Source organism: Hemicordylus capensis, chromosome 1, assembly GCF_027244095.1.
Source record: "Hemicordylus capensis ecotype Gifberg chromosome 1, rHemCap1.1.pri, whole genome shotgun sequence".
NCBI classification, from domain to species: Eukaryota; Metazoa; Chordata; class Lepidosauria; order Squamata; family Cordylidae; genus Hemicordylus; species Hemicordylus capensis.
The window spans coordinates 378,165,314-378,226,261 of NC_069657.1; the positions used below are offsets into that span (position 1 = coordinate 378,165,314).

A 60,948-nucleotide genomic window follows, 5' to 3' on the forward strand; every position below is an offset into this window, starting at 1 on the left:
AATTTTTTTCACCTCCCTCCCTATTTAAAAAAGGCCTTAGTGGTGAAGTCCTTCCCTTCTCATGTAACTCCTTAAAATAAAGTGGCAAGCAACAACGTGTTCCTTCACTGGCAGCAAAGGCCTGGTCTGTAGGAGTCTTGCAGGACTGTCCTTAGAGAGCCCTGGCAGGGTGTAAGGCCCAAGGCAAATCAATGTGTGGGGGCCCCCTTCCAGTTAAATTTAATGGAGGTTAAAAGAGCAGGATCCTGGGCAGTCACCCCTGCCTTCCATGCCCTAAGGACTGATGAGGTTTGTAATTATTTAGCAAAGCACCAAGGAAGCTGCCACTCCAGTTACAGAGTGTGGAGTTTAGTTGTTAAAGCTACTTAAACAACACATATGGAGATCACTGTAGAGTCTAAACTAAATTGATTTATTGGTGAAGTTAGATCAGCACTCTGGTTATTACCAAGTTGGAAGGCAACAGGAATAGATGGAATAGCTACAGAAATATGGCAAGCCACAGAAGAAGAATCAGTCAAGGCTCTGATTCTGCGAACTTGGCAAAGAGCACCTTTTAACATGGTGATTCTCTTTATTTAGCAGGGGGAGAGCAACTGGCCCTCTCCAGCCACAGCACAATACCTCCAGTGACTGTTACTGGTGTCTATCTTATGTTTCTTTTTAGATTGTGAGCGCTTTGGGGATAGGGAACCATCTTATTTATTTATTTATTTATTATTTCTCTGTGTAAGCCACCCTGAGTCATTTTGGGAAGGGCGGTATAGAAATTGAATAAATAACAACTACCATCACCAAACTATGCCAGCAAATTTGGAGAACAACACAGTGGCCAACAGATTGGAAGAGGTCAGTCTTCCAATACCAAAGAAAGGAGATTTAACTGATTGTGCAAACCATCATACAATATCCTTAATTTCACATGCTAGCAAAATAATGCTCAGGTTCACCCAACACAGATTAGAGCCCTACGTGGAAAGGGAAATGCCAGTTGTTCAAGCTGGTTTCAGAAAAGACCAAGGAACAAGACACATCATTGCTGATGCATGCTGGATCATTGAAAAAGCCAAAGAATACCAGAAAGAAGTCAATATGTGCTTTATTGACTACAGAAAAGCCTTCGATTGTGTCAGCCATGTCAAGTTGTAAAATATACTTAGAAAAATGGGCAGCCCAGATCATCTCGTTGTTCTCATGAGAAACCTATGCACAGGAAAGGAAGCCACAGTCCAGACGGAACATGGTGAAACAGACTGGTTCCAGATCGGCAAAGGAGTAAGACAAGGAGAAAGGAGTATACTTTCTCCTTCTTTATTCAATGTATATGCTGAACATTTACCGAGAGAAGCTGGACTGGAAGAAGATGAGCGTGGTTTTCAAACTGGAGGAAGAAACATCAATAACCTGTGCTACGCTGATAACACCACTCTGATAGCTGAGAATGCGGATGATCTGCAAGATCTAGTAATGGTAGTCAAGGAGCACAATGAGAAAATGGGATTACGACTAAATGTAAAGAAGACTAAAGTAATTACAACAGGTACAGCAACCAGCCTCAGACTTGATAATGAAGACATTGAAGTGGTGGATGGCTTCTGCCTTTTTGGATCGACCATCAACAGTAAAGGATCCAGCAGTCAAGAAATATGCCACAGACAAGCACTTGGTAGGGTTGCAATGAAGGCCTTGGAAAGGATATTTTGATGTTGTGTGTCGTGTCTATACCTACAAAGATTAGAATCATTCAGATTATGGTTTCCCCCATGACACTCTATGGATATGAAAGCTGGACTTTGAAGAAGCAAGGCAGAAAAAGTATTGACGCTTTTGAACTTTGGTGTTGGAGAAGACTTTTCAGGATACCATGGACAGCCAGGAAAACAAATAAATGGATCATAGAACAAATCAATCTAGAATTTTCACTCGAGGCAAAAATGACTAGGCTCAAACTATCATACTTCAGACACATTATGCGAAAACCCAGCTCCCTTGAGAAGTCCATAATGCTGGGAAATGTTGAAGGAAAGAGAAGAGGATGACCAGCAGCAAGGTACATGGACTCGATTATGACAGCAGTGAATGCAACACAGAGACCTTAAAGACCAAGTTGAAGATACATAATCCTGGAGAGAATCTATTTATTTGTTTGTTTGTTTGTTTGTTATTTCTCTGTGTGAATTGCCCTGAGCCATTTTTGGAAGGGCGGTATAGAAATCGAATGAATGAATGAATGAATGAATGAATGAATGAATAAATATGTGGTCGCTAAGAGTCGACACCGACCTGACGGCACTTAATCAATCAAAAAATCAAACATTAAGATAAGAAATACCTAATCCTATCTATCCTATCTAAAGGCTACATAATGAATAGGTGGGGGGGGGAGAGAAGTTTCTACTTTCTCTCTAGGAGAAAGTGTAGAAGACTGACTGCAGGAATTACCTGAGGAGTCAAAGCAGGGGTCAGAGGGTAGAGGCAAGCAGAGACAGGTAAGGAGTAGGGATGTGCACAGAACCGGTTTGAAGAACTGGAGGTTCTGCCGATTTGAAGGCCGTGAGGGGGGGTGTCTATCTTTAAGAGTGGGGGAGGATGCACTCACCCTTCCCACCGCTTTTGCCCTGCCAGCGTCCATGTTTTTCAAAGCCCATTGGGCAGGGCTGGACTGGGGGCACTGAAAGGGCAGTGGAATGTATGTGGGGAGGGTGCCGGGTTTTGAGCAGAATGGGTCATTAAGGGTGGGAGCCAGGGCGCAGGGGTGCCCTGTGGATGGGGCGCACTGGAAATACGCCCGGTTGCCCTGTGGGCCAGTCTGAACCTGCCATTGGGGCTTGCAGAATACCTCCCTGCTGCCCCATTGCCCTCATCTTCCGGATATGACCAGAAGTCACCGACACGCCCATGTGCGCCATGCGCATGCCCGTGCTGGTGCACACAGGCGTGTTGGGGACTTCCAATCATATCTGGAAGATGAAGGCAACGGGGCAGCAGGGAGGTATGCTGCCACCCCGATAGGCTTTGAAAAACACGGATGCCAGAGGGGGGAAAGTGGCAGGAGGGGTATGTGCACTCTCCCCCACTCTTAAGGATAGACCCCCGCCACCTTCGAGCCTCCCCACCAGAGTTCTGTGCACATCCCTAGTAAGGAGACCCTTATTAACTACCTTTACTCCCAATGCCCCTAGTGGTCATTAGGACAATCCACTGGAACTTCATCTCCACCAGGGACAGCCCTGCATGGTCTGCCATTTTGTGAAACCTTCCCTTTCCCCCCATTTTGTTCTATGCAAGCGGAGAGGAGCTTCCCCTCTGCGGAGCAGCTGCTGCCAACTTCTCTAAAAAGGGGATGGGAATCACCCCTGCAGCATCTCTTGGTGAGATGGGATGTCCCTGCTAATAGAATTACATAAACTACTGCAAGTATGAGTTTAGTGGTTCAGATATAATCCAGAAGCACAATCTGGTCAAAGTTACAGGGCTACCTATTACATGCATTGAAGCAAGTGTGAGAAATCATTTAGATAAGATACTTATGTGTTATCTTAACCACTTGCAAAATACTTAGAGAAACAAGTCCCACTGTATTCAACAGGTCTTGCTCCCTGCTAAGTGTGTTTAGCACTGTATAGCCTTAGGCTTCAGTGGGAGTCGTTTAAGCATGTACTTAATGCTCCATTTAAATGCATTGTTCAACTTTGCCTAATCTAGAAAAGAAGGTTAAAACCTATGGATTTTCATTAATTTCAGCAGAGGGTGAAATTCTATGCCTCTGCAAGCAGCTTATTCCAGAGTTTTGGAGTTACCACAGGAAAGAGCCCTGCTGCTTCCTGCCACTGCCTCAGTTCTCCTAAATATGGGTACTTTGCAAGATCCTGCCTGACAAGGATGTTCATGAAGGGCAAGGGTTCCCAATCTAGGCCACCCTTTTGGCTAGGGATGATGGGAGTTGTAGTCCAAAAGCATCTGGTGATCCAAGGCTGGTAACCCCTTTTATAGGGAGAAGGCCTCTCTGGCACATACAGGTCCTAGACTGCTAAGTGTTTCAAAGATCAAAAATAACACCTTCAAGTTGCTTAGGAAGCTAACTGGTTCAGTGGGAACAACAACCATAGCAAGCGTTCTGTGTTAGTGGATTGCACCTTGTCTCTGAGGTAGTGTGCCTTATTAGAGCAGCTCAGCTGGGCTGGAAAGGAAAGTCACTTGTGTAGGGTTTTTAGAACCCTTGGGGAGAAGGTGGCAGCCGAAGCTACAGACTCTCCTCGCCCGGTTGTCGTCCTTTCAAGCTAGAAGTGCTAAAGCCACTCCCCTTCGGCTTGGACTCAGCAGCAGCAAGACACCTCCTTGGATGTGTTTAAAGAGCCGCAAACGCTCGCTCATGACGTGACACAAGACCGCTTGCTCGCACGCTGATTCGCTGAAGCGGGCGGAGGCGGACACTGAACGTCGCTGTTTGTGTTTAAACGTTCCAGCGGGAGGGTGGGGCAAAGAGTCCTAAGCGCGGGGTCTCCATTGGGAGGCGGTCGATTCCTGTCGAAGAGGCGATCCCGCGGCGGGGCGGGTTTGTGCTCCACTATGGTGCCGTCGCGATGTGTGAAGAGCGAATACATGAAGCGCTTCAAGGAGCCCAAATGGGAGGCGTGCGGCCCGTGCTACCAGGAGCTACTGCGCTACCGCCTGAGCCGGCGCCTCCTGGAACAGGCGCACCGGCCCTGGTTTTGGGACGGCTGGGAGCAGGACAGCAGCCTCAGCAGCGGCGGCAGTGGTGGCTCTCCGTCGCCCCCAGGTACTTCCAGTCCTCCGGGTGCCCAGCAGCGAGTGGAGGACCCAGCAGTGGTGGCGGAAGTACCCGGCGAGCCTGGTCCTGCCAGGATCAGTGGGTCTGGGGAGCCGGGAAGATCCAGTCCGGCAGAGCCTCTGCGCGGATCCGGTATGTCGCTTGGCACCTGGGGCAGGGAGCAAGTAGTGGCCTCTTGGAATGACCTTGGGCAGATCGCGCTGGCTGCCTCTGGGAACGTGGAGGAGATCGGGCTGTGTGGGTGGGAGCTGGGATCCGATGAGTCGCTGTGGAGCTAAGCGGGAGGGAGAGGCTTTCGAGGTCCATGTTCTCTCCGTAGTGGAGCTGCCGCTGGACGTTAATCTTTTGAAAGGTTTATTTAAAGCCCAGGAAACCCCTAACAGCTGGGGGATGCGAGGAGCTGAGGATGTGTTCAGTTTGGCTCTTTAACCCCTCTGTGCACCTCCGTTGGCAGGAAGATGGCGGGTGCAAGGACCCTGGAGGCGCTTCTGTACATTTTGGCACCCGCCTCCTGCCATCGCCTGTGGGGTATCTAGCTGAATCTCCACCCATCTGTCAGGGAACAAGCGAAGGCGGTTCAGCCTCTCTTTCGTAAAGGCGCAAGGAGGCTTTGGTTGCTGCCAAATACCGAGCGATCCCTGCATAAACTCGGGTCATGGGAGGAAGCGTGAAGAACAGTGCGCCTACTCCTTTATGGTTCGGGGCGGGGAGGGAGGAATTCCAGGCGGATCGTCGCTGTCATGTAGCCGAGAGCAAACGGGTCGTTCTGCTGCTCACGAGGCCAATGTCGCACCCGGAGGAACTTCAGACCTTCCCTCCTCTTACCCTCTAGCCTGACGCAACAGCGTCGTTTGGGAAACCTGCCTCTTCTCAAAATGAAAGGCACGGTTATTTCTCTCCAGCAGCCTGCTTGCTAGCTGGCAAGTGTGCCAAGGGAATCGCTTTCTGTTCGATATCTGTTGCAGTGTCTTTTGGCAACCTGCTCATTTGCCTGAGAAAGAAGGCCTGCCAGTCTGCTAGCAATGGTTCACTCTATGCTTTGCGTGGCTTAAGTATTGCTTTAAGGCCACTGTTTGACCTAATGATAAATGAAGGGAAGATAAGATCTGTAAAGCATCTTTGTCCATTTAAAAGCCCCATGGAAATGCCATATAGGAAGAATGGAAGTTGCCTTATGCATAGTTGGACTATTGGTCCGTTTAGCTCAGTATTGTCTCCTCTGACTGGCAGCGTCATGGTTCTCCTCCCTGAAACCTGAGGATCTTTCCCAGTCCTGTGTGGAGATGCCAGTGAATGAATTCAGGGCCTTCTGCACGCAAGCAGATGCTCTATTACTGAACTAGTCCCCTATCTTCTAAGTGGAATAGCTTACAGCAGACAGTGTTTGCATGTCAAACCCATCCAAATGCAAACCAGGGCAGACCCTGCTTTTAAAAAGGGGAAATTCATGCTTGCTACTGCAAGACCTGCTCTCCTCTCCAATGTATTAGTACTGCAATTTTTTTATTACTATAATGATGGCCATTGGTAAGGCTGTTGCTGTATCTAGGTCACAGAATGATTATATTATGTAGCTATACAAATTTGGAGATAGCTAAGTCCATTTCCCCCCAGCATAGTATTAAGTGGTGAGTGTACCTCCGTATAGTGTAGTAGGCCTTTCAGAGTTTGATACACTTTCACTCGCTAATGGAATGATGAGTAAAAGTGTGCCAAACTCTGAAAGGCCCACACTATACTGGGGTACCCTCATCACTTAATACTGTGCTGAAAAAGGGGGGCTCATTGTGTTTGCAAGTATGGAGAGCTGTGAGGAAGTTAACAAACCTGCCAATAAATGCTCTGTACTTCTATGAATGGTAGGGATTCTCGTGGGCAATTCTGCAGCATTTCTTTAGATGAGAACACATAGTCCCAGAGTATCTTTCTAATATTTGTTTTATTTACAAATATACAGGAGTGCAAAGGTGGGGACAGACAGCAGACACTCGTACAAGGAAACAGATCTTGTTGCCACATTAGAGCCCTAGAGAGATTTCCTGCACTAACCTTAAATGCTTTCAGCTAGATTGTAGCATGTTTTCTGACTCTGGGTGGGGGTCCAATGTAATACTGAACCACGTGCTAGTGTTGCTAGCATGAGCCATGGGCCTGTGTGTATTCCCTCTCCCTCCCTTCCCTTGCAGATGATGGAAAGAAATCTGCTTCCATTCCTAGTATAAAACAAACTGTGACTTAATGTGTTCTAACCACTGTATCTGAACAAGCCAGGATATCAAACTAGGCCTGCTTGGATATTCTGGGTTGTTCACAAACAATGGTTAGTTTGTTGTTTATCAGTAGATCTGTTGTTGGACACAACAAGAAATATGGTTTGTTTTACACCAGGAAGAGAAGCAGCACATTTCCTCTCTCCTGGTGTGTGAGCCCAAGGCTTGTACTAGTATGCTAAACCATGGTTTAATTGCGGCTTAGTGTTGTGTCTGAACCCAGCCTCTCTGTCTCTTCCAAACGTGTTTGCACAGATCTGCTGCCATAGTTGGGTATCACTTTTTCTAAACTCTTATTTATACACACAGGGAGATTTTCAACTATCTCCTGGCCATTAGGTCCCATTGAGGAAACATCAACCAACTACCTGGGCTATTAACCAATCCTCTGCCTAACAAGCAATGGTCCACCAGATGTTGTAACAAGTATGTATTTGTGGGTCAGTTGTCCCCTTGTTAGTATAACTAAAAATCCTGCCCCCTTGGTCTCTGAATGTACTTAACTAGGATCAGGGGCGTAACAAGGCTGGAGTGGGCCCAGAGACAAAATTTTAAAATGGCCCCTCACTGATACACACACACACACACACACTTCGCATGTGACTTGCCTCTGGGGGGGCCCTCGAAGTGTGGGGGCCCCCAGGCAGCCGCCTCCCCTTGCCTAATAGTAGTTACGTCCCTGACTAGGATACAAAGCAGCAAACCTGGGTTTGCCACTAAGCATATGTTTGGCAGGGAGCCATATCAAATTCTGTATGCCTTATGCGTACCTATAGGGTGTGCATATTTGCAGATGCCCGTTCACACTATGGCTGTTGACATGCTCGGGATAGCAAATGTGACCTATTTGATGCAGGCAGTTAACGCAAGCCAGAAGCCACAATAAATGGGGAAAACCTGATATGTAGAACATGCTGTCACTAGATATGAAGGCCAACAAGATAACTTGCTAGAAGTGCTGCTAGACGAACTTCTGTACTGATACATGCTTGCTAAGTTGATTGAGGCTTATGGTGTCACTGTAAAGTTACATAAGTTCAATGTGAATGACGGGGAATAGAGTTGCTGGTACATACTTGGCTGCCTTTTGAGGTATTGGGAATTACTATATTTTTGTGCATATACTCAGTGGGGCATACAGTGTTTTTATTTCTGGGGCGGGGGTGGTGGTGGTACAAGGCGCTAAGTGAGTGTGGAGTATCCAGAACTATGTTTACATAGTAGTGCAGACTCTTCCTGCCCCCACTAATCCACTGGAAGCCCCCAGGCTTGTTCTGTCCAGTGTTCCCTCTAACAGGGATTCCCAGAAGTTGTTTTGTAGAACTCCCAGAATCCCCGAGCAAAATCCATTGCAGCTGGGGATTCTGGGAGCTGTAGTCAACACCTGAGAATTTCTTTTAGAGGGAACGCTGGTCCTGTCACATCCGGTGCCACTAACTTATGTGCCTCTGCAGCGCCAGTGTCTCTCCGCCTGGGCTGGCTGCTGTGCGGCCAGATTGGCTCCCTCTGTTTAGGAAGCTCTGGGCATGGGACCGAGAAGGAGGCAGCTCACCACATCTCGTGGGCTTTGGCCTGGCAAGGAGCCGAGCCTGAAAAACGTGTCTCCACCTGTTGCAACATCCTCCCCCTGCACCCCTTGGGAGCTACTGGGAGTTGTGGTCTCAGTGTCTCCCACCAGTGATGTGCATGACTGAGGGCAGAACTACAGGTCCCAGGCTGTGCATGCTTGCTTGTCAGGACCAGCAGCAGTTGTTGAGGCTTGCCGGTGGCCGTTATTCTATCCCATCTGCTGCTTTAAAGAGGAGGAAGAGGTGACAAATTACCATATTATTGCATATATACCCTGCAGGGAATAAAAGTTCGTAGATAGCCCTCGCCTTTTTAAACCCAAGTTCTGGCTTTCCACGGGGTATACTAATTGGCAGGTTATACTAGTATGCAGGGTATATAAGTGAAAATACTATAAGTGTGTCAGACCTAACCCTGACTTAGATGGCCTTTAGTCACTGTGGTCACTGATAGCTTGCAGGTAAGTATATTGCCTCTATATTCCCAACCTTGGCTCGGAGCAGAAGAATAGCCCTGCTGGATCAGGCCTAAGGCCTCTCTAATGCAGCATCCTGGGTCACACAGTGGCCCACCAGATGCCTCTGGGAAGCCCACACAGGCAAGAGGTGAGGGCACGCCCTCTCTCCTGCTGCTGCTCCTCTGCAACTGGTATTTAGAGGCATCTTGCCTCTGAGGCTGGCCGATAGCCACCAGACTAGTAGCCATCAAAGACCTGTCCTCCATGAATTTGTCTTAGACCTGCTTAAAACCACCCAAGCTGGCAGCGGCAGCCATCTCCACATCTCATGACAGAGAATTCCATAGATTAATTATGTGCTGTGTGGAAAAGCGCTCTCTTGTTGGCCCTAAATTTCCTGGCCATTAGTTTCATGGGATGGCCCCTGTTCTAGTGTTGTAAGAGAAGGAGAAAATTTTCTCTCTCTCCACATAGTGCATAATTTTATAGACCTCTATCATGTCTTCCCTTAGTCGTCTTTTTTTTTTCTAAACTAAAAAGCCCCAGACGTTGTAGCCTTACCTTGTAAGGAAGGTGCTCTAGGCCCCTGATCATCTTGGTTGCCCTCTTCTGTACCTTCTCCAGTTCTATGATGTCCTTTATGAGGTATTCTCCTAATATGGACGCACCATAGATTTGTATAAGGGCATTATGCTATTAGCAGATTTACTTTTTAGTCCCCTTCCTAATTATCCCAAGTTTGGAACTGGCCTTTTTCACAGCTGCCGCACACCGAGTCAACACTTTCTATGAGCTATCCACCACAACCCCAAGATCGCTCTCCTGATCAATCACCAACAGCTCAAATCCCATCAGGGTATATGTGAAGTTGCTGGGTGGGTGGGATTTACCACAGTGTACATCCCTCTACACTTGCTTACGTTGAACCTCATTTGCCATTTTGTTGCCTACTCCCCCAATTTGGAGAGATCCTTTTGGAGCTCCTCAAAATTGTTCTGGATTTCACTACCCTAAATAGTTTAGTATCTGCAAATTTGGTCACCTCGCTGCTTACCCCAACTTATAGGTCATTTATTAATAAGTTAAAAAGCACTGGTCCCAGTACAAATACCTGGGGGACCCCACTTCTTGCTTCTCTCTGTTTCTAGGCTCTTTTTTCTGTCCATCAACCAGTGACAAATCCACACATGAACCTGTCTCCTTATTCCATGACTGCTTAGTTTACTTGTGAGCCTTTGTTGAGGAACTTTGTCAAAAGCTTTTTGGAAGTCCAAGTATACTGTGTCAACAGGATCACCTTTATCCACATGTCTGACACTCTCAAAGAACTCCCAAAGATTGGCAAGGCAAGATTTACCTTTGCAGAAGCCATGCTGGTTCTCTTTCAACAAGGCCTGTTCCTTCTATATGTTTAATTTCCAACAGTTTACCTAGAATAGACATTAAGCTACAGTAACTGGCCTGTAATCTTATGGATTCCCCCCTGCATCCCTTTTTGAAAATGTGTTACATTGTGTACTTTTCTGTGTGCAGAACCTGATTGTAGGGATAAGTTACATATTTTTGCTAAGAGATTAGCAATTTCGCATTTGAATTGTTTAAGAACTCTTGGGTGAATACCACTTAGCTCTGGCGATTTGTTAGTTTTTAATTTTTTCAAGTCAGTTTAGAACATCATCTCTTCTCACCTCAGTTTTGACTTGCTTCTTCAGTCTCAGTCTCTGAGAAGCTCCGTTCAGGCATGGGTATATGCCTAGTATCCTCTGCCATGAAGACAAAGAACTATCCTCCTTTCACTCCCTCATCATCTGATGGTTCAACCACCTCCTTGGCATTTCCTGCTTCTGATGTATGTAAAGAAGTGTTTGTTATTCCCCTTGATGCTTTTAGCTCAGTGTTCTTCAAACTCCCTTTGCATCCCCTATTGTCTCCTTGCACTTTTTCCCCAGAGTTCATGTTCCTTTCCCTTCTCTTCATTTGGGCAGGATTTCCATTTTCTGAATCCACAGATATTCCTAGATCTTGTACTACAGTTCCCATCATCCCCAGCCACAGTGGCTGCCATTGTATCTGGGGATATTGGGAATCTTAATCCAACATATGAACTATATAAAACATTCAACTTTCAGCACTGATCTCTCTTTCTTTCTCCTGTTGTATGACAAAAATGTAGCAGTAACATGATCCAAAGTCTTGACAAGAAATAGTAATCATGGGCAAGGCAACACGGTGTCTTTTTAGCATCTGCAGAGAGCTCTTACGTTGATCCATAGCTGCTTATGTAAGTTGTTGCTATGGTATCATGCATCTTAAAAATTGCATGAGCTATTTTTCTCCAGCCAAAAAAACTAGGTAGTAACAGTAGCAAAGACTATTGCAAGAGGGCTGCAGGAATTGTAATCCAGCTTCAAATGGCCAATGGCTGGTTCAAACAATACTTCCATCACCAACATGATTAAGAAGGTGCTGATAGCGTACATCTACCCTGACATCTTTCACAGCCATTCTCCTGACATATTTCTCAAGTTTAAAGTAGTATTTGGATTGTATGCAGAGCAGCAATTCAGATGAATCATCTCTCAACGCAATAAAGGATCACACCAGGAAGATGGATAGTATGCTCTTGGCATGCCTCCCTTAATCATGTAGGCTGGTGGGTGGTGGTGGTGGGGAGTATCATCCGAACTGGCCCATAATGGTGCCAGTCAAACTGGTGGAGAGCAGGAGTGGTGTACTTCTTGGCAAGGCATTCCCCATACCAATTCTGGCCTCCTCTAGAGGGAAAACATTACACCTTGCTCTAACTTGCTCCCCCAACTGCCACCACAGAACGACCAGGGACCGGATGAGAGAAGAAAGAAGGCCCATGTAAACATGTAGCTTGAAATACTGCTCTTTATATGTTTGTGTGGTGTTTGGGTTTGTTTTTTTGGTAAACTTAAGGTTTGGGAGGTTCACCTGAAAAGTGGTGTGTATATAAATAAATAACTCTGTCTAGGCCTGTCTGTCTATGCCATTGTTCTGCTGCTATACTCACAGCCCATCTGAACTGATTTGAAGTCTTATCAAGATGCTGTTTTTTTCGTAGGGTGTTCTCTTATGGCAGGGGTTCTCAAACTTGAGTCCCCAAATGTTGTTGGACTACAACTCCCAACATCTCCAGCTACAACGTTCTAACAACATCTGGGGAATGCAGTCTGAGAAGCCCTGCTATAAGGACTGCATTAAATCAGATGCCCTGTTGTAGGTTAATGGTAAACTCTAGTGTATGATGCTTTACCAAGCAGGAATGGATTTAATCCAGGGCTGGTGTTCGATTACCACCATTGGGCAGTTGCCCAAGGCCTGCTGGTGGGCATGTCTGCTTGTGGAGCAACTTTCTCTCTCAGTGGAGGGAGTCACTTACTTCAGGCCATCCCATCCACAAACAGGAGCTTTTACCCCAGAGGCCCCTGTATCTTGACAAGGGCCTCTGGCCCAGTGACCTAGAAGAGAGACGGTGATAATGCCAGTTCCTCTCTCCTCCTCTGCAAATGGAAGCCTCCTTCCTCAGAGAGCACCAAGGTAATCCCTACCATTACAAAAAGGGCCCACAGAGGACATATTGTCAAGGCTTCCGCAGACCTGGAGCTGGCCCTGGTTTCAGCTGTAGTGAGGATAAACTGAAGGAGTTTTATTCCCTAAGCCACAGGAGTAAGTTGCATTGGCTGTACATATTTTTGGCAGGGCTGAAATAAACCCTTTTCTAATGTTCTTCAGAGGAAGACGATGACCAAGAGAAAGCTGACATCAAGGAAGCTGAAGGAAAGTCTCCAGTGAAAGGAACAGACAACTCAACAAGTCGTCAACAAGGCCGGCCTCCAAGTCGCAGTGTGTTGGGCAGCCAAGGTGATAGAAGACCAGCAAAAAGTCCTCCAAGGACAGATACAGCCAAGGGGGCAAAACATCCATTTGCTTTATATGGCTGGGGAGAAAAACAGACGGATACTGGCAGTCAGAAAACTCACAATGTCTGTGCATCTGCTTCAGCGAATGAAGTAAGCCAACCTAAACTCTATATTTACAACTTGTTTCCTGTCCAAATGCCTCCCTGCTCCTGCCTCTGGCCCTCAGTGTTTCAGGCCTTCAAATGTCTTCAGTCAGCCCAAGTGCCTGTTCCCTAAGGCAAATTAAAAATGTGCCGCTCCCCTGCCTTTGATGATATAACAAATACGACGAGTATTTATATACCGCTTTTCAACCAAAGTTCCCAAAGCGGTTTACATACAGAAATTAACTAATTAATTAAATTGCTGACTGTCCCCAGAGGGATCACAGTCTAAAAAAGAAACATAAGAAAGACCCCAGCAACAGCCACGGGAGGGATGCTGTGCTGTGGGTTGGAGAGGGCCAGTTGCTCTCCCCCTGCTCAATAAAGAGAATCACTCCTTTTAAAAGGTGCTTCTTTGCTCAGTTAGTTAGCAGGGGTTAACTGCTAACTGTTAACAATCACATGCTACATGGTCAAGAGGCAAGACTGGACTACAGTACTCCTTTCCGGTTCCAGGGGATGTTACCCCTTGCCCTTTGCAGTTGTGTCTATTCGTCAGGCAGTTAGCAGAGGTCAGAAGGCTCTTAAGCAGGCCCCTTTGGGGATTTCACTAAGCCTGGGAGCTCCTACTAGATTGCTTCTGTGCTGTCTCAAAAAATGCATGCTGTGGCCCTCTCTCCCAGACCCTATGTAGCTAGGAATGGCACCCCAGAAGGTTGCCCAGTTTGTGGTTGGGCTCTCCCTTCTTGCTTCTCTATCCCATGTGCCATGCTTGCTTATCTGCCTGTGTACTTACATGGGTTGGGGGGCTGAAGCTCGGGGGTAGAGGATGTGCTTTACATGTGGAAGGTTGCAGTTTCAATCCCTGGCATTTCTAGGTAGAGCTAGGGAAGAACTCCCGACGGAAACCCTGGAGAGTTGCTGCCACTAAATGGTAGGCAATATTGAGCTAGATAGATCAGTAATCTGACCTGGCATAAGGCAGCAATTGGTAATCTGATGCTGCATAAGGGAGAACACCCTTCTCTTATCCTACTAATTGCCTCCTAGAGCATTTTTAACAGTCACCCTATTTTCATGCTGTTTGGGCCACCACCATTTTTGCAGTTCTCTCTATCTGGAACCATGGTCCTAACATCTCTGGTCAGCATCATGTTATGTGCTGTGTGCAGGACTGGCCTTACCATAAAGGTGGGCTTTTGGTGCGAAATTCCAGAGTGGGGTATGGTTTTTCCCTGCTATCAGTCTCATTTTCTAGTGACTTCTTAAGGGAATGTGCGAGAGTGTATGTTTAAAGTGTGGGTTAGTGGTGATTTTGCCTTGATGTTCTGCTTCTGGTACCCAAATATCTAAGGATAAGGCTGAGTGTATGTCAGAAAAGAGCCTAATGCAGCAAGAAATCCTTTGTGTGGTACCTTCGTGTGCCACCATAGCAAGATGCCTAGTTTGACTGAGGTTCCACTCTGTATCCTACTGAACATCACAGTTAATCCTGCCCTTAGAATAAGAATATCTGTCAGTGTCTTTCCATAACTACATTTCTGGGTTGAGCATAATAGACTGATGCTGGTGTTGAGTTCTAAGATGCTGTCTCAGATGAAACTGAATCTTCTTCAGCCGTATCTTTACACATTAGAGTGAACTGTGTTTGCCAACTCTGATTTAATGCAAAGCTTTTTCTGTTTCTGGCTGCCATTTCAGTGCTGCTGTGGAAGGAACTCTCGCTGCTAGAAGCATGGCTTATCCCCTATCTGAGAAAGAAAGAGTAATCTTTAGAAAACGGCAGGCAGTTAGCACCGGGTGTCCCAAGACAGAGTGAGCTCAAGAGTTTAGGAATGGCAAAGAAGGTTATTGGTGACCCCATCATAGTAGGCCCCTGGAACTTGAGTGATGCTGAGAATCTGTAAGTGCTATCAAAGTGCTGCTGACTTGTGAAATGCTAAGACTGGGCAAAGGTTGTTTTTTTTTAATGCACTTTTGAAAAAAATATGTCCACTTTCATTTCAGCATAGTGTCCTTTCCTGTGGTTGCTGCCAGTATCCCAAGTGTTTTTGTCCCCCTACCTCCACCATTTTTTTGGTAAAATTGTGAGCTCCATTGGGACAGGGAGCCTCTTAAAAATGTCTCTACTGTGTAAATTGCTTTGAACCTTTTGATGAAATAAGTCACAGAAGCAATTGTACAACACATCCTATTTAAACCAGAATGCCTGGTTTAGTCCATTTAGGCTGTTTTTTTTCATTTGAAGTTAATAGGACTAAGACTGTCTAAATAGATATCTGGTATGACACCTTGCCCACACATGCATATGAATGAACAAACAAGGGTGTCTGCACACACTCCCCCCCCCTTTTTAAGGCCTCTAGCTGAATGGAAATGGAGATATTGAAAATATCTTCAGTCCCTCAGAGTACCAGCTGAGCCCAATTTAGTAATGTTTTCAGACTGACTATGCCATTTGTGTTTGTAAACCATGTGGAAGGCTGATGACTGGAGATCCATATAATCATGTGCCAGTTTCAAAGCAGGATGATGTTGATTTTTAGAAAGCTCATGTCCTGTCTCTCAGTTTATACAATTTTCAAAGCAGTTTACAAACTAAGTTTTTTGGTTTTTGTTTAAATAAGACATTACAACATAAAATCAGTGGGTGAGTTCTGGCAATCCGCATTATGTTTGTTTAATGGAATCTGAGATTCCCAAGGTGTATGAGCTCCCACAAAGTGTGATGTGAGAATCTGAACATTATTGGGAGGATCAGATTCACCACCACCATCATCATGGGAAACTGAGATGATGCTAAGATCACCAGTCAAGACCAGATCTTGGTTGATGATCTTACCTTTATCTCAGTTTCCCATGGTGGTGAGTCTGAGACCCTCAATTTCTGGGTTCTCATGACAGGTTCTGAGGAAGTGTTTGCCCCCCTGGAATCTCAGATTGCCATTAAATTAACATTGTGTGGATTGTGAGAACCTGCCAAATATATAAAATAGTAGTTAAATACATTCTTTTTTATCTGTTGCCTAGCGCTTACCAAGTTTAGTGCTAGGTGGACATTCCTGGGGATGGAATTTGTGAACTGGCATGCACCACAAAGATGATCTGCTTCTTGGTACCCAACCTTTGAAGTAGAAGTTCCTGAGGAAGGTGCTCCAAATAAGATCTCCTTGTCCTTTTAATTTCAGTGAAACTACTTTGAGTAATTTTTCCCCTTATGTCAGCCATTGAACCTAATGGAACCTACTTCCAAGTAAACATACATAGGCTTGTGCTGTAAAGATCACTAGTTAGCAAATGCATACCACACTTAACCACTTTTTCTGACCCTACTTGATTCCCCCTCCCAATCAGCTGATGTCTGAGATGTTTAATTTCAGGAATGGTGCAACAGATTATAGATACATGAGTATGAGCCAACTTGAATTCCATATTCAGCATGTATTGGGGATGGGTGGGGAAAGAGAAATTATAAAAGGCATTAAGTGAATCCACCCAAACCTGGAATTGAACTGGTCTTGTATGTGTTTGGGAACCTGTTTTTGCTATATGAAAATAGACTCATTGGTATATAGAGGTGAGCCTCTTCCCATGAAGAATATAACCACCTAAACCCATTCTCAGATACATATTTTCATCTCTGTATGGATGAAAAATGACCCCTTTGGTAGAAATTAGCTATCATATTTGGCTCTGACACTACTATTTTGGAGGATGAAAGCAGCTGAATTTCTTCATGGCTGCCAATGTGCACTATTCTGGTTCTCCAAAACCAGAATTGGAGCCCGTACAAGGTAGAATGAAATTTCTGGGTACACAGGGCTACTTTGGGTAGGGCTTTGAAAATGGAAAAACCAGTGGTTATTGGAGTCCAGGCAATACAGGCCTTGGACATTAAAGTGTCAATTTAGGTTCATGGCACTGGTGAGTTTAACTGGAGATGGACAAAATGATGATCTCGTTTGGCAAGGGAAGCCTCTCAATCACTTTGTTTCCATTCTGCCTGACTGGAGTGCAGGAGGACAGTACCTAACAGTAGCAATGCTTTTCATGGAGGACTTATTGCTTCAAGTGAGACTATTACTGCCCTTCCTTCTGCTAAACCCCAAAGAGCTGGGGTACTTTAGAACAAACAAGGAAACAAACCAATTGGCACACTATACTTGATATACAGCACAGACTCTCATCTGAGGTGGCATTTACAAATTGCACAAGAGGATGAGACTGCTCCATTGCTTCACTCTTCTTTTGGAAGTCCTCCTGATGTTCACCATCCCTTTCTAAGCAACCGAGGTTGAGGTATCTAGCACTATTGGTAAATATCAGGAGAAATCTGTGGGTGGACATATCTAAAGACAACTTCATGGGTAATTTTATTCCCAAAGTCCAAAAATAGGATCGTGGTATACTTGGGCATGCATTGCCCACTTCTGGTTAATGAGAGCAACTGCAGAGTATTCTAGTCAATGTTAACTGAATTTAGCCTCTGCACTATAAAAGATCTCTTACTGGAGAGAAGGCTGTAAAGGGGAATGGTGCAAGGCAACTCGAAATTGTGACTTGGAGAGTCGTTAGAGTGGGTCCCAATTAGGGAGCTGCATATCCTAGAAAACCGACTAATGCTTACATATCTCCTCTATCAGATTCATGAGTCTGCATTAAGAGCAAAGAACAGAAGGCAAATGGAAAAAAGGAAGCTGTCCCAGAGGCAGATTAACTCAGCAGAAGTAGAAAGAACCTGGAGAGCAAAATCTTCTGGACCAGATAACCCCTGGATGACTGAATATATGCGGTGTTACTCAGCACGAGCTCGGTGATTCAAGGCTTGATTGTACTCCCTGCTTTTCGTCTTCTCCTTCTTTTTTAAATAGCATTGGAAAACAATTGAGGTCAGTGGGGCAAACCCCCAAACTACTTATGCAAAGTTTTTACAACAGATTTTTTCCAGCAGTTTCTTATGTAGTTTAAATGTTGGCTATTAGCAGTAGAAGGAACAGTTGGACCCATCCTAGTGGGAGCTCTGTTTGCCATATAGCTTCTCTACATCCTCTTGACAAAGGAGGATGTGTTTGTTACCTTCAGCTGACTTCTGAAAAGCTGGAGTCTTTACACAATGAACGTTTTAACACAAGAACTCATGAAAGAATTCCTCAACCAGTATTTAGTCCTTCTGTGATCACAAGACTTGTCATCCCTGATTTGCAGGAAGTGAGTTGCCCTTAAGACACACACTGAAATCCACGGGATGCAAGTTAGCTGTAAAGTGAACTTTCTCTGTAGTGAGGAATGCAAGACTTAACAAACTGGGTTGCTGTGAAAATTCTTCCAGGATGTAGGTACCGTATGTAGAAAATTCTTCTAGGATGTAGGTACCATAGCATTTTCATGTGATTTAGTTTAACTTGGGATGATTTATATCAGACCTGCACAACTTGTGACCTTAAGTGGCATCTATGGCTTACAGTCTGTTGCTGCTTAAGGTGACTTGCAACATGCCACCCTGACCCCTGTGCAAGCTTGGCTATGATGCCGCCCCACTTGCCACCTTGCTGGCCCCAGCCACCAGACTTGCCACTCTTGAGCCGGAAGCCCTGCACAGGTTGCCACCTCCCTTCCTCTTGCTGATTGCTTTGGTGGCAGTGTGCAGTGCTCTGTTCTCCAGATGATCTCTCTTATTCACTTTTGCTCCCGCTCACACTTTCCTTCCCTGCTGGAAATGGCGGGGGCAGGGGGGGAAGCATGTGTTGGAGTGGTGGTGAGAGAGAAGTGGACTAGCAATGCTGGACGCCAGCTGGTTTCGCTCGCTCACTGCTGCACCACTGCTCCAGTTCACGCTCCCTCTGTTTCTCCTCTTCAACAAACTTGTTTGCTTTGTCTCCTCCCATTTCGGGAGAAGGCGTTGGGGGAAGAAGAGACTGCGAGCAGGAGAAGTGGTGACCAGAGAGATCATCTGGTGATGCCAGTGGGAGAACAGCTCTGCATGCTGCTGTCGGAGGCCAGCAAGGAGAAGAATGACGGTGGTCAGTGTTAGACTTTGGGCTTGGGAGTGGTGAGTCAGGTGGCTGGGGAGCAGGGCCAGCAAGGGACAGGGAGCACAAAAGTGAGGGTGGTGGTAGCAAGCAGGTGGGGTGATGCCTTTGGCGGGGGCAGGGCCCCTCCACATTTGCCATCTGATAACTCACTTGCCACCTGAGGCTGTTGCCTCACTTGGCCTCATGACAGAGGCGCCCCTGTTAAGTGGCACCCACAATGTTTGACTGTACAGTGGTCACAAATGGGCTCCTTAAACCTGTTGATGCTTCTTCCTTGGACTGCAAAAGCTTGGGGGTTATCATTCCCTTTGCTTTTGTGTCACAAGTTGTACAGGCCTGACTTGCATAAGTAGGCACAGGCTTTTGCACATAGCTAGCTGTAAAAGATCGTATATTTGAAAATACAGTTTTAGACTTTTGAACATTCTCCTAACTTTGGGTAAATCTATAGTGACTTGTTGAGGTTTACATTCCAGTTTTGAGTTTTATGGCCATCTGGAATTGGAGATATTTGTGAAATAGATTAGTAATGTGCTGTGGCAGTATTTTCTTTTTTTGGGGGGGGGGCAATATTTATGTTCTTATCATGTGCTCATTGTACCAAATGATGGAAATAGACAATCATTATTCAGTAGTGGTGGTCAGCTTAGTACTTTGCAGTAACATGCTACTGACTGAACTGGGATGTAATAATATATATATATATATATTTGATTTTCCTTTTTGTTAGGAAAGGACCTAACAAAGTGGACCAAAGTGTTTCCTTTTTGTTAGGTGAGCCTCTGTATAGTGAAATGTTAATTCACTTTTGTATTCTGACTTGGACTCTTCTACCAGTCTGATCTAGCTGGTGTGCATTCCATGTGGTACGTTCAGGGCTCCGGTTGATAGTACACATTTTGCTATATTTCTCAGTCTTTCCTAAAAGCGGGCCTCTAAGAAAGAAGCCATAGGCAATCATGAGAATGTAACAAACCTCAGTTACAAATTTAGAGTCTGCATCTTCTCTGCAAGACTGCCAGTCTCTAAACTGGTGGTTCTTGTGCTGTTTGTGCCTTTGTGGACACAACAGCAATGTCTCTTCAGATGCCCAGATATGTTGGCTTCTGTAATGATACTTGTAACTTTGTGCAACTAGCACTAATTTCTACCACTGAGACTTCCATAACTCGAATTTGCAAAATAGCTGTCAGTAGGAATGTGTTCCTTCCTTCTGAAGGATATCTCAGGTTCCCTAGTTATTCAAGGCAAGTTTCCAGCTAGTCTTATGGTTGTGATACGGAAGCGACCCCCCCCCCCCGCCCATTGTACAGTTCCGTGTATTTATTCCAATGATAGATTGCATCTACTTGAGTTTTTGTTGGAATTGTGAACCACCACCATTCCTCTTCTTTTGGTCTTTCTGGTGCTCTATACTTTCCATTTATGAAAATGAAATAAGTGACTGACATGATACATTTTATACATGAGACCTCAACAGGATGCATTAAGATTTCCATCACCAGGAGATGACACCCCTCCCCCCACCCATAAGCTTCTGGATGGATGAATTCAACTTCCCAGAATGCAGCAGTCCTCTCTCCTGAGGATCAACAAGTTCGTTCTTGTTGGATAGTTTATACATGTTGTCCAAATAGGTCTTTAATTGGGTCAGTTCAGGCAATAGACTTTGCCTGACCCACCACATGCCATGGGCATAGGCACATACCATGAGTGTGGATGACTTCCCACTTCCACTCTCACAGTATCTTTCTAGCACAGGTAGTTGACATGATTGAACAAAGGCTTCTCGGCATGCTGTGTGTGCAGAGGGGAGATGTGAAAATGTGTTCTCTCTGCACGTGGTGAGCCAAACAGTCAATCACCCAAACAGAGGCATTCCTCATGAAAGTTTTCTGGCTGTGTTGTAAGATCTTTTGGAAATAACCTACATGGATGCAACTAAAATGCTGCAATTGGAATCTCCCGAGAGGGCATATTCCAAGAAGCAGATACGTAAGCTACTCCTGTTTCCAACATCCTACAAAAGATCAGGGTGTTATCTCAATTCCACACGGATGAGGAACTCCCAGCCGTATGAGACTTGTGCAGTGGTTCACCACTTCTCTGTATGTATGAAATAGTTCACCAAACACATCTGACTTGTAGTGATACATTATTATGTGTGTCCCTGGAGAGAGAAAGCATCTCAATCCTGACAGTTAGCAAGGAGTGCAAAAATGACCATCCTGGCGAATTAGTAAATACACTTATTTGGAGAGGTAGTTGGTTAGTATACCTCTTCAGTTCTGGCCTGCTTCAACCTTCTACGTAGATGGAATAATTTTGTTCCTCCAACAGCTGCTTAAAGTAGGTGGTATCTCGAGCTTAGTGCAGCAGAGCACCACAGTTAGAAGTTCCTTCTATGAACAAAATGTGATTTGTGGCCATCAACTTCCAATGATGGTGTGTCACTGTGCTAAAGGTCTAGATGCTGTGGAGTATGTGTTGAAATTAAACAAACAAACAACCAGAATCCTTTTATTTTCTAAACATTACATCAAATTGTATTGCACAGTTGTGGCTTTTCTATCTTCACTGAAGCTGAAGAGTGGATCAGTACATCTTCTGGTTGCCAAATGCATGCAACACTCAAATGCACAAAAGACACTTTGCTAGTTTCAGATCGCTTCCAGTTTTATGAATATATCCAAAACTGATATATGATGTGAAGCACTTTTTTGCAATGCAGAAGTAGGCATTGGTGTGTGTGTTTTTTGTATTGCCACAAGTTTCTTACATTGTAGTTAAATAATGTATTGGCAGCTATCATTATTTAAGGGTTTGATTTTACTTATGGGCAACAAGGATCTAATTGTTCATTGCTAGATTGAGACTTAAGCCAGCATTTTTCCAACTCTGGTCTCTACCCTTTCTTGGCAGCCATTTCTTCAGTAGGTGACCATACAGTAGAACTAGTTGTGGTCAGGAGCACTAATCTAGCACTTCCTCTAAAACTGACTATCCAGGGAAGCAGGTGAGAGGGGGTTGGAACTGATGTGGCCAGAAGCTCCTACCAATTTCTTGCCTCTAGCACTCATGGCTTGCAGCCTCTAAAACTGTTATGCTATGCCAGACTTTTGCTTCTTTTAGGAAAAACTGCTCTAGCTTAGCCTCTTGCAGGATCCTCTCCTTCCCTGGAAATTCATGCCCCGCTCCATCAGATGCCATACACACTTGGGGAGGGGGCTTACCTACTGTTTTGCCAGCCCTTGATTTTAAGCATTAGGTACAATCCCCTTTTACCTATTGAGAGAGATGTCTTAAGCATTTGGCACTGAATGATGGCTTCTGGGTGCTCTCGTATGCTGCCCGGGGAAGGAACCTTTCAGTCTGGGATACAACATGGTACCCTGGCACATGCAAGTATCTGCTCTTTTATGTTAGTAGAGCATATGTTTACACACACGCATACAGCATGTTGGGCATCTGTACCTTATGGTTAGTTAGACCCAGATAGTGGGGGCTAAAGACAAGCGAGATTCATATTGGAATCGTGATGAGACTAAAAAGTCCTTAGACTATGGCTGTTTAGGCCCAGTTACTTGATCAGGTGGAGTTTGCTGATATCTGACCATAAGAAGTTAATAATAATCATGATCAGGTGGAGGCACTTAGCAGAAAAGCCATAAATGAGTCAAACCCTGCTTCTACATGGTCCCTGTAAAGAACAGGATTGATAGGCAAGGCTTTAGGGAAGCTGCCTCACTTAGCTTTTGTGAGCACTGAAATCACTTTACAGAAAAGCTTGAAGCAATATGTGACTTAGAATGTCTGTTTTTAAATAGCACTTGTTTTTTCTAAACATATCTTGTGTTTATATTTCATTGTACTTACCATAACTTCGTACATGTGAATAAAAATGATTCTAAAAATATCTGATCCTTTTTTTGTGGCAGTGGACTCTGAAACAGCAAGCAAGCCTCCGTTATCTATCTATCTAGCGGGGCTTCTCTACAGATTGCATGGGGCCAGTGATGAGGCTGTGTGGATGGATTGCCAAGGTGCTAGTGGAGAGAGGGGAAGGCCCAAAAGAAAGTTATCAAGCTGCAAAATGCAAATTCTCTCACCCTGATCTTCAAAGCAGCATCTACCATTGATTTGACCAGAAGTTTGAGAAATTTCTCTGTCACAAGAGCAGAAAAGGTCAGATACAGTTCAGCCCAGTGGTTCATGTATCACATTCAAGTCATGATGCTCTCCATTTAGAGTGGGTGGGTGGTGTACCTGGTGGTTTTAGTTTTTAATTCATTTTCAAGCTGCTGAATTCTGACACGGTTTCTTAACCTTGGGCCCCCAGATGATGTTGGACTATAACTCCCATCATCCTCAGCCACAAAGGCCATGTCTGGGGATGATGGGAGTTTAGTCCAACAACATCTGGGGGCCCAAAGTTAAGAAACCCTGCTCTATGATATAGCTTCCCCACCCCCTCTGGTTTTCCCTCTGCAGCTTCCATCATTTGCAGCCAGCCAAACTTCTGTTGCTCCTCTCTAAGATGGTTGTAGTTGATGTAGCTCAGTGCTAGAGCATCTGCTTTGCATGCAGAAGGTCCCAGGTTCAATCTTGAGTTAGGGGTGGGAAGGACTCCCAGCTGAAGCCGTGGAGTGCTGCTGCCAGCCAGTGTAGTAAATACTGAGCTTGGTCCATCAAGGTCTGACGTATAAAGCAGCTTGCTATCATGTAACCTCATGGGAAGTAATCTGTCCAATCTAAAGTACTGTATAGCAATATGTAAAGTATCAGTGATCAGTGTTAGAAAGTGTTTCAGTTTTATAGTTTGGATTCTGAATGATTGGGAGTTTCAGCTTCCCGTGACAACAGTAACTGTGGTGAGGGACTGCAAGCTCCGTGGTCGAGCACACGTTTTGCATACAGAAGGTCCCAGGTTCAACCCCTGGCATATCCAAGTAGGATGGGGAAAGTCTGAAACCCTGGAGAGCTGCTGACAGTCATTCTAGGTAGCACGGAGCTAGATGGACAAGTAGTACGAGCCCCCTCAACAAGTTGAAGGAAGGGGCTCAAGTTCAGCATTGCCAAGGAAGCCTAGCACAGATGTGTGGGACTTTAGAAGAGGAAACTTCTCAAATGAGGAGACTGGTGAAAGGGAAAGTCAAATCACTCAAAGCATGGAGCTTAATTAAAATCACAGCCGCTCAGCTGGAATGTATATGAAGGAGAAAAGGTACCAACAAGTTCAAGACAGTGCCAGCATGTCTAACAAGTAGAGTCAGCGAAGCTATAAATGGGAAGAAGACTTCCTTCAGAAAATGGAAGTCCTGCCCAAATGAACAGAAAAAGATCAACACTGACAAACGAAATGCAGAGGCAATGCAAAAAGAGTGAGGGGCACATAACTACAAGTGCCAAGGGGAATAACAAGCTAACTTTACCTGCATTTAAAGAAAAGTGTGCTGTCAAGTCGATTTTGACTCCCGGCACCCACAGAGCCCTGTGGTTTTCTTTTGGTAGGAGGGGTTTACTATTGCCACCTCCCACACAGTATGAGATGTCTTTCACAGCTCCCGATATAGTACCAGCAGGGATTCGAACCGGCAACTTTCTGTTTGTTAGTCAATCATTTCCCCTCTGCAGGAGGACCACGTTATTTGCAGATTTGGCATATGTAGTTTTGCATATCTATGGTTGGGAATACAAGGACAATGGCTTTTTTTTTTTTTAAGTTAAATCTGCAGGGGGTGGGGGCTGGAAATACCTGTTGAGGTAATTTTTGGTCACCATTTTGTGGCTCCTCTTCAAAGAAATTGTTAAACTGCCGATTTCCCCCCCAAAATGATGGATTTAAGTAATTTGTGGGGTATTGCTGACTGCTGTGGACGCACAGAACATGGTAGTCACCTTATTTGGGGTTTTTTGTGGTTTGGCCCATTTTATTTGCAATTTTCTGAACCCTTCGGAACCTAACCCCTGCAATCCTATTTAATTAATGCCTCAGTATCCACAGCAATAACTCAGAACAGAACCCCCACGAACACCAAGGTCCTCCTGTATATCAGAAGCAGAAAACCTGCCAGGGAGGAAGTTGGACCCTCAGATGATGAGGGCATGAAAGGGATTATTGAAGACAAGGAGATTGCAGAAAAACTGAATGAGTTCTTTGCATCTGAAGAGCTAGAAAATAATCTCCACCCATTACTCCACAGCAGTTGGGTGGCTGAAAGAAACCTGCATTAATATATACACATTTAAATAAGATTTTTTTTCTCTGATGACATCAAAGCAGCATAGTAAAACCTTTATAGCACTGAAATCGTGCATTTTAAGCTGGTTAATGTACACTGTGTAGATGCACTTTTATTTTTAGAAGGCTTAAATGCCAAGAGCAAGTACATACTGTCTTAAAGCTCAACTGTAATAATGCTCCTTAAGCTTCTGAAGTCCCTGCTTGTGAAACCAAGCCAATATAGGCAGCAGGCCAGCATACTTGAGTTGTACTGAAAACACTGTCTGCATCCATATGCTGGGTGACAGCTGTAGGCTGCAGTTCTCCGACTCAAGTGGAACTACATGCTGCAAGGGAAACGGGGGGTTTAAACTCTTTCCCCCCATAATACTAATGCAGGGGGATGGGGCATTTACAGGAGAGAATCTGTGGTCAGGGGTGTTCAAGCCAGACAGAAAGAAGTTCACCTATGAGGAAACCACCAAGGGAAATTTAGAGGAGAGGAATGAGGGTGCACACAGGCAGGGCTAAGCATCTGTAGTAGCCAGGCTAGTTTTTGCCCCTAAGTAAGGAAGCGGCTTTCCCCCTCTGCCAAAAGTTACATAAGCAAGTTTGTGAAAGATTGCAGCTGGTCATGCTAGGTTTCATACTGACTAGCTGAACAAAAATGAGGGGAAAGTAAACAAAAAGACACCCTCTAAAGAGAACATACAGATCACCACACCTTCCCCCTATACAAGCAAAAAGACAAGAGCCTGAGCGAGAATTGCTCCCCATCCCACTGAAAGAGTTCTTTCTAGCAATAGGGAAGAAAATCACAGTTTCTAAGAGATAATGGTGGGCAGGGGGGAAGAGCACCAACATCTCTGTTCTGTTTCCCCTCTCTTCCCAAAAGAGTTGCATCATCCAGCAACTCCCAGCACAGCACCTCCAGTGACTGTTGCTAGTGTCCATCTTAGATTTCTTTTTAGCTTGTGAGCCCTTTGGGGACAGGGATCCATCTTACTTATTATTTCTCTATGTGAGCTGCTTTGGAAACTTTTTTTTGCTGAAAAGCAGTATATACATATTGTTTTACTTTCATTTCCCAGTACTCACGATGCTTAAGATGACGATATTTGTTCTAAGCCAGGATTTTTTTTTTATAGCCAGCATTACTGGAGGATACGGGGGTGGGAAAAGGTTATAGGGATGACATTAAATGCAACAGCAAGTTATAGGATGACTAAAAGGTAAGTATCTACTTGTTTTACTACATCATCAATCAATACAAAATTAGGACAGGTAAGGCAGCTCCCCATTTCTGTTATTCACCCTATTTTAGAGAGAAACTGGCAGTACAGTAGTTCCAAGGGAGTGGGGGGGAGAGCTTCATGTTATATGTAGTAGAATAGCCAGGAACTGGCTCTAGATGGATACTTACCTACGAAATTTATTTGGCATTGTTGGACACTTGTGTAACAGAAACTATACAATAACAAAACACAAACCAGGAGGTTAACAAAAGAATATTAGGAACATAGGAAGCTGCCATATACTGAGTCAAACCATTGGGCCATCTCACTCAGTATTGTCTACATAGACTGGCAGCGGCTTCTCCAAGGTTGCAGGCAGGAATCTCTCTCAGCCCTATCTTGGAGATGCCAGGGAAGGAACTTGGAACCAAGATGCTCTTCCCAAAATGGCTCCATCCCCTAAGGGGAGTATCTTATAGTGCTCACACATCAATATTCCTTGAAAGCACCTCTGAGCTGTTACAGCCATGTTATGTACTTTGTATACCCATGCTAGGAATCAAATATACAGAGACTTGCACACACACTTACAAATATTGCATGCTAGCCACTCTTGATTTCAACAAAAGCAACAAGAGCCAAGTCTACTGTCTTCCCAGTACAAAGATCCGTCTACCCCCTCTCTTTTAGATGCCAGGTGAAATCTCTGTTCATGCAGGCCATTGTTGTTAAACTGAGGTATTGTATTCAGTTTGGTGATTATTCTTGCATGGCATATGACTGATAGAATGTTTTAATTTTTGGCAATTGTTTCAATGATTTTTTGCAGTGTAAAGGAATGTTATTTTTATCTGTTGTCTTAGCCTTCTGATAGTTTCTTCAAGTCAATTTAATGACTCATTAAACTGCCTTGAATACTATTTGTGGTAGAAAGCAGCATCCAAATGTTTTAATATATAACTCAGCAATAGTGGAAGGGGTATGCTTCTCTTTCCTTATGAACAATTTCCCCCATCAAAATGCACACACTACCACCAAGCTGCATTTCTTCCTGCAAGAGGGGGGAAAAAAATACAGCACTCCATCTCTTTCCCCTTGATGACAGGGAAACCAACAGGGGTCAAGCTAGTGGTTTTGATCAGAATAGCCCACAGTGGAAAGGGACAGGTTAAGCAGTTCCTTCCTTCTGCCATTACTGCAGATCAGTGCCGTGCACATCCACCCACTCTGTGGCTACATCTGATATATACATATTCAAGGACTGCTCATGTCTTAGTCCTACCAATGGAATTTTTAGATATACTACTGGACCCAGGCAGAGCTAGAGACGCTAGATCGTAAGACCAGGAAAATCATGACCATCAATCATGCTCTGCACCCCCGCAGTGATGTCGATAGGCTATACCTCCCTCACAGCTCAGGTGGAAGAGGAATGCTGCAAGTCCATCAAACAGTAGGAGGAGGAGAAAAGAGGCCTTGAAGAATATCAAGGACAGTGAAGAAGATGCACTTAAAATGGTCAATAATGCGAAACTATTCAACACCAATGAAACAAAACAGGCCTACAAGAAAGAACAAGCCAAGAACCGAGCAGAAAAATGGAAAAATAAACCACTGCATGGTTAATATTTGTACAATATAAGTGGAAAATCAGACATCACCAAGACCTGGCAATGTCTTAAGAATGGCAACTTGAAGAAAGAAACGGAGGGTTTAATACTGGCTGCACAAGAACAGGCACTAAGAACAAATGCAATAAGAGCAAAAGTTGAAAAATCAACCACAAACAGCAAGTGCCGCCTTTGTAAAGAAGCAGATGAAACCGTGGACCACCTAATCAGCTGTTGTAAAAAGATCGCACAGACTGACTACAAACAAAGGCATGACAAAGTAGCAGGGATGATACACTGGAACATCTGCAAAAAATACAAACTACCTGTAGCCAAGAATTGGTGGGACCATAAAACTGAAAAAGTTGAAGAAAATGATGATGTAAAAATATGATGGGACTTCCAACTACAAACAGACAAACATCTGCCACACAATACACCAGATATCACTGTAGTCGAGAAGAAAGAAAAACAAGTCAAAATAATCGACATAGCAATACCAGGGGATAGCAGAATAGAAGAAAAAGAAATAGGAAAAAAATCACCAAATACAAAGATCTACAAATTGAAATTAAAAGGCTGTGGCAGAAAAAGACCAAAATAATCCCAGTGGTCATTGGCGCCCTGGGTGCAGTTCCAAAAGACCTTGAAGAGCACCTCAACACCATAGGGGCCACAGAAATCACCATCAGCCGATTACAAAAAGCAGCTTTACTGGGAACAGCCTATATTCTGCGACGATATCTATAACAACAGCAACAACATTGACAATAAAATTCTGGCATCCCAGGTCCTTGGGAGGGACTCGATGTCTGGATAAAACAAACCAGTCAATAACACCTGTCTGACTGTGTAAAATAAATAAATAATAATAATAATAATATAAATATGAAGTGCTGGTAATTACCTTTAAAGCCCTAAATGGCTTAGAACTGGGTTACCTGGGAAAGTGCCTTCTTCAGTATGATCCCCAATGCATTTTAAGGTCATCAGGAGAGGTCCATCTCAGGATGGGCCTTCTCTGTAGCTGCTCCTGGGCTCTGGAATGCGCTCCCTATGGATATTAGAGGCTTAGGAGGTTCAGCAGCCTTTAAAAAAGCCCTAAACATCTCTTTTTAGCCTGGCCTTTAGTGAGTACTGAAATGATTTTAAAGAGTTTGTTTGTATCTTGCTGAACTGCCTAGAGTCATCTGGGTGAGGTGGTATAAAAGTCTAATAAAATAAATTAATATAAATAAATATACTTTACAGCCTCAATCAAGGCTTCATATGATGTCTGAGTGACTTTATTAGCCAAGTTCCCTTATTCAATACCATGAAAGCAGGGAGATGTTTGCTTTTTACAGTGACAATGGAAGATCTGCATTTAAAAAGGAATCTTTGTGCAGTTTTTTAATAAAACATTTTAAATTTTGACTAATTGCTTCTATTTGCTGTGTTGCACTTCTAGATTACAGAGTTACAGAAGTTGACTGCACTTTGCAAACACTTGAAGTAGTCCTTTTCTAGGTGCAACGTATGCTACTTGTCATAACAAAATGCTTATTTTTATGGAGGAGCATAACCTGAACACAATCTTACTTATAGAAATTGCTTTAATTAAAAAAAGTAGATAATGGCAATTCACAACTTCAAATACTACACTACAGTGACAAAACAAGTAGACATTACCTTTTATCCAAAACATACAATCTCCATTACAAGCTAGGATGTAGAAAATGTCACAAATAAGAAACTCCCGAGGCAAGATCAGACAGCAGTAAGCTCTCAGAGTTCACAACTGTATTTTACAGCCTACATTTGACAGAGTGACTGAAATACATTAAGAACTGTCAGGAAATAGGACAACTATGTTTCAGTTAAAAAAAGTTCTTCTCAAGATGGTGGATTAGTAAACGTATAACCTAAATATTAAAAAAAAGTAAACACCTTGTAGAATGTGGCAAATAAAACACTGACAGTCAATGCCAGCAGCTTTCAATGTCAACTCATAAATAGAAGCTATTGTACAAAAACAGATAAACATGATAAAGCTTACCACACAGTTAAAGTTTAGTTATTCAAAAACCAAACAGCTTTTAGTGCAATATTGTGTCAGTATTCATGCTTTGGAAATTTAATGGTGACCTTTCATAGACAGGATACAGCAATGTTTTAAACTAGAGGTAATTAACAAAAATACACAACAGAAAACATTTACATACAGGCATTTTAGTCAGTATTGTCCACTGAATCAGGTTGTTTTTTTGTGCAGTCTTGCTGTATCAATTGCACAATTCTGGAGGTCATTCCACAGTACTTTCTTTTTTAATATCATATGTGGTCTGCTTTACTGAAACAAAAAGGAGTTCTAAAGTTGCAGAGACTCGAAGCCATGGCAGTTGTTTCATCAAACTTCAATTGCAAGGACTGCTGGAAAAAAGACACACAATATTCAGTGTTACAAGATTTAGACTGCAGTCCTATGCACACTTTGGAGCAAGTTCCACTGAACACAGCAGGCCTTCTGAACAAACAACTGTAGGACTGGATGCACTGTTTTTCTCAGTCAGAACATTAAGTGAATACTCATGAGGTCATATACTTCTCCATGTTTCTTCCTTGTGATCACTACTTAAGCAGGTCAGAAGTCACACTTCTACTAATAAATATAATTTGTGCCTAACGATCAGGCTATTCTGGAGACAGTTTCGCTTATTCAAGCGATCCATGGGTGGGGAGAAAGGAGTAAATAAGACTTTTATGAGAATGATTTGGCAAACATGGCTCTGGCTTTTGAATGTACTAAGAACTGAAGAACTGCAATGTTCAGAGATGCTACATGAAAGAATAGGAAAATAAGGCAAAAGGTGTGGCAAACCAAAAGGTGTGGTGGAATTCCACCAAGCTCTGAATCTCAGCCAGACTGCTTAAGGCACATCCCATAAGAGCTGGAGTTCAAAATTTTCCTGGGCTCTTTTCCTCAGGCTGGAGTGGTAGTATACAATAGACATAAAGAATCAGCTGCTCTCAATTTACATTTTTATTTTTAAATTAAAAATGCACCCCTCCCCACCGGAAGTTAGCTCCTATGAAATAATTTATATTTTAGAGATGAAAAATCATTGAGTATTTACAGTGAAGTGAAAGGTTACAGTGTGGGAAACCTAAGGTCAACCTAGAAACTTCGTCCCAACTAGCTTTTCACCCTTTAATTTTTTCTTTTCTTTTAAAAAAAGAACCACAATGGCAGTACAGGAGGACCTTGATATTCGCGGGCTGCAAGTTTGGATATGGAAACTGCAAATATCGAGTCATTGGGGACTATGGGATCATGGAGCTTAGGTTCCCAGTCAGGAAAATGATCAAAAATTGCCAAAAGTCTGCCAAATTGTGTGTGTGTGTGTGTGTGTGTGTGTGTGTGTGTGTAGGGAAGCTCCTGCTGTTCCCCGAGTTGCTCTGTGCCCCAGAATGCCCCCAAATCGGCCAAAGATCCCTGTTTTTTCTCTTTCCTTTAAAAAATGGAGTCATTTTGAAGCTCAAAAACACAAAATGACAGCCGAAAATGCCCTCTGCAGTCATCCTGTGGATATGCGAGGTTGACATCTCCCCTGACATATGCTGAGGTTGGGTGCATTTTACCTGACTGTGGATATGCAAATTTGAGGATATTGAGATCCTCTTGTGATCACTTCCTACGACTGCAAATAAGCCACAATGATTTTCTTTCCATGGCCTTCTAAATGACTAGATGCATCTTAGTTTCTCCTATAAAACCAAAGAATCTGTTTAATAGAAGCATGTAGTAAAAGTAAAGTGTGCCATCAAGTAGCTTTCGACTCCTGGTGCTCACAGAGCCCTCTGGTTTTCTTTGGTAGAATACAGGAGGAGTTTACCATTGTATCAACCCCTGCAGTATGAGATGTTGCTTTTCAGTATCTTCCTATATCGCTGCTGCCTGATATGGTACCAGCACGGATCCGAACCGGCAACCTTCTGCTTGTTAGTCAAGCATTTTCCCGCCATGCCACTTAAGCATATAGTACAACAGAATATTTAGCATTTGGGAAGGCCTAGAAGGTTCTAATCTTGAGGCAAAATAGTACAACTGATAAAAATAGGCTTATTCTTAGAAAATCTGATCACCTGGAATTCAAGTTATAAGAGAAGACATTTCTAAAAAGCTCTCTATTCCATGATGCAGGAACTCTCTCGTATCTGTCTTTCTCTGCTAGAAGCTAAACAGAGTTGGGGAAGGGCACAATTTATATTGTAGAAAGGTAAAAAGGAGTTAAACATCATCTCCCAGGGCACAATAGCATTTTCAAAGCAGCTACACAAGGTTAATTTGTTTGTTTGTTGATTGATTGATTGACCACCCGACTTCTTTAGACTCGAGGCAGTTTACATAAAACAAAGACAAGAGAAGGGGGGGGAGGAGAAAAAGAACCCCACCCCACCCCTCCCCCTCCAAGCCTGACAAAATAGATAGTTTTTCAGAAGCTTCTTAAAGGACAGAAGGGAGAGGGCATTACGAATCTCAGGAGGCAGAGTGTTCTATAAGGAGGAGGCTGCAACAGAAGGCCCTCCCAGGAGCCCAGGCCCCACATACCTCCCCTGGAACCTGGCCAGATTGAGAACTGAAGAGCTAAAAAGAAGAAGAGTTTAAAAAAGGAAGATCCTAATCCAGAATCTGCTATGTCATATTTAGTATAGCCCTTAGTTCCAGGGTGCTAAAGATCAAAGTCAACTTCTTGTGCCAAGGCCACAGTTCCCAAGCACATGTCACCATAACAAAGGAAGCACAAACAAGAAGCTTCCCCATAGTAGTAATAGTAGTTCAAAAGAAGATCCCTGGAACTGGATTTAAAAGGGAAAAAATATTCAGGACTGGAGAAAGACCCCCAACTCATTCTGACAAAAACAGATCAGTATTTTGCAAGTCTGCAGATGAAAGAAGCAGAGCTTTTGGAAAGCTGATCAGAGATGCTTATTCCAAAACAAGGTTTCCATTCTCCATGCTAATTCAGCCCAGGGAGAAATGAATTTATATGTCGCTAGGGGTAATAAGTGTGCCGTGGGGTCAACTCCTGGTGACTACAGAGCCCTGTGGTTGTCTTTGGTGGCATACAGGAGGGGTTTACCATTGCCAGCTCTCGCTCAGTATGAGATGATGCTTTCAGCATCTTTCTATATCGCTGCTGGCCGATATAGGTGTTTCCCATCGCCCAGGAAACATACCAGCGGGAATTAAAACTGACACCTCTGGCTTGCTAGCCAAATCATTTCTACATTGCGCCCCCTAATGGCTAGCAAGCCAGAGGTTGCTGGGTCGAATCCTCACTGGTATGCACCTATATTGGTATAAGTAGCTCATGCGCATGTTCACATCGTGACATGCGCACAAGCTACTTCCACCTACTTCTGATCCAAAGAGCAGACGGGGCGGCAGGGAAGTATACTGCCGCCCCGCCAGATCGGTTTTTCAGCCAGCACTAGCAGGGGAAAAGCGGAGGGAGAGGTAAGTGCACCCTCTCCTGCCCTTAAAGTTATCCCACCTCCACCAAACTATTCGAACAGGCCAGTGTTTGAACCTGTTTGGAGGCCCGTAAAGGGGCCTCAGAACAGGTTCATGAACATACCTAGTTACAAGAAGCCTTCACTGTACAGTCTTCAGGATGAACTTCATTTTGTTTTTCTGTGAGGGTTAAATAGTCAATTTGTTTTACTAACGTTTTAGAAAGATCTTATGGGTCTGTTGCATCTGATAAGTGACTGGCCACTGAAATTAAGATTTCTGCATTACTTTAAACTACCTGAATAAAGCATATTTAACTGCCATATATTCTAGTGCCACAAACTTTTCAGGAATGAGTATTTCAACACAACAGGTATCCCATGGCACATAGCACATGGCACATAGCTCAGCTGTCAGAAATTCATCCTGTTTATGGAAGGAAACCTGCACTTGCACAAGGGACCCTTCTGCCAACATATGAGGCCTTTCAGAACTGCAAGGTACTTCCAATTAGGGATGTGCAAACTGCTTCAATGTTGAACCAGTTCAGTTTGAAGGTTTGAGGTCGGGCCGAACCCTCCCCATCTGGGGGTTCACAAGCCATTTTGAGTTATTACGATTATTATTTTAGTATTTACCCCCTCCAGGGGGGTTTCTCCAAGGCCGCAGGGTTTGTGTGCCATGGAGGTTTACCCTCCTCCCGCCGGCCTTCCTTATATAAAAAACCACGTGGTTTGGGCGTTCTTCGGCCTGTTCCAGGCCTTTCCCATGACCCAGGCCATGCAGAGGCCCATTGTGCATGCGCAGCAGCCTCCAAAATGGCCCGGAAACTTCCACGGACCCCACCACCCACTGTGGTCTCGGAGAAGCCCCCCGGAGGCGTAAGTATTTTAAAATATTTTTTAAAACTCAAAATGTCTCACAAACCACCACCAGCCATACCGGGGGTGGGTGGGAGGGTTCGATGGCGGCAAAACCGAACTGGCCTGGTCCGGTAAGGGTTCGGACTTGAGGGTTTGTGCACACCCCTACTTCCAATGACAAAGCTGCACTCTGCAGAATGTAAGGATACAACCAAGGGTCGGCATGTAAACAAAGATGTTGATCTTAAAATAGCTCACACTCACCTTTCCTCCTGCAAAAATGAGTATTTTAATTTGCCATTTGTTTTTAGCAGCCACATTCTTGAACACTTTGAGCTTGTGCTCTTCGCGGAGATCTCAGCTGTCTCAAGGCAGCATCTCCATACTGAATACCTGAGCCCATCCTTTCCGGATCCAGTTCACCTGATTAAAACAAAACCAAAACATTTTGCTCCTCCATAAATCACTGGTCACTGATATGACTTATTTAAATTCCAGATTGTTCTAACTTGCTCTTCACATCCATTATCGTTAAAACTGAACTGTTCCTAGACATTCAACAACATACTAATGCATACATTTGTACTTGAGCAACTTTTAATATAAAGCACACATTTCCTTTACAGTTCCAGTTCATAATCTTGGTACTTTCTTTCCACCAAAAAAACCTATGATGATCAAGACCCTAGCAAAATGAGATGTGGGGGCGGGGGCAAGATCAGATCAAAAGAAGTTTGGTTATTTTATTTAAGATGTAGAGCCAGGTGAAAGAGAGAGAGAGGAATAGTTCGGATGTTATAATAAAGGGCCATCTAACCAAGATCTGAACCCCCTTTGAAATTAGCTTGTGTATCTAGGCTTAGGCTAACCTGTATTACATCTGCGCGCGCACACACAGTTTGCTTCTTTAAATCCTCCTCCCAAAAGGCTGCCACTCACAGAGACACTAGCCCAGATCAGCTGCAAAACATGGCCACTCCAGGCTGTAAGCATCTCTCACTGGTGCCAGCAAAAAATCACCTCTAGTCTTCTTAGCACCTCCTTATGTCACCCCTCCAATCTCTGCCTAGAAACAAGGTCACTGATGGGATTCACCTTTCCATTTAAACCCAGAAGCTTTTAAGCAGAGGCCATTAGAGTCCACTTTGCCCTCCTGCTATTCTGCTCCCCCTCAACCACAGTAGCTGGCCAATGTTCCCAGCAATAGGTTGGACATTTCAAGCTGTGCTGAAATCCACTTTCTAACATGTTTGAACTCTTCATTTTGGCTTTTATCGTATTTTTTCCCAACAAAAATACAAGTGGAGTTGAAAAGCTCCAAAGTTTTTTTGCTGGCTAGCACACCTGGGTGTATGTATGTGTGGTGCCTCACTGTCCCTGTTTACTAAGGAAGAATTATGCAAGGTGTTCACGAGTGGGAATGTTGGAGAGAGACCTGCTAGCCAGCTCTGCAGTGCCACGGCTGACAAAGCTCGAGGGACAGGCACAACCAAAATGAGTCCTTGAATCAATGGAAAATAAATGAAACAAGACAAAAGTGCAGAGAGCAGCCTATTAAAATGTGGTTACAAAAGAATAAACATGACTTTCATTAATATATTTGATAAGTTAAGACACAGTTAAGTGAGAATTTGGTAATATTTTACTGTAATGGAAAAGCACATATAGTTTGAGAGCACAGTGTTATTCCTCAAACTCCAAGGGCTCTAATACTGTGCCACTAAAAATATTTTAGATAACAGACTGTGATTAGTTACCTGACTCAATTTTATTAAGGATTTTTCTTGCACATTGTACGAAGGCCTCTTCAACATTCTCTCCTGTCAATGCACTTGTTTCCAAGAACATAAGCTCTGCAACAGTCACAAAAAGATAAGTTAAATCAATCATTGTTTTAAATGATGGGCTAGAGAATGACCAGAAGGCATCTGATGCAGTCCTGCTTCTGAAGCTAAGGAGATCTGGCTCCATAAACCTTGATGACAGGAGTCACCTGGCAATCATATATAAACTTCACCCAAGTTCTAATTGCAATGAATGCGTTGTCACATTAGATAAATATGAATTTTATTAATTTGACACTTGTTAACTACACAGAGTTTTGTATAGCAACAATGTTTCAGGATACATACTCATATTTACGAATATAGATTATAACTTATTTATTAAATTTATATCCCAGCTTTCTTCCACAGAACACAAGGTGGTCACAGACTATGGAGAAAGATTCTCCACAGCCCTCAACACTTCAGCAATTGTTTGGTGAGGTCTGTAAAATGGAGTGAAAGTGTTCTGCATAAATTAAGGACAGGAAGCATTATCCTCACTCTGACTTGGATTTGGGGACTCGCTTGCACAACCACACCACATTCTTTACTTTGTTGGCTGGTCTTGGACCATAACTAACAATTGATTGACTTATCTACATGACTGCCCAGGAGAAAGCTTCTGTTTTGTTTTGGGTTTTCTACAAATGAAACTGAAGCATCAGACTTAGAAAAGCAGCAGCTGTGACCAGGCACCACAGAGCCCGCAAAGAAGGTATGCAAGGGTGGGTTGTTGTTTTTTTAAAGCACTCTACCTGGAGTTCCTTTTACCCTTAACATAGTGTGCAAAAGTTCAGCACAATCTTATATGTGACTAAGATTCAAGAGAAATATTATTTCACATGCATGGCCCAGGACAGTTACTGGTTAGCTTACAAACTGCATCTAGTCCATAAAGGCCACGTGGCCCATGCAACACTACTATATTTAGGATATTTTAGTTTGTATTCCCAAAAAATCTCCCAAGTGGGAAATGTCCATGTTTTCCAGAGGGGAGGGAGAGGAAGAGGTGGGAAACAGTACTTTAATGACATTTAAACTGACTACTGGTAAGGCCCAAAACTTCAGAGTCATTAAAAACACTTACCATTTTCTTGGGCAAACCTGGAAGCTTCCAAGAAGGTAACTTCCCGATCTCCATCAAGATCCTTTTTGTTCCCACACAGTATTATTACAATGTTCTGACTTGCTAGCATTCTTGCATCGGTCAGCCAGTTGGTAAGTGCATTGTAGGTTTCTCGACTGAATCACCAAGGACAAATGATTAGACATATATTACTATACCTACACACCCAAAATTGTGATTTAGATCATTCTAGATCTATAGCTATCTGGATTATTTTCACAGTAAGAATTCATACTAACTTTGGTAGAGGATGCATACGCACACATACACCCCATGAATTTTTTCTCCAGATTACATTTTTCCTTTGTTGGAAGCCACAAAGGAGACATTCTAGGTACCATGAGGCAAAACTGTGGAGTACCCGCAATCCTGGCCAAAGATGGCTTGCTGAACTTGCCACATAGCAGACAGGCAAGAGCTAGGTGCATACAGTGTTAATCCCAAATCTGGACCTGGACCATGCACTATGGGAGCTGGAAGACAGACCAAGAGTAGCAAATAGGGCCAAATCTTAGCCAGAGAAAATATAATAAGAGTGCAGCTCTGATGTTGGTTCGAATTTAGTGAAGAATGAAATACTACAGCAGAGTGTGCATGTTCTAGGTATGCCTCCCAGAAAAAAATTAACTGCAATTAAAGCAGTTAATTTTATGTTAAGCACTCTACATGTATCCCAATGATGCTGATATGTCTGTGGCTGCCTCTGGGACTTGTATGAAGGCAAAATGGGACCCCCAGTTTTGAGGGAGTGAGGAAATAAGGTCCCTTGAGGCTCTTCCTCCATGATTCCTGAGACAGCCAGAGGAGAGGGTCTCTAGCATCCTTAGAGTCTTTGATGTCCCAGGACTTCTTGTACAATTCAGAGAAGTCAAAGTCTGTGACCATGATACATTTTACATACATATAGAAACCGACTGGTAATACAAAATGGCAGCATCCAAACTAAGTGTCTTATTTGCATGGGAGGAAGGGGCAATTTTAATCAATCTTTCTCAGCTTTCTGCAGCCCCTTGTGCTCTCTGAAAATTTGCTAAGGGTCCTCTAACCCTCAGGAACATATTTGGAGGGGCATGAGAGCTACAGAGGAAAGAGGGGAAATTGGTAAAAATTGCATCTCCCCAATGTGTGATCAAAACATGCGGGGGGCAGCATATTAAGTGAACTTACATTAATGTTGCTCATGTAGAGAGGGGAAGATATGAGTAGGAGGTAGCCCAAACCCTCAAAAGCAACAGGGCTGGAAACACACTTTTATAACTCACTATGTGAAAGCTTTTACTGTGTAGAGTTGTGTGATAACTCTAGAAGGGGGAAAAGCTGTAAGCAAACCTGTCCCCCTAGGTTGCGTTTAGGTGTAGAACAAAACAGATTTGTAGAGTGCTTTGAGTATTCAAGTTGTAATCCTTACAACTCTGTAAAATAAGCATTATTATCCTCATATTGTAGATGGATAGAGGGAGTGGTTTGTCTAAGGCCTAGTGAGTTCATGGCTGAGGCAAAACTGAAGTAATGGACTCCCTGATTACTAGCTCATTTTTTGGCTGCTACATTACCCCAGCAACAGTTTGCCTGTACTTAAGATTACAGTGCTATTATTTTCCTTTTACCTGGTGATGTCATAAACCAGTAAGGCACCTGCAGCACCTCTGTAGTAGCTCCGCGTTACAGACCTGTAGAGAGAGAAAATGTATACCAGTGTGTTTGTCATTCTACCAAGAGGGCAACACACTGTATTCTACCCAGGTCTACAATTACAAATGGTGCAGAAGCTACTGAAAAAGTGGTAACTAAACAAGATGGTAGGGGCATGATCCAGTTAAACTTAGCAACTTTAAGTCCCATCCGTTTCAAAAGCAACATGTGCATTGCTCAATTCTCTCCAGAAGAAACTTACAATACTTTTAAGTTTATCTGCACAGTTATAGTTCTCCACCATGTAGGTAGCACCAGAGTTACATAACTCCCTTCTCAAAGTGATCTGGTTGGCTCCTCCTCTCACTGGCCAATATCCAGAGCATTTACACAGATGAAAATAACTTGTGCACAATGGGGGAGGGGCAGTTTTTGCCATTCCCCACTTTCCCTTTGGGAAGGACCCGCAGGGACATTCAGTGAGGGAAATAAGTATTTGATCCCCTGCTGATTTTGTCTGTTTGCCCTCTGACACAGAAATGACCAGGCTATAATTGGAATGGTAGGTTTATTGTAGCTGTGAGAGACAGAATAACAACAAACAAACCCTCAAAAGCCCAGTGCCCAAAAGTCAGCGATGGATTTGCATTGTAGTGAGGGAAATAAGTATTCGATCCCCTATCAACCAGCAAGATTTCAGGCTCCCAGGTGTCTTTTCACTATATGCAGGTAACGAGCTGAGATGAGGAACACCCTCTGTAAGGGAGTGCTCCTAATCCCAGCTTGTTACAGTACCTCTATAAAAGACACCTGTCCATAGAAGCAAGCAATCACTCAGCTTCCAAACTCACCACCATGCCTAAGACCAAAGAGCTGTCGAAGGATGTCAGGGACAAGGTTGTAGACCTGCACAAGGCTGGACTGGGCTACAAGACTATTGCCAAGCAGCTTGGTGAGAAGGTGACTACAGCTGGCACGATAACTCGCAAATGGAAGAAACACAAAACAACTGTCAATCTCCCTCGGTCTGGGGCTCCATGCAAGATCTCACCTCGTGGAGTTGCAATGATCATGAGAATGGTGACAAAGCAGCCCAGAACTACATGGGGGGGACTTGTCAATGATCTCAGGGCAGCTGGAACCATAGTCACCAAGAAAACAATTGGTAACACACTACGCCGTGAAGGACTGAAATCTTGCAGTGCCCGCAAGGTCCCCCTGCTCAAGGCAGCACATGTACAGGCCCGTCTGCAGTTTGCCAATGCACATCTGAATGATCCAGAGGAGAACTGGGCGAAAGTGTTGTGGTCAGATGAGACCAAAATCGAGCTCTTTGGCATCAACTCGCCGTGTGTGGAGGAGGAGGAATGCTGCCTATCAGCCCAAGAACACCATCCCCACCGTCAAACATGGACACATTATGCTTTGGGGGTGTTTTTCTGCTAAGGGGACAGGACACCTTCACCACATCGAAGGGACGATGGACGGGACCATGTACTGTCAGATCTTGGGTGAGCACCTCCTTCCCTCAGCCAGGGCATTGAGAATGGGTCGTGGATGGGTATTCCAGCATGACAATGACCCAAAACACACAGCCAAGGCAACAAAGGAGTGGCTCAAGAAGAAGCACATGAAGGTCCTGGAGTGGCCCAGCCAGTCTCCAGACCTTAATCCCATAGAAAATCTGTGGAGGGAGCTGAAGGTTTGGGTTGCCAAACATCAGCCTCCAAACCTTTCTGACTTGGAGAGGATCTGCAAAGAGGAGTGGGACAACATCCCTCCTGGGTTGTGTGCAAACCTGGTGGCCAACTACAAGAAACGTCTGACCTCTGTGATTGCCAACAAGGGTTTTGCCACCAAGTACTAAGACATCTTTTGTGAAGGGATCGAATACTTATTTCCCTCACTACAATGCAAATCCATCGCTGACTTTTGGGCACTGGGCTTTTGAGGGTTTGTTTGTTGTTATTCTGTCTCTCACAGCTACAATAAACCTACCATTCCAATTATAGCCTGGTCATTTCTGTGTCAGAGGGCAAACGGACAAAATCAGCAGGGGATCAAATACTTATTTCCCTCACTGTATTTTCAGGAAGCACAGATGGCTGCGAAGGGAAAGGGGGAATCAGCAAGAATTATACCTCCCCTGTTAGGCACACAAAACTGTTAAGTGAGCTTGGAGGGGAGATTTATTTCTCTACCCCAGCTGCAACGGAAGTGCAAAAGTAAGGAGAGCACTGCTAATTAATATAGAAGTTCTAAATAAAGTAGTTTCTTTAGGAAATCCATCAGGGAGATAGATTAAGGCCTACATGCCTTGTTGCTAGCTACATACAAAAAGAGGAGAGGGAGAAGAAGGAAGCTGTCTCTCCAGGTGAGAGAATGAAATCTATCAGTCTAACAAAGGGGGAGTAGAGAAGGCATAGTCAGAGCGGGGATTCCCTTGCTCACTATCCCTAGTGGTCAGTAGGGTTGCTGGTGCCACGGGTTGAAGCCATCAGGAGTTGCACCTCCAACTAAAAGGCTCTTGTGTGTACACATCATTCAGGCTATCAATCACTTCCTTTAAATACAAAGTGAGAATGTTTATTTCAGAAGGAATTTTTCAATTGAATAACAATGTTTTTCTGCTGCTGCTGATTGTATGGGTCTTTTCAGATGCTTTAATTGGTGCTATTTACTATTTTTTTGATATGTGATACTGTACTTTTTAACAATGCTAAAAGCAGAGTATAAATATTTGCATAGTGACAAGACAGCTAGAGACTATGGTACTAGTGAAAATAATTGCCATAATCTTAGGAATTTAACATTTATTTACAGTCAACCTCTCGCATACGATCAAACGACACTGAATCACAATAAAATATACCTGAATCGCTCTTGTCCAGCTGTATCCCATATCTGCAATTTTACATATTTGCCTCCTACATTTATTATCTTTGAACCAAATTCCACTCCTATAGTATGATTTGAATCATCTTTGACTAGAATAGAGAAAGCCTCAATTAGTGTTTTAGTACAACATATACAAAAGCAGAAGTTATTTAAACTATACCTTGATTTGATAACCAAGTTGTAATTCAACATTTACTCAGAGTCATCAAAATATTCTTTCGTGAATATGCTGGTCAAAATAAAATGCACTACCTATCAGATCAAATAAATCCACTATACACCACCTTGTACATTTACCCAGTTTTGTACTATGAATTATATACTGGTACCACATTGTACACTAGTTCTACAGTTCCCAAACATTTACAGATTTTTGTGGTCTAGGATTATAGATGTTAAGGGGGGGAAGTGCCAATTTTTATACTTACATTTCTTCTCAATAAATTGATGAAGCAAGCAGGATTTGCCACTTCCAGCATTTCCAATGACCAAAAACTTAAACAAGAAGTCTAAAAATAACAGAAACCAAGTTAGTATCTTCAACCATGATATTAGTGCTATTTCTCTCTCTCATAAAACCAAGTGACAAGGACACAGAGAACAGAAAAGTTGTCTGGCTATCATTCCCTAGCTCGCTCAGGAACAGAATGAAACAGAACCAAGGGTTATTTGTATTCCATGCATGTTATCTTCATTCCAACATAAAATCCAACTTTCTTTCTTTCTTTAATTAACATATTTCTATACTGCCCAAAACTTACGTCTCTGGGTGGTTTACAAAAAAATAAAAACAGAAAGTAAAACATTAGTTAAAACAAAAACAAAAAGTTTAACACACTACAACAATTTAAAATTCTTTAAACAATATTTTAAAACAGCATTAAAACCATTAAAACAATATTAGTTAAAAGCCTGGGTGAACAGATGCATCTTTAAAGACTTTTAAAAAGATGTCAGATGGGGAGGCTCTTATTTCACTAGGGAGCGCATTTCAAAGCCGGCAGCAGCAGAGAAGGCCTGTCCTTGAGTGGCCACCAGACGAGCCGGTGGCAAATGCAGATGAACCTCTCCAGATGATCTCAGTGGGCGGCGGGGTTCATGACGAAGAAGATGTTATCTTAAATACCCAGGGCTCAAGCTGTTTAGGGCTTTATAGGTTATAACCAATGCGTTGTATTCTGCCCAGAAACATATCGGCAGCCAGTGTAGCTCCTTCAATACAGGAGTTATATGGGCTCTCCGAGATGACCCAGAGACCAATCTGGCTGCCACATTCTGGACCAACTGTAGTTTCCGGACTACATACAAGGGCAGCCCCACATACAGCGCATTGCAGTAATCCAGTCTGGAGGTTACCAGCAGATGTACCACTGTTTTGAGGTCGTTAATCTCAAGAAATGGACGCAGCTGGCGTATCAGCTGAAGCTGATAGAAGGCACTTCTGGCCACCATCTCAACCTGGGCGACCAGGGAGAGACTCTGATCCAGAAGCACCCCTAGACTGTGTACCTGTTCCTTCTGGGGAAGTGTGACCCCATCCAGAACAGGCAGATCAAAATCGTCTCTCGAGTTCCGACTCTGCACAATGAGTACCCCCATCTTATCTGGATTCAGTCTCAGTTTGTTATGCCTCATCCAACCCATCACAAACTCCAGGCAGGCATTTAGGGAGGTTATGATGCCGACATGATGCTGCTGACATGGAGAAATAGATTTGGGTGTCATCAGCATACTGATAACACCCTGCACCAAATCCCCTGATGATCTCTCCCAGGGGTTTCATGTAGATGTTAAACAACACTGGAGACAATACGGAGCCCTGAGGGACACCATACAAAGGTTCAGATTTTGAAGAACAGCAGTCTCCAAGGGACATCATCTGGAACCTGACCGAGAGGTAGGAGTGGAACCACTGCAAAGCAGTGCCAACGCCCTCAGATGCTCCAGAAGGATACTAGGGTCAATAGTATCGAAAGCCACTGAGAGGTCCAAAAGGACCAACAGAGTCACACTTCCTCTGTCCATTCCCAATTGGGGATCATCTATCAGGCTGGCCAAGGCAGTCTCCACCTCATAGCTAGCCCGAAAGCCAGTTTGAAATGGGTCAAGATAATCAGTTTCCTCCAAGACTGTCTGGAGCTGGGAGGCCACCACCCTCTCAGTTACCTTGCCCAGCCACAGAAGGTTGGAGACAGGCCTGTAGTTGCTCAATTCTGAGGAATCCTAGGTAGGATTCTTCAGAAGCGGTCTAATAATTGCCTCCTTAAGAGAAGGAGGCATCCTACCTTATCTCAGCGATGCATTTATAATCTCTACCAGGCCTTCTACAACAACCCCCTTGCCAGATAATATAAGCCATGTCAGGCAAGTGTCAAGAGAACAGGTTCCAATCAGCTTGTCCACATCCTCAGGAGTCACAGATTGGAACTGATCCAACCTAATCACACAAGAGGAGGCACTGGAAACCTCCACATCAGACACTGAAGAAATGGTGGAGATGGAGTTTAAGTCGGCCCGAATACGAGAGATTTCCCCCACAAAGAATTCATTAAACACATCACAGTGGGTAATCGATGGTTCCAGATTCTCATTCAATGGAGGAGGGGCACATATTAGCCCTCTCACAACCCTGAACAACTCTGCCGGATGTGAACTTGCGGATGCAATACGGGCAGAAAAGAATTGCTTCTTTGCCACACATATCGCCTGAGCATAGGTCTTCAAATGAGCTCTATGTTGCAATCTGTCAGATTCAAGCCGAGTTTTTCTCCACTTGCACTCCAGTCGTCTATCTCGCCGCTTCAGCCCCCGTAGTTCTTCTGTATACCAAGGGGCCAATTTGGAAGTGGGTTGGAGAGGACGCTTAGGAGCAATCGCTCCAGTGAGTTTGCTGTTCCAATTCTCCACCAAGGAATCAACAGGATCACTGGCAGAGCCAACACTAAATCCCCCCAAGGCTTCTTGAAATCCTACTGGATCCAATAACCTTCTCGGGTGGACCATCCTAAGAGGTCCCTCACCCCGCGAAGGTGGGAAGTGATTGTGAGTCCAAACTTAACCAGATGGTGGTCCGTCCATGACAATGGGGAAATCACAGGATTCCCCACCTACGAACACCACCCTGATCAGAGTGAAAGACCAAATCAAGCGTGTGACCAGCAATGTGTGTCGGCCCAAGACCACTTGAGATAGGCCCATAGTTGTCATGGCTGCTATGAACTCCTGAGCCACCCCGGACAAATTGGTCCCAAAGTGAACATTGAAGTCCCCCAGCACCACAAGCATGGGGGACTCTAACACCAAGTCTAAGACCAAGTCCATCAGCTCAGTTAGGGACTGTTGACCAGCGGAGCGATCAGTACACCAATAGAAGGCCCAGTCTATCCCTGGTCCCCAGACTTAAGTACGCACATTCAATATGGTCCGACACTCTAACAGGGATCCTGGTAACAGAAAGGTTATTCTTATAGACCACAGCCACTCCACCTCCCCACCCACGGTCCCTCACCCGCTCCTCAACAGAGTACCCTAGAGGGAGAAGCTAGGACCACACTGGACACCCAGCCTCCCCCAGACAGGTCTCTGTAATACATACCAGGTTGGCATCTTCATCCAGAATCAAATCATAGATGGTTTCTGATTTGTTCTGGATCGACCTGGCATTACAGAGGAGCAAGGTGAGGTTCCAAGGGTGGTAGGCACCGCTCCCCAAGGTCAAAGAGCTGGCAGGACAGCCGGAAGGGGAAACAGCTATTAGATTTCCAAGTCCCCTTCCCCTGTAACAGCCTGCTGACCTGCCAACGTGACTTCCTCTGTTAACCACCACCGGAATTGCTGCCCCACAGTCAGTGGACACGCCCTGTCTCCCCATCTCCAGGTAAGCCCAGACACATTCTAAAACTATCTTACCCAGGATTAATTAAAACAGAAGCCCCACTATTAAATGCCCCCCCACCCCATACAAATACCTGGGCCAGGAGACCTGGCCCTCACTATCCTCCAAAGTGGCTCCCCCAAAGCGACGACCCCCTTTGGTGTCACCCCTTCGGTGGCAACCCCACCAGTAGCAGGCCCGCTGCCACTAGCAGCACCCTATATAGGCCTGAGCAGGCAGCTCTAGGCAGATGGAATCCAGGGAAATGCCAAGTCACCCTCCTCCCCGGGCCCCAATTGTTTTGAAGATAGATTTTACATTTCTCACTATCCTTATGGTATCTGATATAAAACTTGAATTAATTATAATATTAGGGCTTGACAAATCTCAGGTGCCAGGGAGCCATGAGACCTAGATTCAACCATGGCACTGAGCCTAGGATATTAAGAACAGCCCTGCTGGTTCAGGCCCAAAGCTTATCTAGTCCAGCATCCTATTCCACACAGTGGCCCACCAGATGCAAAGGAGCTCACAGGCAATAGGTGAAGGCATGCCCCATCTGCTGTTGGTCCCCTACAACTGGTATTTAGAGGCATCCAGCCTCTGAGCCTGGAGGTAGCCTGTAGCTATCAAGACTAGTAGCCACTGACAGAACCGATAGCTGTCCTCCATGAATTTGTCTAAGCCCTGCTTAAAGCCATCTAAGCTGGTGGCCATCACCACATTCCATGGAAGAGAATTCTATAGATTATATGATGTATGAAAAAGTACTTCCTTTCATCCACCCCAGATTTTCTGGCCCTCAATTACATGGGATGATGCTTGGCTCTAGTGTTGAGAGAGAGGGAGAAAAATCTCTATCCACTCTCTTCAGACAATGGTCATGTCTGCCCTTAGTTGTCTTTCCCCCTAAACTAAAAAGCCCCAGATGCTGAAGTCTCGCCTCATAAGGAAGGTGCTCTAGGCTCCTGATCATTTTGGTTGCCTTCTTCTGAACCTTTTCCAGTTCTACAATGGAGAACTGGGCAAAAGATCACCATATTAGAGTAAGTAAATAAGTAAAACTTTATTTCGGTCGTAGACCAGCAATACAACAATATAAAACAAATAAGAAAATAATAATAATATAAAATCAGACTACATTTATATGCATTTGGCATATTATATAACAATCTTTGGCCAGAATATGAACAATATCTGAATTAGGATTAGTGAGCAAATAGTTTAAATAAAAATCATCTCCACGACCCGGAAGATTAATCAAATCATATTAGAGCTGTAAGCATTTCAATGTCTCCAAACTTTACTACACAGCCAGCACATAGTAAATCTCTCTCTCTCTCTCCCCGCCACTCTCCTCTTCCAACTGTTCACTGTCTCACTGTAACAGACTGTTTACTCTAGTCTTGCTAATTCCCCACACAAGTCCAAAAGTAGTCTTGGGACATCGTGCCAGCATCTATCTATCTATCTAATTCTCTTAAACGTACCCGTTGCTAATCCCATGTGTGGCAGCTCTCGCGAGAGTTTGCAAGCAGCTGCTTGGATAGTGATGGAGACGAGGTGAGAAAATGGCAGTGGCAGGCTGGCCGGGGATGGAAAGTGCCAGCCAGGCCAGCTGGTGAGGGAAATCATCCGCCCACCGGTGGGCAGGAAAGGTAAGCACCAGCTGCTTGCCCAGCAAGAGAAAACGAACTGGGAGGGGGGCGAAAGGAGAACAGACTGGGGCTGAAGGGAGGGGGGAATGAAGATGCGGAGGAGAGACAGGGAGAACTAGGGTCGCAGATGCTCAGCACTGGATTAGCTAGTTCCAAAGCAATTCCATTAACACAAGTTTGTTTATCAATCTATCTAATTTGTACACTGCTCCAAACTTTCATCTCTGGGTCGTTAACAATAGCATAAAACAAGTTTAAAACTTATACAAAAAACTTAAAACAATTTAAAAATTTAAAAATAAACCAGAGATTAAAACCTAAAAAAAATTAGGAAGCTGAGAAAGCTTGGGAGAAAAGATGGGTTTTCAGGTGTTTTTTGAAAATTGCCAGGTTAGCTCTCTTGCACCTCAAACGTTCACACATCTGCCATCTTGGATCAGGGAGGATGTCATCATTACAAACTACACCACGGAGGTGTCCCTACAGCTGTAGGAAATGTGGTTCAAATCAGTAAGGCGTTTCACAAGCAAGCCCACTTGCACCTCAAAACATTTACGCATCCGCCATCTGGAATTAGGGTGGGTGACATCATCACAAACTATGCCGTTGAGGTGTCCCTACAACTGTACCCAATTTGGTTCATAATGGTCCAGGCATTGCGAAGTTGACACAGAATGCCGGGTGATTTCATAAGCGTACTGGAAAGTAGGCTAATAAGGGTGGCCAGGGAGACGAAGGACCCAGTGAGTTATGTGTGTTTGCTTATCACAACACCATTATGACACGTGAACATGCGTGCTACTGATGGGTCTTGGATCTTTTAACCAAAGACTAACCTATGCATCAAAACAGAGGAATATCACAAATAGGCTTCTGATTAAAAAGGGGTTTTTAGTGAGGCTATGATTAGGAAAGGATGGGGGGGTGGGAGGAGGCAATACAGGCAGTCCTGTATTTACAAGCAAAGCTCCATAACTTATTAATGAAGTACCCAACTTACAAATGCCAACCACATATACAAAACAGTTGTCCCTCTTGGAAATTTACAAAACTAACTTTTGGGACACAATCCATTTGTAAGCGGGGATTGCCTAAATGGAATGGAATCTTTATTTCAGTCATCGACCAGACCAAAAAAAAAAAAAAAAAAACCACAACAAAAGGAGACACACATAAAAGGCCAATGGTCTAAGGAATGATAGCCAAACTTCATAAATACAGGGATATGAATGGTCCCAGCTTTACTCTGAATTATGCCTGAAAATGTTTATTTCTGCTTTGACTACTCTCATCCTACCACTTCCTCCTGCACTAAAGCTGGCAGCTGGAAAGATGCTTTTGGAGATTGATAAGATTCAGGCTGTTTAACTCCAGGTGTGAACCAAGTGCTTCCTGTTCCTGTTCTAACAAAAATAACTACTTTAAAGACACCTGCCAAATGCTTTTTTTACTCTTTTATAGTTGAAACCAACATTCAAGATTTGCTCAGCACGGCAGCGGAGAAATGACTAGCAAGCCAGAGGTTGCCAGTTTGAATCCCTGCTGGTACTTTCCCAGACTATGGGAAACACCTATATTGGGGAGCAGTGATATAGGAAGATGTGGAGAGGCACGGGAGATGGCAAGGGTAAACCCCTCCTGTAGTCTACCAAAGACAACCACAGGGCTCTTTGGTCACCAGGAGTCAACAAAGGCACACTCAACGGGATACTTTACCTTTAAAGTTAAAAAACTGTTTTCCATATAACTGTTGAGTATGACCTCTGTTCAGAAGCACCACCGGAACTATTTTCTCATTCCATTTCCTTGGAAGCTCATTCTCTTACCATAGAGAAAAAAATACTCTTCCATTAAACCAACAATCTAGCATACCTGTTTTGCTGCCAGTTCTTCAAAGATGCATAATGGGAACTTCCCCACACACAAATACTCTCTGATGGCCACATACAACATCAACAACTTCACAGATCACCCAATGTGGCATAAACATGTCAATTTCCATTTATTCAGTAACCCCCAAGAGTGCTACTACAGTCAGTAAATGACTGGAAACAAATAAATATGTGCAAGGGGCAACTCCATAGCAAACACGAGCACCAGTGTGTGTAATGTTAAGAGTGCTTGATGAGAAAGTTCAACTTCCTGATCAGTCATAAACCTCATAGGTGACCTTAGACTAGTCACTTTCTCTTAGCTCCTTGGAGAAAGAGCAGAATATAAATGTAATATATAAAATAAATTAGCTTGTGGCTTCCTGTTTATAGATACTTCATTTAAATTCACTGGCTGACACCCTGACTAAATTTACTAGAGGAAGTCCTACTGAAATGTAATAGTCCTTTAAAGCAACTCTTGAGTAATTTCATCATGATGTCAGCCAATTATCAATTGCAATTATCAAGCCACCTCTTCAACCTCTTCTAAACTTTGCCAACACACTCAAGAGTTTTAGAAAATGCAGATGTCTTCCCTGCACGACGAAAGAAAAATCACCATAGTGTTACAAAATACCATAGACTTATGTTAGCCTAAAAGCAGCTTCCATTCAAAATCTCCTAGGGAAACATGCTGTGTGTTTTACTTCCTGAACAGTGAAATTAAAGTAATTTATATGCTAGTTATTTCTTCAGTTTGCTCTCAGCTTCTCCTCCCAGAAGGAAAAAACGAGGGGAAAAAAAAAACCCCAAAGCTTTGAAAAGGCACTTCACTGTAGGGCTTATTTTCTCTTTCTTCACCACTGACAAAGAAGCTTTGAGCTCTGTTTGGTCCCTCACCCTTGTGAAGTTTGTTACTGCTAGTGATGACTGGGGGGGGGGGGGGGGGCACACAGCCAATAGAAGAGTCACAGTCACTGTTATAGCCAATCTTGAAACATTAAGGGATTTTGTCTGTCTGAAAGCAAGAGCCTTGTAACACAGATATACAGTGAGACACTTAACTACCAATACGCTAATACTACATGCATCCAGGATTACAATAATTGCATTAAAATTGCTCAGTTCAGGATTTTCATCCACTCTCCAGTTTTTTTAATAAGTTAGAACAATAAAATAGAATCATTACAGTTCTAAACTGTATTTGGAATGTATAAAATGTTGCTAATTAGTAATTCACAAAAATACTTCACACTGAGGACAATCTAATAATTGCCTTAATGTCAGAATTAAGCTTTGCAATGAATTTAAATTTTAAAGCCCCTTGAGTTAATTACACACATCCCATTAAGGTGCAAACAAGAGTGGCATCTGAAAACAGAATGTGCTACAGGTTGAGTATCCCTTATTCGGACATCCAAAATCTGGAATGCTCCAAAATCCGGACACCACGCCATAACAAAAACAAAAAAAAACACGCCTCAGCTCACTTGCTCGCAGATTCCAAATTTTGCTGTTTTTAAACATGCAGTCAAAACTTACTTATTTCAGAAGGCTGTTCGCGACAGGGGTTCTGTCCATAATTCTCTCTAGTTGTGGCTCTGTTTTTATTGTGAAGCGTTTTAATGTTTTTGATGTTCTCGCTTTGGCACTAGAGGGAAAGGGAAAGCCCCCCTCCTCCACTCCCTGCCCATTGGTGCTCTGCTGGTGCCTGCCCTGTTTGGTAAAGGGTTAGGGTTTATAACGGAGGGTTTATAACCTCTGCAGGGTGCCTGCCCTGTTTGGTAAAGGTACAGTACAGGGTAATGTCGAAAATGTCAAAAAGGCCTCTAGTTATTGTAAATTCAATGCTTATTTGTTTTTATACTTTAAATAAAACCTAAAAAAAAAATACAGTAAACTTTCGTGTTTAGACTTGAATTCTATGCCCAAGATATCTCATTATGCAAATATTCCAAAATCCGGAAAAATCCAAAATCCGGAACACTTCTGGTCCCAAGCAGTCCGGATAAGGGATACTCAACCTGTACTACAGTGGTTCCCAACCCATGGTCCATGGACCACTGGTGGACTGTGAGGGTACTGCAGATGGTCCACAGGGGAAAAATAAAGATAATCCTATATAATAAAAGGCTAAGTGAGTGGCCGTGGCTTTGGAACGTTGGGGATCTGCGTCCCTGCCTCCCTGGGCTGTTCTGGGCCTGCACGAAGCGCAGGCCCAGAAGAGCCCAAGGGACACAGGACCTCAGACACCAGTGTCCCACAGCCACGGGCGGCCATTAGCCGGTGTGTGGCGGCGGGGGAAAGTGGCCGAGGCGGCGGCTCCGCCGCCGCCTCAGCCATGAGCTGCGGCACGGCGAGAGGAGGCCGAGGCAACCAGAAGCGGCCACCCTGAAAAAGGCGAGGGCAATGGCGGCGGGGGAAGACCGAGACGGGGGACAGGGAAGCTGGGCGAGGTGGCAGCGAAGCCGCCAACGAGGCCCCCGCCCGCTCACAGCCGTCGCCGCCGCCTGCTCACCCGCCCTCCCAGCTGCCCAAAATCACCTTCCCCGCTCCCCCCCCAAAAAGATTAAGGGCCAAAATGGCCCATGAGAAGGTCGCTGCCCCCGCCTATCGCCCTCCCAGCTGTTGAAGACCACCTTACCCGCTCCAGCCCGAGGGAAAAGAGAGGAGCTCACGAGCAGAGCTCCTCTCTGTGCTAAGTCACTGCTCAAACTGCCGCTATGGACGCAAAGGACGCCTATTGCGTCCATTGCGACAGTATAGGCAGCAGCTTAACACAGAGAATAGCTCTGTTTCCGAGTTACTCTCTTCTCCTTCGGGCTGGAGCGGGTAAGGTGGGCTCTGGCAGCTGGGTGCGCGGGAGGGCGATAGGCGGGGGCGGCCACCTTCTCATGGGCCATTTTGGCCGTTATTCATCCACCCCCCCCCCAAAAAAAAAGTAAAAGCAAAATAAGGAAGAACAAAAACAGAGAACAACAACAAAACAAAAAACAAAAAGAGAGAGGGGACAAGAGGGGGGGAAGAGACAGAAAGAGAGAGAGAGAGACAGAAAAGACGGGATAGAAAGCTAGCGCCCGTTATCATAACGGGCTTAAAAATACTAGTATAATAATAATAATGTAACCTTGTGTGTCTCTTATGTAACCCTTCTGTGCCACATGCCATCCTGCTCTGGATGGTCCCCCAACTCGCAGGAGCAATTTTTTTTTGGGGGGGGGCGCGGGGAGAACTGGGCAAAAGTACTTTCATTTTCAGTCTTTCCATTAGGTAAATGTTATCCTTTCCCCACTTGTAGGCCTACTGCAGGTAAATGTACTGTGATGAGTGCAATATGCTTGTGAGTGAGCATAATGAATTATAAACAGCTGCATTTTTAATACCCTTTGATATAGAAGTTTGACTCCTATCAGCCATAGGCTATGTTAAAAATGTTTTAAACAGCTTGCTTATGTGGTGGTCTGCAAATGTTTTCAATGATGACCTAGTGGTCCATATACAAGAAAAGGTAGGGAACCACTATGCTACTATATTCACTGATATATTTCTTAATTTATCTTAAATGCTTTCTCAAACATGCAGTGTTTGTTTTTTCGTCAAGATAATATAAAGAGGAACATACACAATCACCATGAACAAAAGACAGAAGAGAAAAAAGCAATTTAGTAATTGCACAAGGAAAGTTAGAGAAAAATTCTAAAAAACACAAAACATTCTGGACAGTTGAGGATAAGATTCACAAGTTGCAAGATGAAACAGTAAAGGATCCAGCAGTCAAGAAATACGCCACAGACTAGCACTTGGTAGGGTTGCAATGAAGGCCTTGGAAAGGATATTTAGATGCCGTGACGTGTCTACACCTACAAAGATTAGAATAGTTTGGACTATGGTTTTTCCCTGTGACACTCTATGGATGCGAAAGCTGGACTTTGAAGAAGCAAGATAGAAAAAGCATTGATGCTTTTGAACTTTGGTGCTGGAGAAGACTTGTGAGGATACCATGGTCAGCCAGGAATACAAACAAATGGATCATAGAACAAATCAATCCAGAATTTTCACTTGAGGTACAAAGGACTACCTGTAGGCTCAAACTATCATATTTTGGACACATTATGCAAAAACCCAGCTCCCTTGAGAAGTCCATAATGCTGGGGAAAGTTGAAGGAAAGAGAAGAGGACAACCAGCAGCTAGGTGGATGGACTTGATTAGAAGAGCCATGAATGAACCACTGAAAGACCTTAAAGGCCAAGTTGAAGACAAATCATCCTGGAGAGAATCTATCTATGTGGTCATTAAGAGTTACCGACTTGACGGCACCTAATCAGTCAATCAAGATGAAACCCAGGAATATGCAGCAGAGAAAACAAGAGATAGATAAGTGTTTGATATATTCCAAATGAAGGAGGAAGATAATGGACCAAACACTTCCAACAGTCTTTTGTCTTAAGCTCTGCCAGCCCTTTTATGATGCCCTAGCTTTCCTCCTGAAACTAGGTTTTCAAATCATTTAGTGTACAGTGAATGTTATGAGAACCTGCCAATTAATTATGATTCAGTATATTACAAAAAAGTGATTTGACCCAACTATATTAAGCCAAAACAAATAAGAACATGAGCCCTATTCAGACATCATTGTTCATGTGTTGAAGTGTCTGTACACATGCACATGTTTCTGTGTGAATGACTGTATGTGTTCATTTAAAAAGTGAACCTGGGAACAGACCCTCTCAAATACAGGTACATATAGGAAGTATACTGCTGTACAATACCTGTGCACAACTGTATTTGCATATACTGTACACAGATTGTACATACACTGAACAAAATTCATTTGTCATATTTTTATACCATCTGATATGTATATCTCTAAGCAGTGTACAAAATTTAATATTTAAAAATCAGCACAGCTTAAAATACACAAAACAATTAAAACAGTAGCATAAAACAATTAAGGAGATGCTCTTATTTCAGCAGGGAGCATATTCCAAAGCCTTGAGGCAGCCATAGAGAAAGCCCGGTCCTGGGTTGCCACCAAATGAGCCGGTAGCAACTGTAATCAGACCTCTCCAGAAGATCATAACCAGCAGGGTTCATGACAAAGGAGGTGCTCTCGTAAATAGTCTAGACCCAAGCTGTTAAGGGCTTTATAGGTAATAACCAGCACTTTGTATTTCACCCGGAAACATATGAGCAGCCAATGCAGTTCCCTTAAAACTGGTGTCATGTGGTCCCTTCGAGTTGTCCCAGAGACCAATCTGGCTGTCACATTCTATACCATTGTAGTTTCCGGACTATGTACAAAGGCAGCCCCACGTAGAGTGCATTACAGTAGTCAAGCCTGGAGGTTACCAGCATATATACCACTGTTTTAAGGTCATTTGCCTCCAGAAATGGACGTAGCTGTTGTATCAACCGAAGCTGATACAAAGCGCTCCTGGCCACTGCCTCAACCTGAGAAACCAGGGAGAGCTTTGGGTCCAGGATCACTTCCAAGCTATGTACCTGATCTTTCAAGGGGAGTGTAACTCTATCCAGAACAGGCAGATCTAAACCATCTCTGGGGCCCAACCCCCCACAGTCAGTAATTCCGCCTTATTTGGATTCAACTTCAATTTGTTATGACTAATCCAGTCCATTACTGTCTCTAAGCAGGCATTTAGAGAAGATATGCCATTTCCTGATGAGGTTGACATGGATAAATAAATCTGGGTGTCATCAGCATATTGATAACACCCAGCAGCAAACCTCCTGATAATCTCTCCCAGTGGTTTCATGTAGATGTTAAAGAGCATTGGAGACAGTATGGAGCAGAGCCTTGTGGAACTCCACACTTTAGTTCTTGCTTTGCAGAACAGCAGTCTCCAAGCGACACGATCTGGAATCTACCAGAGAGGTAGGAACGGAACCACTGTATAACAGTGCCACCCAATCCCACCTTCCTCAGGTGGTCCAGAAGGATACCATGTTCGATGGTATCAAAAGCCACAGAAAGATCCAAAAAGATCAGCAGAGTCACACTCTTTCTGTCAATAACCAGTTGGAGATCATCCATCAGGACAACGAAGGCAGTCTCAACCCCATAGCCCACACGGAAACCAGTTTAAAATGGGTCTAGATAATCTGCATCATCCAAAACTGCCTGGAGCTGAGAGGCCACCACCCGTTCAATCACACTGCCCAACCATGGAAAATTGGAAACAGGTCTGTAATTGGCTAACTCTGAGGGATCCAATGTGGGTTTCTTCAAAAGTGGTCTGATAATAGCCTCCTTAAGACAAGGAGGCATTGTGCCCTCCCTCAGAGAAGCATTTATAATATTTACCAGACCTTCTCTGATAAAATAATTACCAGATGAGATAAGCCAAATTGGTCAAGAGCCAAGAGAACAGGTCTGAAGCAGTTTGTCCACTTCCTCAGGAATCACAAACTGAAAATGATCTATCCTAATCCCATAAGAGGAGTTGATGGACACCTCCACAGTAGACTCTGCAGTAGCTGTGGAATCCAGCTCGGCTTGAATCAGAGAGATTTTATCCACATTCCAAGTTTAAATTCAAGGGGGAGGGGTACATACTACCCCCCTCAAAACTCTAGACATCTCAGCTGGACATGAATTTGCAGAAGCAATGCAGGCAGAAGAGAACTGTTTCTTTGCTGCCCACACTGCCAGAGCATAGATCTTCAAATGTGCTCTGTGTTGTGCCTGATCAGACTTGCGCCAAGTCTTCCTCCACTTGCGTTCCAGTCGTCTACCTTGCTGCTTCAGTTCCTGTAGTTCATCTGAATACCATGGGGCTGTCTTTAAAGCAGGCCAGAGAGGACGCTTAGGAGCGGTTGCATCTACCATTCTCAAAATGCATGAATAGGGTTATGACTGAGTCCTAGCAGCTGCAAGAAAACAAGAAGTCCTCCTATGAAGTACTTACCAGGAATTTTAGTTAATGTATGTAGCAGAAGAGTACAGTAAGCACTCTTACTGAAGTCATAGATATTCTTTGTATAACTAGGATCCTACTTCTGGGAGGATTAAAATATGCAAGTCTGAAGAGTAAAGACAGAGCTTTACTGTTGCCTGCACTCATTATGGTGAGTGAAAACATCCTACAACATGTGGTAGTTAGCTCAGAATTGACCATGGTATCCTTACAGATAAAACCTGAACTACATCTTTACAGCACTCTCTTTCAATTACTCAATTACTCTTATGTTTATTATACACATTTGTAGAATTATTTCTTGTAAACGTTTCAGAAGCAACCCCATTATCTATGGCACTTGAAATTCAAGCAACACCTAGCATTATCATTAACTAACCATGGAGAGGACAGCTGGTCTTGTGGTAGCAAGCATGACTTGTCCCCATAGCTAAGCAGGGTCTGCCCTGGTTGCATCTGAATGGGAGACTAGAAGTGCGAGCACTGGAAGATATTCCCCTCAGGGGATGAAGCCGCTCTAGGAAGAGCAGAAGGTTTCAAGTTCCCTCCCTGGCTTCTCCAAGATAGGGCCGAGAGAGATTCCAGCCTGCAACCTTGGAGAAGCCGCTGCCAGTCTGTGAAGACAATACTGAGCTAGATGGACCAATGGTCTGACTCAGTATATGGCAATTTCCTATGTAACCTTGAATAAGATTATCACCAGCCAGCACTTAAAAAAGCACACACTTCATACAACTATTATTATTATTATTATTCGATTTCTATACCGCCCTTCCAAAAATGGCTCAGGGCAGTTTACACAGAGAAATAACAAACAAATAAATAAGATGGAACCCTGTCCCCAAAGGGCTCACATTCTAAAAAGAAACATAAGATAGACACCAGCAACAGTCACTGGAAGTACTGTGGATAGGGCCAGTTACTCTCCCCCTTTATTATTATTAATGAATAGTATTATTAATTTTCAAATCTTATAAAATGAGACTATTGCAACAAATGCCAGCTGGTTATGTTATGAGATATGGAAATTATTTGCTCCTTTATAAACATGCATAATTCTTCATTTGGCCCTAGATGACTTTGAGTAGATGCTCTCAATTTTTCTAGAATGTTTACCTTATACCAAAGAGTCACTTTGCATTTACAACAGATGAAGTCATTTCCTACCTCACATAATAAATACAAAGCTGATAGTATGTGGTGATGTGTGAGCTGATCATGCCCAGCACCAAGAAAAGTTGAGAACTGTGATGAAATGGCAACATAGAAAAGATAATTTGACAGGGGGTGGGAGCCTGAGGTGCAGAGCAGGGGCGTAAAAAGGTTGGAGTGGGCCCAGAGACATAATTTTAAAATGGGCCCCTCGGTGATACACACACACACTTCACAATATATAGTCATGTGACTTGCCTCTGGGGGGGCCCTCGAGGCGTGGGGGCCCCCAGGCAGCCGCCTCCCCTTGCCTAATAGTAGTTACACCCCTGGTGCAGAACAAGTCTAGTCCCCACACCCACAAAAAAGCAAACACCGCTTTAGTGCATTGGTCAAGATTTGCCATAAAGGATCAGGCCTCCAAACACTAAGATCTGAGAACATAATACGTGTTTCGTTTGAAAGCACTACTTGATGCTTCCAAATATATCCCATTTTATTACAGCTACCCATAAAGAGGAAATTTCTTCCAGAAGTGTGACTTCCCCCAATGCAAAGGTCATTATCTATCTTAGCTGCAGCCCTACATCTACCAACCAGAGAAAAGACTCTACACGGCTGTTGGGAAGATCTTCAAGATAATATACCTGGAGTGTTTTAAAGGGCATTAATTAAGTCAGGAAGCATATTACAAGGCTTATCATCTACGCCCTTCCCCGCCCCGCACCCCTTTCTTTTTAAAGAGCCCAGTGACACAGCTAAAATCCAGGAAGGGCCAGTATAACAACATCACCTTATCGGCTTCTTCATTCCTATTTGATTTGTTACAACACCCCAAACACCCCTCAGAAGCGAGGCTGCGGGAGAGTCAGGGCAGAGAGGCAGCCCTCTTCTCTATGAGACGTGGGCAACTCATTAGCCACATGGGCGAGGGGGCGAGAGGGAACATCACCCACTCTGCCAGGGCACAGGTGGTGGCTGAATTTCTCCGGCAAATCACGGAGGCATGGGGGGATCCCAGCCGCCCCTCCCTCTCTGTAGACACCCCGCTCCAGCCCCCTCACTCCTTCCCCTAGAGCCCAATGCCGAGACCCACCCCGGGCCAGCCCCTCCCTACCGTAGGTCTCGGACATGGCTGTCTGCGACATTTTGGGAGCGACGCGGCGACGGCGGCTGCTCCTCTCCACCGCCGCCGCTTGGAGAGGGGGGGCCTCTAGGCGTGTCAATCGGACCCAACCCACAGAACGACAGAGCACCTCCCGAACCGAAAGATGGTGAGAAGGGAAAAAGAGCGAGGCGGAAAGCCCCTCGGCCAGCGGCGCTACAGCATACCTCTCTGCGCCTGCGCACGTAGCCCCGCCCTCTTCGCCCCACCCTTCGGGGAAAGGCCCACAGGCCTGCGCAAGCGCGGCTTTCTCACCAAAACAAAGCGCACGTGCGCGGCGGCCGCTTTCGGATTCGAGAGTTCCGGCCGATAGGAGAGAGGCCTTGAGGTTTTTGCCCTTGCCTTAGTGGGGTCTCAAACAAAAGATTAGGCTCCCTATTTGCGCAGTTGTGGGCGCTATATGGAATAGAGAGAGAGGAAGAGGGGGAAGGGAGGCCAAAATCTTAGCCTTTGGGAAAGTAACCACTCCACAACTTGATTGCCTGACATGCTGAATGGTTAGTAGAGTTTAGTAATGTGTTTTTGGGAGAGTGTACACTGCACCTGATGGTGGAGAAAATGTCTGCATCCATTCCATTTTTTAACAACAGAACCCCCCAGAGGGTTGTTCTTTATTTTTACTTTTAAAGCTGTGGCTGTGTGGCAGCAGCGGAGTGGGGACAGCGGCGAGAGCTCCTCCCACCTCCCAAACTATGTGAAGTTGGGGGCTCGCTTGGGGTTGGTGTGCTGGAGACAGGCACTCTGCAGGCCAGGCGGAGAGAAAGCGGTGGAAATGCTCCTTACCCGGAGCATTTAACATTGTGCCTGCCTCCATTGACCATCATTTTAAACTCCGCAGGCGTGCTGGGCCGGACAGCCAGGCTCAGCCGCCGCTCCTGCTGCACCCACTGCTGCCACCACAGGGAGTGTGCTCGGCTCACCCACCCACCCTGGCTGCACACATGGCTAGAAATATTTTTAAGATTGGCGGTTCGGCCTTGTGGCAGCTGTGGCAACAGTGTGCATGCACACTGCCCGGGGGGGGGGGCAGTGGCAGAGGCGGCCTCGTAGCAGCAGGGAACCTTGTGGCGGGGCCTGAAAATTTTCCTTCACCAGGGTCCAAACCTGCTGTATGCGGCCCTGTCTAGGGCTAGGAAGTGGTAGTAGAGGACCATCTCAGGGAGGCTCTTGCTTGGTGAAGACCTTCTCCAGTTACGGTGGGAGGCAAGCAAGGGACAATTTTCTGGCACCCCAAAATTCAACTGCTTGAGATGATCACCTCACCTCACTTCACCTCATGAAAAGACCACCCCTGATAATAGTGTTACACACTCCTAACTTCCCCATATAGCAAGAGGTTTCAGGAACAGGTACCCAGGTTTTGGTTTCCTTTGGAGGAGAAACCACTGTAGGTTTATGTTGTCTTTGTAATATTTGATTTATTTGATGTTATCAAGTGGAGGTGAGCAGCATGCACACTCATATCCAGGCAGCAAGTTCTCTTATCAGCTCCTCAGTCCTGCACAAAGATACCTTCAGTCAAAACATCTCTGACTGCCTCTTCCAGAAGTTACAAAATGGCTGTTTCTTATACTAGTCTCTCCCTTTAGGAAGGATTTGTCACTATATTGAGACAAGCAAGAAGTGATAGTAGACTGCTAAGTTTCTATATGATTTTGGTATAAGAGGAAGCTTTTGCCAGAATTTGGATTGTTTACAAGGAGTGGTGGATATTCTAATACGCCACTGAAGAAGACCCGGGTGGAGCAGAAATGTATATGGCTATTAAGAATCATCTCCTTGGAAATGTTTCTACCATTTAAGACCATTTATGGGACTTTCCTCCCTGTTCACGAAGACTACACTACACTACACAGACTTCTTGCATGCATGTGAAATCTATGAGTAACTACTCTGGATTTTAGGACTTTAAAATTTGGAACTTGTTTGGTTTCATTTTGTACTACAGTTTTATATGCTAGTTATTTGTATTTGAAATACTTGAAATTTGGTATAGGAATGGAAATTGGACATAGGAAGGGATAAGAGAGGGAAATTAGTCTAGGAATTGCCCCGAGTCACCTGTATTAACAGAGGTGCACCTGGGTAATTTTGGAGCCCAGACCTAAAGGCCTCTTGTCCCCCCCTGTCTCCTGCTGCCACAAGATAAGCTGCAATGCACTATTTTTTTTTTAACACCAGAACATGCTCAGGGAAAGCTGGAAACTTTGGGAGGGGTATTTTTAGAAG

At 44.2% G+C, this 60,948-nt stretch overlaps 2 protein-coding genes across 5 annotated transcripts; one reads left to right on the forward strand and one right to left on the reverse strand.

Annotated features, from left to right (window-relative positions):
- Nucleotides 1-4,375: 4,375 nt before the first annotated feature.
- On the forward strand, nucleotides 4,376-23,066 carry CCSAP (centriole, cilia and spindle associated protein). 3 transcript variants are annotated; one of them, XR_008316682.1, is made up of 4 exons: nucleotides 4,376-4,924; nucleotides 12,848-13,125; nucleotides 14,820-15,021; nucleotides 17,762-17,898. XR_008316682.1 is itself a non-coding variant. In XM_053298493.1 (3 exons), the coding sequence occupies exons 1-3, from the start codon at nucleotides 4,570-4,572 to the stop codon at nucleotides 17,933-17,935; spliced, it is 807 nt and encodes a 268-aa protein (XP_053154468.1). In that variant the 5' UTR covers nucleotides 4,409-4,569; the 3' UTR covers nucleotides 17,936-23,066. The 3 variants fall into 3 exon arrangements, 2 of the variants coding, with proteins under 2 accessions (XP_053154468.1, XP_053154477.1); XM_053298493.1 differs by lacking the exon at nucleotides 14,820-15,021 and having other exon boundaries at nucleotides 4,409-4,924; nucleotides 17,762-23,066; XM_053298502.1 differs by lacking the exon at nucleotides 14,820-15,021 and having other exon boundaries at nucleotides 4,409-4,780; nucleotides 17,762-23,066.
- A 6,729-nt stretch (nucleotides 23,067-29,795) lies between these two features.
- On the reverse strand, nucleotides 29,796-58,917 carry RAB4A (RAB4A, member RAS oncogene family). Of its 2 annotated transcripts, none has more exons than XM_053298527.1 (8): nucleotides 58,672-58,917; nucleotides 42,489-42,569; nucleotides 42,035-42,149; nucleotides 39,138-39,200; nucleotides 37,492-37,646; nucleotides 36,336-36,431; nucleotides 34,843-35,001; nucleotides 29,796-30,627 (listed from the first exon to the last, which is right to left on the reverse strand). In XM_053298527.1, the coding sequence occupies exons 1-7, from the start codon at nucleotides 58,700-58,702 to the stop codon at nucleotides 34,886-34,888; spliced, it is 657 nt and encodes a 218-aa protein (XP_053154502.1). In that variant the 5' UTR covers nucleotides 58,703-58,917; the 3' UTR covers nucleotides 29,796-30,627; nucleotides 34,843-34,885. The 2 variants fall into 2 exon arrangements, with proteins under 2 accessions (XP_053154502.1, XP_053154492.1); XM_053298517.1 differs by having other exon boundaries at nucleotides 29,796-30,630; nucleotides 58,672-58,915.
- Nucleotides 58,918-60,948: the final 2,031 nt, after the last annotated feature.

Bases quoted from the DNA above. Each gene is read 5' to 3' on its own strand.
- RAB4A (XM_053298527.1), bottom strand. From the start codon at position 58,702: ATGTCGCAGACAGCCATGTCCGAGACCTACG. The intron at 42,570-58,671 runs GTAGGGAGGGGC...TGTTATTTTTAG, and splicing joins AGCCATGTCCGAGACCTACG to ACTTCTTGTTTAAGTTTTTG. The intron at 35,002-36,335 runs GTAACTAATCAC...TGTTTTAATCAG, and splicing joins CCTTAATAAAATTGAGTCAG to GTGAACTGGATCCGGAAAGG.
- CCSAP (XM_053298493.1), top strand. From the start codon at position 4,570: ATGGTGCCGTCGCGATGTGTGAAGAGCGAATACATGAAGCGCTTCAAG. The intron at 4,925-12,847 runs GTATGTCGCTTG...AATGTTCTTCAG, and splicing joins AGAGCCTCTGCGCGGATCCG to AGGAAGACGATGACCAAGAG. The intron at 13,126-17,761 runs GTAAGCCAACCT...CTCCTCTATCAG, and splicing joins CATCTGCTTCAGCGAATGAA to ATTCATGAGTCTGCATTAAG.